Genomic DNA, 72,089 nt, shown 5'->3' on the forward strand with positions numbered 1-72,089 from the left:
GAGTAATAGTTTAGCCAGGGGATCAGGTGGACTAGGACACAGAAATCTTGGGAGGCATTAAGTGCTGCCTTATGGACACACGGGGTTAGTCCAGCGGAGCAAGCCCACCACCCGTTTTCTGACGGAAGTACCCACTGGTGAGTAGAATTGGGGAGGCTAGTCCTAGGGACTGAATTATTATTACATAGGTGTTGATAAGTCTTAGGGATAGTTCTTATACAGGTGCCTATACCCATAATGGAGCCTACTGTCAACCGGCCTGACCCAGGTTGTTGCTGCCATCTGCAGGCCGAGACATCAGAGGTCACATTGAATCTTGAAGAAAAGGCAACCGCCTCATAATAGGGAGGCCTAATATTATAGCAAAGCCAGCAACCATTTGTTAAGTCCGGACGAGAGGCATTTAGGGTGAGATAAGCTGAGGAGATCATTTTCATAAGGGGGTCTGTTGGTGGGGACATGTCAACCCTGGGAGGTCCCACGGTGCGTGGAGTCGATCTATTAGCCTGACTTTGGTTCTGGGAGGGAGGCTTTGGGGTTGTTCCCTGGGGGGTGGGTTGTTCCCTGGTTTGGTCCTAAGGCTACTTTGGGTGCCAAATAGAGCGGTCCCAGTTTTAATTTAAGCTCAAACCGGAATCCTGTGTCATAGCCAGTCTTGTAAAGACGGAGGCCCCAAGCTCGGCCAACATCCCACCTGGTAAATTTCTTTCCTTTGTCTGTGAATTTGATCTGTAATGGGAAACATTGCCCGGGTCTGGATGATACTCCCTTAGTTGGACATTTCTGGGAATTCGGGGGTGATTTTACCTGAATGAGGTCCTTGTCGGAGTTAGTGAGCCAATGGACTGTTTCCGTGGTTTTGTAATCCCAAGCGGCACAATAAAAAGAGTCAATTCCCCCACATTTTTCAATTTGGTTCCGATCCCTTCCTCCCTCCGGGCAGACATAGACAGGCACCTGTTCATAGTACTGTGGGCCTTTTCACTCACAGTTACGGGTGAACAGACCGAAAGAGCCGTGGGCAAAGAACTTGGTCAGTTGGTGGGGACCAAACCCATTACCATCAGCCACCAGCACGCACAAATCAAAGGTCAGTACTGGCCACCATGTCCCTTTGGGGGCCATGTTGGAGCTCGAATTAAGCACTTCTCCAGTCTCAGGATTGTAGATCACCCAAGTCAGGTTAGCTGGCTGATGGGGGTTGTGGCTGGTTGCTCCTGGGCCGATGAAAACTGTTATCAGCAGGAGAGTTAAGAGGGCTCCCATCGTATGAGTTTCAGTTTCAAAGGATTTGACGGGTGAGGTCTTGCCTCCCATTCTGCTTGAGCCTTCTCCTGTTCTCCCGGGGTGGCTTGCTGCACGTGATTGCAGTGAACCCAGGGCCCGATCCTGTCGACCTTAACAGCAGTAGGAGTGGTAAGGAGAACAACATAAGGGCCTTTCCATCTAGGTTCTAATGCTTTAGATTGGTGTCGTTTTACCAAAACCCAATCACCCGGGCCAATATTATGTGAGGGGATGGTCCCCTTGCTTGGACCCTCGTGTATCTCTCAAATTAATTTCCAAACATGGCTATGCACCTTACCTAATGCCATCAGTGTTTGCTGGAATTGTCCCAAGGTAGGGGGTGGTAGGCATTTTCCCTCGAATATAGGACACACAGGAGGGGGTCTTCCATACAGAATCTCAAAAGAGGTAAGATTCAGCTTATAAGGGGTGTTATGTGCTCGAAGGAGCGCGAAGGGAAGGAGGGTCACCCAGTCCCCCCTAGTCTCTACTGCCAACTTTGTCAAAGTTGGGTCCAATTCATTCTCTCAACCTGTCCTGAGCTCTGGGGATTATATTCACAATGTAACTTCCATTTTGTCCCCAGAGCTTGGGCCAGCCCTTGTACAATCTGGCTCACAAAGGCAGGTCCGTTATCAGAGCCCATAGTCACTGGCAGCCCGTACCTAGGCACTATCTCCTCTAAAATCTTTTTAGCAACCACTGTTGCTGTCTCTCCCTTAGTGGGGAAGGCTTCTACCCACCCTGAGAAGGTATCTACCAGAACCAACAGATAGCGATACCCGTACTTGCCTGGCCTTACCTCAGTGAAATCTATCTCCCAGTGTTGCCCTGGCTCTTCCCCTCGGTACCTCGTTCCAGTGTGCTGCCTTTTCCCTGTCCTCATCAGCTGGCACGCTTTGCAAGCCTGGATTATCTCTCGTACAGTTGCATTTTGTCGAGGGAACCTCAGGCAGGCCGTCTGGGGAAGTGTCAAGGTCTTTTTCTCCCCCAAGTGTGTAGTTGTGTGCAGGTGTTCACATAGGTGACGACCCAGGATGGCAGGCAATATCAGGTTGTTGTTTTGATCTCGGTACCATCCATCTTTGTCATCCTTCTGGAGGGTGGTATCCTCGTTGATCCAAACGAGGTCAGGGAGGGAATAGTCGGGGACTGGTGGCAGAGTTCCCATACCAGGAGATGGAAGTCCCATGGCTAATATGGGGGCGGTGTAGTCCCGGCTGGCTGCTTCTCGAGCAGCCGCATCAGCAGCCCAATTGCCCCGTGCCCTAGGGTCTTCTCCTTTCTGGTGACCGGGGACATGTACAATTGCTACTGCCCGGGGCAGTAGCAGCTTTCAGGAGCCTGCGGATCTCGGGCAAATTCTTGACTTCTTTTCCCTCCGCTGTTCTAAATCCCCTTTCCTGGTATATCGGACCTTGAATATGGACAGTGCTAAAAGCATATCGGCTGTCCGTAAAAATGGTGACTCTCTTCCCTTTTGCTTGTTCCAGAGCCTGTATTAGGGCAATCAATTCTGCTTTTTGCACAGACGTGTTTGGGGGAAGTGTCTCAGCCCATATTGTCTGTCCTGAATCATCAACTATAGTGGCTCCCGCCTTCCTTTGTCCATCTTTTACATAGCTGCTCCCATCAGTGAACCATACTAGCTCACTGTTGTTTAGCGGCACATCAGTTAAGTCTTTTCGAGCCGCCAGGGCCTCAGCCAGTATCTCACTGCAATCATGGAGAGGGCGGTCCTTCTCTGGGTTAGGTAGAAGCGTGGCTGGATTCAGGAAGCAAGGGGTCTGAAAACGCACCCGTGGGGCATCAAGCAGCAGGGCCTGGTAATGTGTCAAATGGGCATTGGAGATCCACTTACCCGGTGGCTGCTTTAAAACCCCTTCGATGGTGTGGGGGGTGTAAACCCAGAGTTGCTGTCCATACGTTAACTTGTCGGCGTCGCGGATGAGGAGGGCAGTGGCTGCAATGATGTGGAGGCAAGGGGGCCACCCAGAGGCCACCGGGTCTAATCGCTTTGAAAGGTATGCCACCGGCCGCTTCCATGGTCCCCATTGTTGCGTCAAGACCCCCTTTCCTATTCCTTGCTTTTCATCTACAAACAGCTGGAATAGCTTATTTGGTTTAGGCAGGGCAAGGGCTGGGGCTTCTAGTCGGGCCCGTCTGAGTGTCTGGAAAGCCTGTTTCATTGGCTCAGTCCAAGTCCAGTTTGGGGTCTCTTTACTTCCCTCATACAAGGGCTGGGCCTTCTCAGCAAACCCCATGATCCACAGTCTACAATATCCAACAGTCCCCAAAAACTCTCTCACCTGGCGGGGGGTCTTGGGCTCTGGTATCTGCAATATCATTTCCTTCATGACCTGAGTTAGCCACCTTTGCCCCTGCCTGATCTTATACCCCAAATAGGTGACCTCTTGCCGGGATATTTGCACCTTCTTTGCGCTAGCACGATACCCCAAGGTGCCTAGAGTCTGTAAGAGGTCACCGGTGGCACGGCTGCATGCCTCCTCTGTGGTTCCAGCCAACATAAGGTCATCTACATATTGCAGCAGGATGATCTCTGGGTGGCGAGTCTGATATTCATAGAGGTCCTCACTCAAAGCCTCATTAAACAAGGTAGGGGAGTTTTTGAACCCTTGTGGGAGGCGGGTCCAAGTTAGTTGTACTACCAGTTGGTCTTCCCCCTCAGTCCACTCAAAGGCAAATATTTCCTGGCTCTGGGCCGCCAGGTTTAGGCTGAAAAAAGCATCTTTCAAGTCTAACACAGTGTACCAAGTGTACTCAGGCAGCAGACTGCTCAGGAGGGTATACGGGTTGGGGACAGTAGGGTGTATGTCACTCACCCGCTTGTTGACTTCTCTTAGGTCTTGGACAGGTCTGTAATCCATACTCCCTGGCTTCTTCACCGGTAGTAAGGGGGTGTTCCAAGGGGATTGGCACCACTTGAGAATTCCGGCATCCATGAGCCATCGAATGTGGGGAGTGATCCCCCGCCGAGCCTCCTGGCTCATAGGGTATTGCCTCACACTCACAGGAGTCACCTCGGCTTTTAGTTCGATGACGACCGGATGTCTCTGTTTAGCCAGTCCCATTCCTGCTGTTTCTGCCCATGCCAATGGGTATTTGTGGACCCACAGTTGCATATCTGGTGCTATAACCTCTGAGGGCTTAGGCACAAAAAGTCTGTATTCATCTCTTAAAGCTAGAGACAAGACATGTATCAGCTGTCCAAGTCCATCCGTGACTGACATTCCCCCAGGGTCAAAATGGATCTGAGCATTAACTTTAGTCAACAAGTCCTGTCCAAGTAGAGGGGCTGGGCATTCTGGTATCACCAAAAACAGATGGGACACCTGGTGGGTCCCCAGATTTACTTTCCGTTCCATGGTCCAACAATATCTTTTTGTCCCCGTGGCTCCCTGCACCAAGCTGGTTTTCTTAGACATTGGTCCCAGTTTTTGATTTAAAACAGTGTTGGGCACCAGTGTCCACCATGAAGCCAACGGGTTTCCCCTCCACATGTATGGTTACCCAGGACTCGGGGAGGGGTTCCAAGTCTTGACTCCCCTAGTCACTGTCTTCCCCCACACATAGAACTCGAGTTCCAGGGGAAATTCTCTCTCTCTGGGTTGTTCTTCTCTTCGGGTCCCTCTTAGGGCACTCATTTTTTCGGTGCCCCCATTCTTTGCAGTAAGTGCACTGATCTTTCTTTAGGGCCTGCCTTTTTGGTCTCTCTTTTTCTCCCGTCTGGGGGCCTCGAGGTTCCCTCAATTCTGTTCCAGCCTTCATCCCCGCAAAAAGAATCTTGGCTAGCTCTCTCTGGTTCTTCCAGTTTTCCTTTGCCCTATGTTCCCTATCTTCTTTCCTGATCTTCTCAGCTAGTTCCCTTTCCTCCCGACGAAGTCGTTCCTCCCTTTCTTCTGGGGTCTCCCTATTATTAAATACCTTTTCAGCTGCTTTCAGTAAGTCTTGTATTGTCTGTTCTCTTAATCCCTCTATCTTTTGTAATTTCCTCCTAATATCTGGGGCTGCCTGATTCACAAACGCTAGTAGAACTGTAGCACGTGATTCCTCAGTCTGGGGGTCCATAGGTGTATATTGTCTAAAGGCTTCCATTAGCCTCTCTAGGAAGGCTGACGGGCTCTCAGTGGGCTCTTGCCTTACTAAATTTACCTTTGCCAAATTTGTCAGCTTCCTAGCTGTGGCCCGCAGGCCAGCCATTAGAGTCTGGCGGTACACTCGGAGACGCTCCCTACCTCCCACTTGCTCAAAATCCCAGTTAGGCCGCAACAGAGGAAACTCCTCGTCCACGAGATGAGGCTGGGCGGTTGGTCTCCCGGCGACCCCCAGGACCCGTTTCCGCACCTCTGCCAGGATTCGCTCCCGTTCTTCCGTGGTGAAGAGCACCTGCAACAGCTGCTGGCAATCATCCCAGGTGGGGTTATGAGTGAACAAAATGGAATCTAAGAGGTCAACGAGGCCTTGGGGTTTCTCCGACAAAGGAGGATTTGGGGTTTTCCAATTATACAGATCACTCGTGGAAAAGGGCCAGTACTGATAAGTTCGCTCTCCGTCCGAGTTAGCTGGTCCCACTTGGACGGGGAGTGCCTGTACAGTAGATGAAGGTAACTCTGGGTCCCCATGATCCTGCTCACCCCTATTTCCTCTATTTCTTCTCCGGGGTTGGGGTTCCCTTATCCCTTCTGATTCATGGGGGGGCTCTTCCCCCAGGGGGAACCTGCAATGGAGGAGGGGCATATGGCGGGGGCCTAATTTCCATCTCCAAGTCAATCAGGTTCGGGTACGAGGATTCCTGCAAAACTGGTTTTGGGCCCTTATTCTTCTTGGCTTCCTCTGGGGGAGTGGGGGTTTCCATAACCAGGGCCTGTACATTAGGAGAATCAGGGAGTTTGTGAACAAAAGGTTTTAACCATTCGGGTGGATCTTCTACTAGATCTTGCCAGACCATAACATATGGGACTTGGCCCGGGTGGCCCCAGGGATCAGGAGCCATAATTTTCTCTTTCACCGCCTGAATAATAGAAGGTTGAAAAGTTCCCTCTGGAGGCCAACCAACTTGGAAGGCGGGCCACTCTGCAGAGCAAAAGGTTATTAATTTACTCTTTGTAACCAGTAGCGACAGGTCATACGCTCTAGCCCTGACATCCGAGAAATGATCAGTTATGAGAGAGAGTGGGGTAGATTCTCCTTGCCCCATAGCGAGAGTCAGAAGAAGGTCACCGAGAATTACCACCAAAAAAATCCTATCAGGAGTGGTGGCGGCCAGGAGGTTGGGCTTGTGGTATGCTTTGTGGAACTATTTGAGTGCCTTAGTCATTGCACGGAAGTTTTCTTGTTGGGGGCGGGCACCCTAAGGGTTTCTAGCCCATTCCATGACCCCCTTATCCTTTCACAGGAGTCTTCCAGTGGCAGGCGCCCTATCGGCTCTTAAATGCCTGTCCCGTGCCCACACAGACAGGTTTTTATTTGGCCAGATTCTCGGTTTAGAATACGAGAAAAAAGAAAAGAGTTTCAGCCTCTCGGGCTCCCATTACTGGGGCTGACTTGTTGGGAGGCCTTCAGAATCCACCAGAGAGTAACCCTGGCCGGGACTCGTCAGTTGCCCCAACAACTGTCTGCCTGTTCACTGAAACTCTCAGAAACAGAAATGAGGCTCTAAGGCTTTATAGGAGGAAGTAGACAAAGACACACCAGAGAACAACGAGACAGGAGACAATGCCGGCAGTTATACAGACGCGAAAGGGCGTAGAAAAACACACAGACAGACACACATCGGCCGACAACACAGAACTGGGGGGCGGGACCCCCTGAGTCTCCCTATCCTCTGGAACAAGGGTCACCTTACTGAATGGCGTCCACTGTTCCCCAGATTCGGGCTTAGGAGAGGAGGTCTCCTTCCCGCAGAGCCGGCTGCCTTCCAGCGTTCTCGCTGGCCTCGGCCTCACGCCGGCCGGAACGGCCAATCCGTTCCCTCATGGAAAGCTTTCCCTCACGCCAGACACCTTCCTGCCTTTTAGCAGGGCCTCGGATTTACACTGGACTTTTCCAGACCTGCCTGAGCACCGGTGCTATTACCTGTCCTTTTTCCCCTTTGTTCCAAAGAGCGTTCTTCCCCAGTCAAGGGATCCCGGACGAGCCCCCAAATGTTCTGCCCATAGTCTGAATCCCCAATCAGAAAAGAAGACTCCTCGAGACAATGCAACTTGCAATAGGGGAATTTATTACTGATTCGAGCCAGGGCCTCCCGCCCTCACCAAGGGTGTGAGGACGAAAAGGCCCTGAGCCCCAGTTCTCTCCGGTATTTATTGGATACAATTATTCAAATGTAAGCAGCAGGTAGTTGGCACAAGCGGATTGGTTACACAGTAGGTAGTTGGCGCAAGCGGATTGGTTACACAGTTGCAAGGCAATTTTTGTTGGCCCAATCCTTGTGGGCTTTCAGCTTTCCCCTGATAGGTTCCCTTTTTCTTGCTAGGCACATGTTGATTGGCTGGCTCCAGGTGGCCTGATAATTATGTTACCTGGGGAAACCAGGCCTACTCCTAATCTAGGCTGCCTGTCATGGCGTTAGCCGTGACAGCCTCACATTATCAAGTGTGAAACAGATCGCCAGTCCAGGTTGGATGCATGAGACAAGTGCTCAGGGCTGGTTCACTGGGATGACCCAGAGGGATGGGATGGGGAGGGAGGATGGAGGGGGGTTCAGGTTGGGGAACACATGTAAATCCATGGCTGATTCATGTCAATGTATGGCAAAAACCACTACAATATTGTAAAGTAATTAGTCTCCAACTAATAAAAAATAAAGGGAAAAAAAAGTTTACTTTTTGTTTGTTTTTTATGTATTATTTATGTGAAAAGTATTATAAACCTATTACAGTACAGTACTATATAGCTGATTGTGTTAATTGGGTATCTAGGCTAACTTTGTTGGACTTACAAACAAATTGGACTTATGAACATACTGTCAGAATGGAACTCATTTCAGATGTCAGGGACTTACTGTAGATGTACTGCTGATGAGATCACTGCGGGAAGTGAGTTCCTCTGTACTGCTGATGAGATCACTGCGGGAAGTGAGTTCCTCGACCTCCTACTCCTCCACCTTGACCTCCTCCTGGGCATAATTTATTTAACATGGAAAAAATAAGGGGGATTTTCTATCCAAATGACAACTTCCTCTTCCCTAGTCTGTCTCCTTTGCCATTATATCATGTCAATAATGAATATTCAGTACCTTACCCACTTCTTATTACATTTACATAATTTTATCATTGACATAATTCAGTAGCTTACATTTTTTTAATCATCTTAATAAGTACTTCTGACTCTATTTTTTTTCTTTTTTTTTAATGTTTATGGATTTTATTGTAAGGAATAAGATACAAACTTGTTTATAAACATTATTAAATTTGTAGTAGCTCTTGCCTCTTTCAATGTGTACTAAGAGTATAGTGATTATGATGATATTGTTTTGAAAAGCACAAAGGGATTCTAATGTTAAAAAAAGATGGAAGTCAATGGGACAGAAAATGAGATTCAGAATAACAGCTAACTCTCCTGCCCTCCATCACTTTATCTGGTTCCTGACAGAACTTGTTCCCTTTATAGGAACCAGCCAGAATAGAATCTTGATTCTCTTCACTACTTTTGATAGGAATCAGTTGGCACTTGGCCAAATTCATGTGTAACTAGGAGATTTTTAAGATTTACTTATTATTATTTTATGATTTATTTATAACAATTAGAAAAAATACTAACTCATCAATATAATGATATGAAAGTTACTTATGTCATTTTCATAATTATTTTTGAAGACTATCTTAATTCAGACAAAAAATTAAAATCTTAGTATTTCACATTAATAGTTCAGAGTGGTCAAATATTTAGTTCCAGTAGTACATCACTTGAATTCATACCATATTATGTACATAGTCTATGATAGCAGTTACATATAAAACAGATTATTCACTGTATTTTACCATTGATTTATTTTTGTTTTTACAGGCTATTTTACATCTTACTTGTCTTCTTCCTAAATATTGGCATTTACTATACCAACAAATAGAGAGAGGTTTATCCATGGCAATCCCCGAGAGACAGAATCAAACTACTTTCTAACACTCTAGTGAGAAGAAAATGTCTCCTGGGAAAGGGGAGGCAGGATAAGTATTCAGAACCAGAAGAAGAAATGAAGCATATGTATTCATATTCCTTTTTTTCAGGACAAAAGAAAGCTCAAATACATCATCATGTAACTAGCACAGTTTTGCATTCTTCTGTGTGTGTGTGTGCGCACGCACACGCGCGCACATGCATGTGCATGCGTGCAGTTGAGGACACTGCTAGGAGGGACATGATGCTCTCTCAAGAGACACACAGTCTTTCTGGGAACAGACATGGCCTTGATTACAACAAAAGCTTCTCAGTGTGTGGTCTTGGGAGTGAGGATTGAGGAGATTTACATTCTCTGAATTTGGGGAAGTTATAAGGAGAGTGTGCAGAAAAAATTAAGGAGTGGCTCATCAGAATCGATAACCATCTACTTTTGTCCCTCAAATATTAGGATTAAAGGTACGTGATATAACTGATGTCTTTTTAAAAGAGGATTGTGGAAGACAGTGATTTAAAATGTGAAAATGGATAGAAAACATACAAAGCATTATTCAATTCTAGACATTAATCAGTTATTTTCCCTTTCTCTGAAGAGTATAAAATTTACTCAGTTTGCCAGTATCTCTGTTATAAAATTGCCATTAATTGCTCTAAACTAATCATTTCACAGGAAATAGATAAATCTCTTATTGTTTGATAACAGAGATGCCTAGATTATCCTGTTCATGTTAGTCCAACCAAAGGATAAAGTAGTTCATGCTGGGTTATGTTGAGGCATCACCCAGCTAAATATTAGATCCTCAATGAGATGATTATGGGTGAATTGTGGAAAGCAATGGGAAATTATTTCAACAATCTTTAATAACTAATTTACATAAATTGTATATACTCTCCAAGCATTTTAGAAAGGACAATTTCAGAATAATGAAAGTTAATATTTATTTAGTTTTTCTTGTTTGAGAGGCACTGTTTTATTTTAGGTAAAAATATCTAACAATATCTCTTATGTTTTCCTTTGGCTGAGAGGAAACAAAGAAACATTTCATTATGAGAACAGAGATTAATAAGGGACTGAGTCAGTCAAGGATCATTTATGTGGCATTGACCCAAACTGAATTACTTATGCTGGATGATTTCCAAAGTAGAACCATATAGAAAGTACTTGCATTGGATCTTGGGGCTGGGTGAGTTGGCACATAAAGCCAAGCCATTAAGCTATTAAAATTATCTTATCTCTATGTACCCCAATGTTCATCACAGCACTGTTTACAATAGCTAGGACACAGAAGCAACCTAGATGTCCATTGGCAGATGAATGGATAAGAAAGTTGTGGTACATATACACAATGGAATCAGCTATTAAAAAGAACACAACTGAGTCAGTTTTAGTGAGGTGGATGAAATTGGAGCCTATTATATAGAGTGAAGTAAGTTAGAAACAAAAACACCAATACAGTATATTAACACATATATATGGAATTTAGAAAGATGATAACGATGACCCTATATGAGAGAAAGCAAAAGAGACACAGATATAAAGAACAGACTTTTGAACTCCGTGGGAGAAGGCGAGGGTGGGTTGATTTGAGAGAATAGCATTGAAACATGTATATTGCCATATGTGAAACAGATGAACAGTCCAAGTTTGATACATGAAACAGGGCACTCAAACCGGATGCACTGGGACAACCCAGAGGGATGGAATGGGGAACGTGGTGGGAAGGGGGTTCAGGACAGGGGGTGCATATGTATACCCATGGCTGATTCATGTCAATGTATGGCAAAAAACCACCACAATATTGGAAAGTAATTAGCCTCCACTTATAACAAATTAATTTTTTAAATTATCTTGTCTCCTTCCTCTATGCTTTCATACATCCAACTATCACTGAAACTCTACCTCAAGACTCAAACTCAGAATCTTGTCAATGTTCAATGGCCACTTAATCTTCTATTATACTGAGTTGGAATAGACAAATACAACTTATCATTGAGCCTGAAATTCCTATATTTTTAGACTAATATCACAGTGCATATTTGCTTAATGACTGACTCTGAATATAGGTTATTTTAATAGTCTGGTAATACTAGGGAATATCGCAGGCAACATCCTATGAGTTTCTTAACGTGAGGTTTTTAAAGCGCAAGAGGTTTTGACACTGATAAAGTGCATTTTAATTCCTTATTTTTCACTCATGGTTTATCTCTATACTGTTTCCATTTTAACTCAAAACAACTCAGCAAGAAAGGTGGGAAGGGCTTCATCATCCTTCCCTTACACAGAAATGATGGATCAGAAACTTTAAATCAAGAAAATGTGTCAGGTGAGAGACAGAAGAATGTGCCAAATTGTTGTACTTCCTATGATGCTCCTTATCTGCAGACTTCAGACACCTGCCTTGAGTATCTCACTCTCTTTCTGTAGGCAGTGATTAAAATTAAACATCCTTGGTATGTACATAAAGCTGACTTCTACTACATGGATCTGAGGGTCCCTGCACAAAGATCAACAGAGAGCAAATTCTGAAAACAATAGAAAGAGTAATGAAAAAAATTAGATTTTACTTGGTGTTGTGTTAGTCTCAATGACAGGGAGGGAGAAGGGAGTTTGACTATGTTTGTTTATATTCTCACTTCCAGTGGACTCATACATTTATTTATATATATTTAATATTTATTTCTAGACAAACTACCATTCTTTATTAGTTTAAATATTTAGATGCGCTCACAGACCTTCACTATCTTGGATATCTTAATTTTTTTCAGCTGTCTCTGAACTTTACGAGGTTTTAAAAAGTACTTATCACAGGATGACTTTTTATTCATCCTGTGGATCTAAGAATATTGTATGACTATCAGCATGTATTAGCCTTTGTGCAATCAGCCCTCCTGTGTGCCATCTACCAGTAGGTTTCTCCCATTCCCCATATCCCCCAACTCTCATCCCCAATACCAGTATTTGTATTTGCTGTCTACAGTCTAAATGGACAAGAATATTTATGAAATGAAATCTTTATGATGTCACTCCTTAAGAAAGAGTGAGGCATTCTTTTCTGGTTGGGATTTCTTTCTTGGCTCCTCCATCCATGTCACTGAGGGAACTTCAGTTTCTCCCAGACACAGGAAGTTAGAACGAGTAAGAAACATATTTGCTTATTTAACTGACAAAATGAATGACAACTTGTCTACATCCAGAGTATTCTATATAACTGCATAGTCTATTATTGAGAAGTTAGGATATTTCAGAAATTTTTTAGGCTTAAAAAAATGAAAGTCAACTATTGTCTTTGTTTCCTTTGCCACAACCTTAACTGAATTGTGTTGCTACATGAGAAATACAGATATTAAATTATATTAGTTAATTTAATTAGATACAATGCAAGGTGAGTGATGTGAAAGTAGCTCAGTCATGTCCAACTCTTGCGACCCTAAGGACTATAGCCTGCCAGCCTCCTCTGTCCAGGGAATTCTCCAGGCCAGAATACTGGAGATGGTAGCTGTTCCCTTCTCCAGGGAATCTTCCCAACCCAGGGATTGAACCCAGGTCTCCCGCATTACAAGCAGATTCTTTACCATCTGAGCCACCAGAGAAGCCCACAATGCAAGGTAAATATTTACAAATGCTTTAACATAAGTGTAAATGCATTGTAATAGACTACAACAAGTAAGCAAATTTTTCAACAGTCATATACACTGAGGGTCCCTGAACTGTGCAGCTTTTATTTCACATTTAACAGAATTTTGAATCAGTCTACTTGTTTCTATCCTTAACTTTGTGGAAATGTTGCATACCTCAGTGGATATACAAATTAGTAGATTAAAATGATTCCTAATATACAACTATTTTTCCCAGGACGTAACATCCATGTGGCATTTTTATATTTGAATCTATATATGTATAGATTATATACAGATAATTACATATAGAATCTGTTTGTATATGTATCTTTTACTTTTTCTCTATCACAGCAGATGATTAAAAAAATATGAAATGGAAATGAAGAGAATGAACAGGAGGAATGATTAGGGACTTTAGGGACTGTGATATAAAATTCAGCAAAAGAAGTATATATGAAAGTAAATTTATTATAAGAGTATGCAAGTATACAGGCACTGCTATGGCCTATATTTAAGTACTTTTCTACATGCTTGCTTCTATGAGAATTAACTCACTTAATCTTCATAACAACTGCATTAGGGAGGTACTTCTATCACCTCCTTTAAAAATGGGAAAATTGAGGAACAGATATTTAAGGAAATGTTAGCCATGATTCAGTGTTAGATGGCCGCACTAGTAATTTAACCCACATAGACTGTCAGCACTCTTGCTTACTATGCTGTTTAGCATGGATTTGACGTGTGTCTCTGTCAGTATAAGATATATGTATATATGCAAAAATGTACATCTTTGTACATATGCTTTTGTGAACACACTTGTTAAATTTTGTCTGTTCATAATAATTTGGAACCTCAAAATGCATACTTTTGTTCTATATACACTGGCATCAAACATTAATGTGGAATAAACAGTGATGTGTTTTAAACAAACATAGAATAAACATGATCTCAGTTTATACTAATGAAAACATAGAGTTCAGATGAATAGGGAAAAAAACCTCCTCATTCTTTTGCATAGCAAACATTATTTAGGATTTTGCTTGAAGACATTTCCAAAAAAATTTAAACTGCAGTACATCCATACTTAGAGCAAAGAATATTTTTGTCAAGAATTGGTAGTAACTATCGGGTTGAGAGACAAATAGCTGTCACATTTGAGATATTTAAAGGAGATGAAATTTATCATAATTACCTTCAGAAAATAGAGTAAGCGCCACTAGACAGAATATATATGCAAACAGAGTAAAGCTTAATATTCTAATTTTTTCATTACATGAGAACTTATTCACTGTTATGGTTGGTGGAAATAATGGTATAAAGTTCTTCACTCCTGAACTTCCTGAGGCTATTTTCAGGAAGAAATGAACAATCAGTCATCCTTGGAGTAGTGTAAATGCTCAAATATCAGTTAAAGAGTGGTGGGAAGACGGAGTGGAAGGGCCATGTAACTGACTAGTACAAGGGCGAGGGAGAGAGGGAGCTGGGGAAGAAGGTTCCAGAGAGGAGATGAAGCTATGCTGAAACTCGATAATAGGTTGTTCAGTAGATGGACAATAGGGAGGCAAATATCCAGCCCCTTCCACCTGGGGAAAATAAACACAAAGAAGAGGAAATATATGCATACAAGGCACATACTAAAAGATGCAAGTAGTTTGCTGTGACTATAACACACAGTCCATTGGATAAAAGGTGAGATAGAAGTCTCTATCAATAGTCAGTACCTTGATCTATAGATTTTCATCAATTATATTAAGAAATTTGATTTTTAACTTGGAACAAGGGTAATTTTCATTTAGCAAAGAACAATCTGATGGAGAGAGCTTGGCAGATGAGATTTTTTTTTTTAATTGTTGCAATGATGGGATTATCTCAGCAGTACAATATAGACATGATGTGAATGGCTGTGACAGTCTTCACATGTTTGCCTCTTCTTCATTCACATCTCAGCTAAGGCTTCTCATCCTCAAGAACCCTTCTTGAACAGCCAATCTAACTTGGTCAGTCACCAGAACATACCCATGTTTTAATTCTCTGCATTGTAACAATTGTTTGTTGAATAGTCATTTAATTATTGCTCTCCTTAACTAAGTAAGTTCCCTTTGTAAAGAAGTGGTATTTTTTCATTGTTTTAAAACAGGACCTACAGTAACTGCAAAATACTTTGAAAGTATTCTGCTCAATAAATACTTTTTGAGTGAATGAGTGAAGAAAGTAAGTCAGTGGCAAAAGAAGAGGAAAGTAATAGGTATTTGAGGAACTTCATTTGATAAAAAGAAGGAATGAAAGAGATTTGTGCTGACTTTTTTTTTTCCATTTTATGCCTGCTGACTAGATACACTGTGGACAAATCAATTGGGATAGTTACATAGAATAGTACTGGTTTCAGGATGAGTATAACTTCCAAACTTTTAAAATTTTAAATTATAGGTAAGAAATTTATCTCTTTGGCTCACTGGAGCTTCTTTTTTTTTTTCTTTTTCTTTTTTTTTAATTTATTTATTTATTTTTTCAGTGGGTTTTGTCATACATTGACATGAATCAGCAATAGATTTACACGTATTCCCCATCCCGATCCCCCTTCCCACCTCCCTCTCCACCCGATTCCTCTGGGTCAGTTCTAATGAGATGGATGAAACTGGAGCCCATTATACAGAGTGAAGTAAGACAGAAAGATAAAGAACATTACAGCATACTAACACATATATATGGAATTTAGAAAGATGGTAACGACAACCCTATATGCAAAACAGAAAAAGAGACACAGAAGTACAGAACAGACTTTTGAACTCTGTGTGAGAAGGTGAGGGTGGGATGTTGCGAAAGAACAGCATGTATATTATCTATGGAGCTTCTTAAGAGTAATATAAAGATTTATATTTCTATCTGAAAGAATCTTCCTGATAACTTTGCTTTTCTTTTCTTCAGGACATGAACCTCAATTGTTCCTTGTGGCAAGACAACAGCATGTCTGTGAAACGCTTTGCATTTGCCAAATTCTCTGAGGTCACTGAACAGTGTTTCCTTTTATTTACCCTCATCCTACTCATGTTTTTAGCATCACTGACAGGCAATGCTCTCATAGCCCTTGCCATCTGGACCAATCCAGTCCTCCATACCCCCATGTACTTCTTCCTGGCCAACTTGTCTCTCTTGGAGATTGGATACACTTGCTCTGTCATACCCAAGATGCTGCAGAGCCTTGTGAGTGAGGCCCGAGGAATCTCTCGGGAGGGATGTGCTACACAGATGTTTTTCTTTACATTATTTGCTATAAGTGAGTGCTGTCTTTTGGCAGCCATGGCTTTTGATCGCTATATGGCCATATGCTCCCCACTTCATTATGCAACACAAATGAGTCGTGCAGTGTGTGGCCATTTAGCAATGGTTTCATGGGGAGTGGGTTGCATAGTAGGCTTGGGCCAAACAAACTATATTTTTTCTTTGGACTTCTGTGGCCCCTGTGAAATAGACCACTTCTTCTGTGACCTCCCCCCTATTCTGGCACTAGCCTGTGGGGATACATCCCATAATGAGGCTGCAGTCTTTGTTGTGGCCATTCTTTGCATTTCCAGTCCATTTTTATTAATCATTGCTTCTTATGGCAGAATTCTAGCTGCTGTGCTGATCATGCCATCCCCTGAAGGCCGCCGAAAAGCTCTTTCCACCTGTTCTTCCCACCTACTGGTAGTAACGCTCTTCTATGGCTCAGGATCTGTCACCTACTTGAGGCCCAAGGCTAGCCATTCACCAGGGGTGGATAAACTCCTGGCCCTTTTCTATACTGTGGTGACATCCATGCTCAACCCTGTCATCTACAGCTTACGGAACAAGGAAGTCAAGACAGCTCTTCAGAGAACTCTGGGCAAGAAAAAGTTTTGACTCATGAGTAGATACCAGAGGAACATACAAATTCTTCTTTGCAAAAGATGCACACTCAACCTAAAAGGAAAGAAGAAAGGAAGGAGGGAGGAAAAAATATTGTACTTTTCAAACTATTTTGTAAGAACATTCTTTAATAACAGTGATTGTAACAATGATTGTAATTTTGGAAACAGTTCTCTTCCCATAGCTAAAGTTCTGACTGCCAAATTCTAGAAAGAAGTTGGCTATTAAAGAATTTAATAGGAGAGTCTAACACTAGACAGGTTTTCCAAAATATTTCAGTTTAAAAGTATAGGTCTAGAGTCTAGATTGCCAGATTATATCTCAGAAGCTTGGCAAATTCTCACCCTATATTCTTAGGCATTTTCTAGCCCCTGAGGGCCCATCTGACTTCTGCTCTGGTCACTAGGGTCTGTCCCATAAGACTCCTAATTCCCTAGTAACTCTGTGACATGTATTACTTAATTGTTTGTACATTCTCTAGAGTTAAAAAAAATTTTAAGTTGTGTGTGCTATAAAAATATGTAGATATCAGAAAAAGTAAACTCTTAAAGTCAGAGGTATTTGTTGCAGAATATTAAAAGAAAAATATGAGAAATTTTTATGGAGAGCCCTCATGGTCAAAATGTTTTTAGAAATAAAGAGAAATCACATTTAAATCCAAGGATGGAAGATGAAAGCTGTACTAAAAATAATTAATATAAATAATTGTATTTAATACAATATTTAATATAAATAAATAAGTTTTTATGTAATTTATAAAATTTACATATGTGCAAATGAATCCTAACAGAATGTACTTGGAAATCACCCAAAAACTTGCTCTTAAGAGAAATGAACATGGCTACAACACAATCTAGTAGCTCAAGGCATCTGTTAGATGCATTTCCTTGGATTTGAACATCTTGACCTCAGGGAGGTGCTATGATCTATGAGGGATGAATAACTACTCGTACAGTAGCTATAATATGACAGAAAGTGGAGAACTGTGCTGCTACTATGACTTAACTTACAGTATCAGAAGAATAAGTTCTGGGAGAATGATGTATGGTATGGTGACTATAGTTAATAACACTGTATTGTATACTTGATATTTGCTAAAAGAGTACTGTAGATCTTAAGTGTTCTTACCACACACATACATAAATGATAACTATTTGAGGTGATGGGATATGTTTCTTAACTTGATTGTGGTAATCATTTCACAAAGGACACATATCAAATCATGTTATATACTTTATATACAATTTTATTTGTCAGTTTTACCTCTAAAAGCTGAGGGGGAGAAAGACTGTAAAAATTCTACAGTCAGGGTATAGCAGTGATGTTCACTAATGACAAAGATGTGTTTTACCAGATATATGCATTTTACCAAAACCTATCCAATTCATTGTTGACCAAAACATAATACATTGTGGTTATTATTTATGTGTGTACAATAATTAAGAATGGAAATAATCTGAACGTGCAAAAATAACCACTTAACAATTATGCTATAGAAATAGGCAGGAATTATATGCAGGCAATAGAGATTATTATTTTAAAGTGTACTTATTAATCTAGAAAAAATTAATGATTTATTAAGCATTAAAGCAAGCTAATAGCAATCTGTATAAATTTTAATGTATGCTTATTAATCTAGAAAAATTAATGATTTATTAAGCATTAAAGCAAGTTAATAGGGGGGGCTTTTTTGCGGCTCTTCCTTCCGGTAATTCCTATTTTTCTCCCTTCTGCAAGCCTTCTCCGGTGTTTCTACAAATAAATCTATTTTGCACCAAGAAGGAAGAGTGCTTTACAAGTTAAAATACAATGGGGACATAGTGTATTTCTTTCCACTGTGGGAGCTGGAGGAGGGAATGATATTCAGTGGTGTTTTTCTCAGGTGAAAGCAGCAGTAGATGATGATGTAGCAGAAGCAGATATAACTTCTACAGTAGAATTTAATCATTCTGGAGAGTTACTAGCAACCAGAGATAAAGGTGGTAGAGTTGTCATCTTTCAGCAGGAGCAGGAGAACAAAAGCCAGTCTCATAGCAGAGGAGAATATAATGTTTACAGCACCTTTCAGAGCCATGAACCAGAGTTTGACTACTTGAAAAGTTTAGAAATAGAAGAAAAGATCAACAAAATTAGGTGGTTGCCCCAGAAAAATGCTGCTCAGTTTTTATTGTCTACCAACGATAAAACAATAAAGTTATGGAAAATCAGTGAAAGGGACAAAAGACCGGAAGTGTATAACTTGAAAGAGGAAGATGAAAGGTATAGAGATCCTACTACAGTCACTACACTACGTGTGCCAGTCTTTCGGCCCATGGATCTAATGGTTGAGGCCAGTCCACGAAGAATATTTGCCAATGCTCATACATATCACATCAACTCAATTTCTATTAATAGTGATTATGAAACGTATTTATCTGCAGATGATTTGTGGATTAATCTTTGGCATCTGGAAATAACAGACAGGAGTTTTAATATTGTGGATATCAAGCCTGCCAATATGGAAGAGCTGACAGAGGTGATTACAGCTGCAGAATTCCATCCAAACAGCTGTAACACATTTGTATACAGCAGCAGTAAAGGAACAACTCGGTTATGTGACATGAGGGCATCCGCCCTCTGTGATAGGCATTCAAAACTGTTTGAAGAACCTGAAGATCCCAGTAACAGGTCTTTTTTTTCTGAAATCATCTCTTCAATTTCTGATGTAAAATTCAGCCATAGTGGTCAATATATGATGACTAGAGACTATTCGTCAGTCAAAATTTGGGACTTAAATATGGAAAACAGGCCTGTGGAAACATACCAGGTGCATGAATACCTCAGAAGTAAACTTTGTTCACTGTATGAAAATGACTGCATATTTGACAAATTTGAATGTTGTTGGAATGGATCTGACAGTGTTGTCATGATTGGATCTTACAATAATTTCTTCAGGATGTTTGACCGGAACACAAAGCGAGACATAACCCTGGAAGCGGAAGCATCACGAGAAAACAATAAACCTCGCACGGTTCTGAAGCCACGCAAAGTGTGTGCAAGTGGCAAGCGAAAGAAAGATGAAATCAGTGTTGACAGCCTAGACTTCAACAAGAAAATACTTCACACAGCCTGGCACCCCAAGGAAAATATCATTGCTGTAGCTACTACAAACAATCTGTATATATTTCAAAACAAAGTGAATTAGGGTTGGCCTTCCTAGCAGAAGAACCCACTTCCTGCTTAGTTGAGATAGTTGAATCTAGCATTCGTACTTAAAAAAGAGAGAGGTCCATTGTGGCACCCCTTTTCCAGTGTTTGACAATGTGCCATTCGACAACACATTTTCCATAGCTACATGGAGAAAGCTCTGTGGATCCCTCCCTGTGGTGTTCTCCATGTCTGCTAGCCATTTAGGTAAGGGTAGGGCACTTTTAATTTAAATGACTTCTTGCACCATCTTGCCTAATGGACTAGATTGGACTGTGTCAACATTGATTTACTCCACTTTTTATGCCTTCCATTGTGATGACGCCAAACACAGTGAAAGCCTTCAGTCATGCTTATGGGATTTAATTGTGTATCCTCATTACTGTATCATTTGTGGGGTACACCCCTCCTCCCCTTTTTTAAATTAAATACAGCTCATTCTTACTGTGGCTTGTAGCATTCCTCCTCTCTGGCCTCCTGGACTCTTCCCCTTCATCTCTCTTCCCCTTGCCCCTCCACCCAGTCTTGGTGGTGGTATAAAAAGGAAAGAATGAAAGCACACAAACGAGTCAGTTTGGGGTCAGTGGTAAAGGGAGTACATGTTGCGAACAAATGTTTTAATAACAGTTGGCTGTAATCACTCCTTGCCGTGTCTGGCACTGAAAATAAGAAAAAAAAAAATACTACTACTGAATAAAAGTGACAAAGAATGGAAAAAATAAATAAATGAAGCAAGTTAATAGCAATCTATATGGCATTAACATTTTGTTAAGTTTTATAAGTTTGAAAAGATCAAAAACTTGACAACTTACATGTAAAAGAATCAGACCATTACATCTAATCACACCATATGCAGAAATAAACTTACAGTGGATTAAAGTCCTAAATGTAAGACCAGAAACCATAAAACTCCTAGAAGAGAACATAGGCAGTAAGGTCCCTGACATCTCTCTTGACAATAATTTTTGGATCAACTCCAAAGGCAATGGCAACAAAAGCAAAAATAAACCAATGAGATTACATCAAATTTAAAAGTTTCTGAAAAAAAAAAAAAAAAAAAAAAAGTTTCTGCACAGTGAAGGAAACCACAACAAAATAAAAAGGCAACTACAGAATGGGAAAAGATATTTGTAAATCATATACCCAATGGTTTATCCAAATAATATCCAAAATATACAAAGAACACTCAATATAAAGCAACTGAATAACAAAAAAACAATCCAATTGAAATATCCTGCTGCTGATAAGTCACTTCAGTCGCGTCCGACTCTGTGCGACCCCATAGACAGCAGCCCACCAGGCTACCCTGTCCTTGGGATTCTCCAGGCAAGAATACTGGAGTGGGTTGCCATGTCCTTCTCCAACGCATGAAAGTGAAAAGTGAAAGCGAAGCTGCTCAGTCGTGTCCGACTCACAGCAACCCCAGGGACTGCAGCCTACCAGTCTCCTCTGTCCACGGGATTTTCCAGGCAAGAGTACTGGAGTGGGTTGCCATTGCCTTCTCCAATAAGGACCTACTGGATAACATACAGAATGCTACTCTGCAATATTGGAAAAGAATCTTAAAAAGAACAGATATATGTATATTATAACTGATTCACTTTGCTGTACAGCAGAAACTAACACAACATTGTAAATCAACTATACTCCAATAAAAATTCACTTAAAAAAATCTACGACAAAAAATAAAATAGAACAAACCTAACAATAGGATGTGAGAGTCGGACTGTGAAGAAAGCTGACAGCAGAAAAATTGATGCTTTTGAACTGTGGTGTTGGAGAAGACCCTTGAGAGTCCCTTGGACTGCAAGGAGATCAAACCAGTCCATCCTAAGGGAGATCAGTCCTGGGTGTTCATTGGAAGGACTGATGCTGAAGCTGAAACTCCAGTACTTTGGCCACCTCATGCAAAGAGTTGACTCATTAGAAAAGACCCTGATGCTGGGAGGGATTGGGGGCAGGAGGAGAAGGGGACGACAGAGGATGAGATGGCTGGGTGGCATCACCGACTCGATGGACATGAGTTTGAGTAAACTCTAGGAGCTGGTGATGGACAGGGAGGCCTAGCATGGTGCGATTCATGGGGTCGCAAAGAGTCGGACACGACTGAGTGACTGAACTGAACTGAACTGAACAATAGAAGAGATTTGCTACCAACCTCAATTCAGTAGGTAACTAATTATACACAAGAAGCATTTCCATAGAGAACCCTGTCCCAAGGAAATTCCTCTGCTAACTCATCTGGGATAAGCATAAATGGACTGTTTAAAAACATCACTCAAGAGTCTTAGAAATATAATAAAATTACACACTCACAAAGCATTCTTGATATTAGCCTCATTGTCTTCCTAATCTTGGCTTTTTTCTTTCTGGCAGCATTGTATCAAATTGTAAACTCACAACTTCTGAAGCTAATTCTTAAATAATCAACTGCATACTACACTTTCTCTCTTTGAAAATTTGAAAAATTCAAGTATGTTCCTTCCTAAATCCTTTTTTATTAAGTAGTATTTATCTAAATAAGGTAAGTAAAAAGACACTTATTTTTTAAACTATGCATTCTTAAGGACTGTAATCTGTGTACATCACAGTACTTAACATACGTAGGGAAAACAGACAGCATTTCATTTCTGAAAGACGTCTCGAAACTTTGGAAATAACTAGTTTGGGGCCTATAGAGAGCAACTAGATTTCTCTTTGTAATCAGTCTTTCTCATTCTCTCACTTAAACCAAACTTAAATGCATGTAAATTTTAATAAACAGTAAAGCTGACAGATACTAAATACCTGAGTGAAATGTGAAGTTTTCATTCAATCAAGCGAATATTTTTAATACATAGTCAAAATTTGATGAGCTGACTTATCCACAAGTTTCATCCACATGTTTTAAAGTCAGATTAAGAACTTTTCTTTCTTCTCTAGTATTTTCCTATACATAATAATCACTGTAAATATAATAAAATATTCTGTGATGAAAATTACATACAAAAAGATACACTAGGATGAAAATGTTAGTGGAGATACAAAGGAAAAATCAAAAGAAATAGTCCGATGCTTTATTAAAGTGACTTTAAACATTCATGGATAAATAGATCCCTATACAGTTAAATAGTGATGAAAACTCACTGCAAGTAGATCAAAAAGTAGGATTAAAAAGTCATGGAATCCAAGAGTTAACAGTAATGAAATATGAGAATGGCATGGAAAAGATTAGAGATCTAGTATACAATCCCAGAGCTTAATTGTACATCTTGGAAACTCGAAATCCTGAATTTATAGTCTTATAATCTGTCTACTTCATTGAAGGAATTCTCACTTTCTGATCTTTAGAATCTCCCTAGTCACTAGTAGACATTAGTGATGAATGATTAATAATATCTTGAAATATGGGTGCTAAAGTTTCCTTTGTCAGAGGACTTGGGAATAGTTATTAGATGATTTAATAGGTATAAAATGCTTCCTGTAGAGTTTGGCACACAGGGCTCATTAAGTATTACTTGAAACTATTATTTTATTTTTGTATTGCACACATCTGACCTAGGGATAGTGTGGAATCGAAGAGTCATAATGACATTTTAACCCTGAGTAGCTTCATGTGACACCTCACAGGAAGGCTTTGAGGATTCAATGAAATAGAAAATGTGAAAACTGCTTTGCAACCTGCAACAATGTAATCTGTTGTCCCTAAACCAATAATTAACTGTCAGGGTAACTTAGAATTTTGTCACCAAGGTACATGACTCTAACTTCCTATCTGAATATCTCTCACTTGACAGATTACAGACTTCATGAAACACACTTCATGAAACTAAAGGAAAAGTATTTAAAAATCTCATTACATTATTAACTTTCTCAAAGTATTGCTTTACTCAGCTAGCTAATTTTTGTTGTTACACTATGCCTCTTATCTTAAAAAATAATTTTAAAGGAATACAGCCTCAGGATGTAAAATAATGTATAGTTATGAATAAGTCCCTGATGCTAAATTATAATAGAGAATTTTCTCCTGATCCAGTTTCCTGGACATAAAGGTTGCATTTGTAACTAAATACAATTAAGTAAATCATTGATAACTGTCCAAAGTCTCATAAAAACATGATAAGCTCACTTGATAAAGAAAAATTCTTATAAGACAGATAATTAAAATTTAAAATAAAAAGTCAAATGCCCAGTTTGAACGAAGTAATTATGCAAGAAAATTTACATCCCAAAACAAATTTTTGAGTATGAGAAAACATATGTCATAGCTAAATTCTCTCAGTTTATACTTCAGGAAACTAACATGAAAGTGTTTACATTTCTTGCTCAATTCTAAATTACGAAGATGGATTTTAATAAAACTAGCCTTCATAGTCCCCATGGGGATGATACAATTATTCAGCTATAATAATATACTTGAATCTGGAAAGGCTATCTTGATAAGTCTTACAGTACTAGGTTTTGTCTGACTCCTTTTGCTATTGTTACCTCAATATTTTTATTTTTCTTAATATTTCAGTACTGGCTTGTATTAATAGCATAGTGTTTTCATAAAACAACCATCTGATTCCTAGGCCCCAAGCCATATCTACTCTATCAGACACCTGGATATAGAAACCAATAAACTTTAATTGCCTCTTCAGCTAATATTTATGCAAAAAAAGTATGAAAATCATTACTTTGGAGTATCTGAAACAGTCACTTCTTGGCATTTAATCCTACCAGTGGCTCAGCGATAAAGAATCTGCCTACAATGCAGGAGACCTTGGTTTGATCTCTGGGTTGGGAAGATCCCCTGGAGGAGGGCATGGCAACCCACTTCTGGTGGGCTACAGTCCATAGGGTCGCAAGGAGTCAGACATGACTGAGTGACTAAACAACAACAACTATATCCTAAGGATACAGTTACTGTCATCTTTATTATACAGAGCAGGAAATTCAGTTTCAGAAAGGCTGGGTTACTTGCTTTGTTTTGTAATGTCATGAAAAGCAATTAAGTCACCTGGTGTCACATATTTTAAGTTATCACCTCTACCCAGTTTACTGTAGCCAATCTTCTGTGACCAGATGCTTAACTGTGCACACTGCATAACTGTGTTTTATCATTTCTCAAAACCTTTCTACCTTTCCTGCCACTTCCCTGCTATAGGTGAAACAAACTGAAAATAATGGATCTGATAAACAAAAGCCATCCCGAAGAATTTTTTCTACTAGGCTTTGCTGACCGTCCTTGACTAGAGCTTCCTCTATTCATTATTCTGCTTATAACATACCCCATGGCCATGATGGGAAACATAGCCATCATTCTGGTGTCCAAGTTAGAACCCCGTCTGCACAGCCCCATGTATTTCTTCCTCACCAACCTCTCCTTTTTGGACATGTGCTACATGACAAGCACTGTCCCTCAGATGCTCTTTAACCTGGGAATGTCTAAGACAATCAGCTATATGGGGTGTGCAGTTCAGCTTTACTTCTTCCACATAATGGGGGGCGCAGAATGTCTGCTTTTGGCTGTTATGTCTTTTGATCGCTACGTGGCCATCTGCAAGCCTCTACACTACACCCTCATCATGAATCAGCGCGTCTGTATCTTATTAGCGGCCACCGTGTGGCTGAGTGGAATGATCTTTTCTGTCTCAGAGGCCACTCTTACATTACAGTTACCACTGTGTGGTCGAAATACCCTGGACCACTTGCTGTGTGAGATTCCTGTTCTGATAAAGACTGCCTGTGGCGAAAAGGGTGCTAATGAGCTCACACTCTCTGTGGTGTGCTTTTTTTTGTTAGCTGTACCACTATGCTTAATTCTTGTTTCCTATGCTTGCATTGGACATGCTGTATTTAAGATTAAATCTTTGGGGGGAAGGAAAAAAGCCTTTGGGATGTGTTCCTCCCATCTCATTGTAGTCGTCTTGTTTTATGGTCCAGCCATTAGTATGTACCTTCAGCCCCCCTCTTCCATCTCAAGGGACCAACCCAAGTTCATGGCTCTCTTCTATGGAGTAGTGACTCCTACACTCAACCCTTTCATCTACAGTCTGAGGAATAAAGATGTAAAAGGGGCACTGGACAACCTCATGAGGAGCATTTTCACTTCCAAGTGAGAGTTGGCAGACATCAAATGAAATTATTTAACCATTAGGTTAGGTATATAGAGGTTTTTTTAATAACTCATTCTTGTCTCCTACTTTCTCAGTTCATGTTAGATGTCCTTTTTGCAAAATATGTCACATTCCTCATATTCTTCTAAAATGGTGTTAGGCAAGGGTGATACTTGGCTAATATGCACCAGTAACAGCACCCTTTTATTTGTGCAATCTATTAAAAATAGTTCTATTCTCGTGGGTAGATACTGAAATCATAACTGTGCTAAGTAGTAAAAGAAAAGAAGGCAATAATATAAATTATAAACTCATTTGTTCAAGCTAATCATCACAGCAAGCATTCACCAGTGAACTTCCTTGACTGAGTCACCTAAGAAACATCCCAACACTCTCTACAAGATTGGCCATGTCTAAATGGGAGCATGGCACCACTGTGAGACACTCTACACCTAAATCAACCATGAGTCTCAAGTTTATCAGCTTCAACTTAGGTAGATGCTACTGCTTCTTTAAAAACACATTGTGACTTGTTTAACAAACAAGTGAACAGTGTTTTTATTTTGCCTAAAAAAATGTATCATTAAATATTAAATAATATATATGGGAAAGGCATTGGTAAGTTTCTTAACATTCCTTTTAAATACCATAAGCATGAGCTTTCTGAATCAATGAGAGGAAAAGATACTGATAATAATGAACCACAAGGTGGAAACATACGGGGTAGCCTGAAATGCCTTTTGAAACTGTGCAAGAATCATTATGAGAAAGAAACAATTTGTATTTCTAGAGTGGAAAGCAGCTTGATTACTTCAAACAATATAAGTATCTCTTTGATGCTCTGAATCTGTATCATTAAAAGTTAAAAGTGCTAAACTTAGTTTCAGGACTAACACCCAACTTAACACTTTGTCACAAAATTAGTTACATATTTTAAAGCAAATTAAATGCTTTTGTAATTATTCAGTATAGAATTAATATGATGAGAAATACAGCTTTGTAATGAAGAAATTAACAAGCAAGAAAAATAACAGTGATATGAACTTTTCTGGCATGTGTTCTGGTATGATCAAAATCTAAGCAAACTATTGGATAGAAAATTGCATGTTATCCTGAACAAGAATCAATTGGAACTCATATCTAATTTTTTTTACAAAGAACAGATCTTCTGGTGCTTGATCGAGGTCTTAAACTAAACAGATTTTTTGGTATGTCTAGTTTGGAAAAATTCTAAATAACTTTAAAATTTGACTGATGGCTAAATGCAAAAAAAAGTTTTTAAATTTTACACATACACACACACACACACAGAGCAATGAAATTTAAAATTTTGTGATGCTAAATGATATCTCTGATCATTTTTATTAAATATATCCTTTGTCTAACTTAGTCTTAAATACATAGGAATGTGGGAATATTTAGTTTGGAGGGCAAAACCCAGCAACCCAGCTTTGTGTCATAAGCTTAGCTCTAGAGACTGTTTTAGAGCTGTTCAGATTTCTTCCTTAAATTATCTACTACCTCCTAGGCCTGTAAACATGACTCATTTCAGAATTGTGGGTGTTTTTGAGGCTCTGAAATATCAGGACTTCCTAAAGAAAATGCATAAAGATTTTAAAGATAAAGAACATTGAGCATAGTGGTGGTGGGAAAGCCACAGATATATGCTCTAGACTACTTCACAGTAGTCGTACATGTCCAGTATATTCCAGCATGAAGAATATTCTCATTAGCCACAGAGAAGTTCTGTTGAAGGAAACACATTATATATGAAGGTTAGTGTACTCTATACTTCATGTAAAAGCATGAGCAATCTCAAGATTGCCTTTTCAAGGAAGCTAATCAAAAAACTTTTCTTCTTTTCTCAGCCAAGCAAGTCTTTCCTGAAGAACAAAAGGAAGACAGCAAAGTATTGTAACCCATAGTTATAAAAATGCAGACATGTGGCTGATTCATATCAATGTATGACAAAACCCACTGAAATGTTGTGAAGTAATTAGCCTCCAACTAATAAAAAATAAAAAAAAAATGCAGACATGTATTTGAGAAAGGCTTTAAGGGAGAAATCAAAAAGGCTTAACTATGATTTGCTTCACACTGGAGGTGTCCTCAAATGTGCATAGCATAGTAACTGCAAAGCCTGCTTGGTTGCTTCAGATATTCTTCATTGCTTCTTAGGTTAAGCAGGTGTTCCATGTTCTTACCTACCAATACCTTGCCTATGATGACCACTACCTTATGAGCTATATAGCATTTTTACAACTATTTTCATCTCCTTTATACTTCTCACTGTTTTGAAAAATGAGAAATATAAGATGCTTACTATGGCTGCATTATTTCAGAGACCTTCTTAACTGATTCATAAAACTTATTTTCTTACTATTAATAACGGTATAATGAAGAAAATAGACCAAAATTCCTCTCAATATTAACTACTTTCAAAAAAGAATAACAGTTTTGGAGAAATGATTTAAAGTATCTCATTATGTGCTTAATTAAACCAAAGAAAACAAATTTTTGATGAATGATGCCTAAAAAACAAGAAATTAAAAGGTATGTTCTAGGAACTTCCCTGGGGTTCCCATGGTTAAGACTCTATGCTCTCAGTGCAGGGGATCCAGGTTCAGTTCCTAGTCAGAACTAAATTCCACACGCTGCAACTAAGAATCCACATACCACAACTAAGAGTTCACATGCCTCAACTAAAGATGCCATGTGATGCAACTAAGACCTGGCTCAGCCACAATAAGTAAGTAAATAAAATGCTTTTTAAAAGATATATTCTAGGTATTTTAAGATTACAAATATCATCTTTCCACAGGAACTACATCTGCTCTTTAATCAATTTTTAAAACAATTCCATATCTCATTTTCAATTGAGAAAAAGACACTTTTGTTTTATTAGGTTTGTGCCATTGGAAAAAATCTAATATTGAGTTCAATCTTGATTTTATATAATTGTTTTCCCCACCAGAGAGTGATTGGTATTCAGGCAGTCTGTGTTTAATTCATATCTGCTACAATGAACTCTGTGACCTTGTGATAGTACATGCTCAATAAGTGCTGAGAGAGTGAGTAAATGAAAGAGTGGCCAATGGATGGATGGATGGATGGATGAATAATTGACGAAGAGATGCTCCATTGTACCATTAATGTCACAAGGATACAGGCTCACTCTCACCCCACTAGTCTCTTTATTGCCCCTCTTACATCTTTGTTTCTAAGAGTGTAGATTAGAGGGTTGAGACTAGGTGTGACAACAGTATAGAAGAGGGCAATGAACTTGCCCTGTTCTTGAGAATTTCCTGATGGTGGCTGTAGATATATGCACATGGCTGGAATGAAAAAAAGGGATACGACCATAAGATGGGCTCCACACGTCCCAAAGACTTTCTGGAGTCCAATTGTTGACTGCATCCTCAGCACTGCCCGGGCAATGGCCCCATAGGAGCTGAGAATGAGGATGAGAGGTATGAGAACAAAAATGGAGCTCATGACCATGAGGGTCAGCTCATTAGCATGAGTATCAACACATGACAGTTGAAGCAGTGCTGGAACTTCACAAAGGAAATGGTCCACTTGGCGATGTCCACACAGAGGTACCCAAAAGGTAAAAAAGGAATGAAGTGCTGAGTTGGTGAAGCCACTTACCCAACAAGCCACAGCCAACAGATGGCAGAAACGAGGGTGCATGAGGACAGTGTAATGCAAGGGTCTACACACAGCTACATAACGGTCATAGGACATGACTACCAACAGCACACATTCAGTGGTTCCCAGTGCAAGGGAAAAATAAAGTTGAATCATGCAACCAGTGTAAGAGATGGTTTTTTCTGGACCCCAGAGGTTGACCAGCAACTGAGGAATGAAGCTGGTAGAGTAGCAGAGATCCAGAAAAGAGAGATTTGAGAGGAAGAAGTACATGGGAGTGTGGAGATGGGAATCCAAGTATGACAAAATAATGATGAACAGGTTGCCTGTCAAAGTCATGAAGTAGAATATCAAGACAATCACAAAGAGAACTACTTCCAGATGAGGCCAATTAGAAAAACCCAGTAGAAAAAAGTAGTCTTCAGAGCTTGCATTTATTTTTTCCATTATCATTCATTTCTTGTTACCTGATGAAAGAGCCATATAGATTCAAAATAAAAGGAAAATAAATTGCCAAAGCAATCTTGAGGGAAAAGAACAGAACTGTATGTATAACCATCCCAGGCCCTAGACTATACTATAAAGCTACAATAATCAAAATATCATGGTATTGGCACAAAGACATATAGGTCAATGGAACAGAATACAGAGCCCAGAAATAAACCCACACCTATGGTAAATTAAGGAGGCAAGATATACAATGGAAAAATATAGTCTCTTCAGCAAGTGGTGCTGAGAAAATTAGACAGTTACATGTAAAGCAATAAAATTAGAACACTTAATCACACCATACACAAAAATGAATTCAAAATGGATAAAAAACCTAAACAAACTATGGAAACCATAAAAATCCTAGAAGAGAACACAGGCCAAATGCTCTTTGACATAAATTGCAGCAATATTTTCCTGGATCAATTCCCTAAGGTAAAAGAAATAAAAGCAAAAATAAATGAGAACTAACTAAACTTAAAACGTTTTGTATAGCAAAGGAAAGCATTGACAAAATGAAAATACAAGCTATGGAATGGGAGAAAATTTTCGAAAATAACGCAACTCACAAGGGGTTAATGTCCAAAATATACAAACGGATCATACAACTCCACATCAAACAAACAATTCAATCAAAAAAAAAAAAAAAAATGAGTACAAGACTTAAAGAGACATTTTTCCCAAGACATACAAAATAGCTAAAAAGCACATAAAAATATGCTCAATATCACTAGTTATTAGAGAAATACAAATTAAAAAACAATGAGATAGCATACTACATCTGTCAGAATGTTTATTACCAAAAAGTCTACAAAAAACAAATGTTGAGGATGTGGGGGAAGGGGAATACTCCTGTTGGTGGGAATGTAAGTTAGTGTAGAATGTAAGTTGGAGAACAGTAGGGAGGTTTCTCAAAAACTAAACTAAACCTACCATACAACCCAGCAACTCCACTCCTGGTTATATACCTAGAAAAGTGAAAACAATCATTCAAAAAAACGCATCTCAGTGTTCATAGAAACACTATTTACAATAGCCAAAACATGGAAGCAATCCCCATGCCCATAAACAGATGATTGGATTAAGAAGATATGGTGTATATACATATATATATAGCATCACTGACTCAGTAGACATGAATTTGAGAAAGCTCCAGGAGATAATGGAGGACAGAGGAGTCTGACACGCTGCAGTCAATGGGATTGCAGATTCAGGTATGACTGAGCAACTGAACAACAACAATACAATACAATGAAATATTACTCAGCCCTTAAAAAGGACAAAATACTGCCATTTGCAGCAATATGGATGGCCCTAAATTATGTTATGCTTAGTGAGGTAAGTCAGTAAAAGACAAGTACTGTATGATATCACTGATGTCAAATTTAAAAATTAATGCAAATTAATGTACTGCAAAAAAGAGAAAGACTCACAAGTATAGGAAACAAACTGTGGCTACCAAAGGGAAAAGGGAGGGAAGAGGAACAAATTAAGGGCATGAGAGTAAAAAACTCCCATTATAAAATAGATAAGCAACAAGGATATACTCCATAGCATAATGAAGTATAATCTGCAATAATAATAAATCACTATGCTATATGCCTGAAACTAACATAACATTGTAAATCAACTATACTTAAATAAAGAAAATGGAAAGTCTCCAAGAAATAAAGGGACACATGAGAAAGAAATGGAAGCAAATTTTAAGGGCCTATGACTCTTATAGGGCCAATTCTAAGACAATTGGGTATTAAGAAAAACTATAATACTAGTGAACCAGAGGAAATAAGAGTCCACACTCATACTGATAAATTTAAAAGAATAAATAAATAAAAGCTACTCCTGACATCAGTATCCTAACTAAAAAATACAGAAGGAATAGTGAAGTTAGGAAAACTCAAATGGGTACTAAAAACTAGTGAATGAAAATATAGTGAGAAATAGGATATTTACATAGTTAAAAATATCTCCCCACAAATTACTTCTTAATTACAAAGTGAAAAGTAGACTTCACAACAGGAAAGCCTGGTAGACATCACCACAGTCAAGCAATCAATGTTAACATCACCAATGTTGAGACAAACCAATATCATGTGACTACTGTTATGATGCTCTGAACAGGACATAGTATCACTTCAGTCATATTCCTGCCAGAAATGCACAGCCTGACTTTAATAATGAAGAAATATGAGACAAACTCACACTAGGACAAGTTGGACAAAACAGTTGGCCTGCATTCTTCAAATATCTAATTAAATGAAGACAAGAAAAGGCTAATGAAATAGTCCAGATAAAAGGAGGTCAAAGAGACATGATACCTAAATGTGTGATTCTGAACTGGGAAAGAAACTACTAACCACATTATTGAGACAATTGGAGAAATATGAATATGGACTATGGGTTTGATAATAATATTGTATCCATATTAAATTTTCTTTTTTTGCTAACTATATGGTGGGTATGTAAAATAATGTCTCTATTCTTAGGGGAAAGCACTTAAGTATTTAGCATTAAAAAGACAGAATGTTTTCAAATTAGTCTCAAATGGTCGAGAAAAAGAGATCATATACACAGATGATAGATGATGATAGATGGATGACAGATTGATACATATATATAAATGATAAATAGCTAGATAAATACAGAGACACATAGATGATCGATAGATAATAGATGGGACAAATATTCCAGGCAGAATGTAAACTACTGCTCAATCTGGTTAAAAGGTTAATGGTAGTTATTTGTACCACTTTTGCAGAATTTCTTTGTTTGATATTTTATCAAATGAAAAATTTATAAAGTAAATACAAAGTATTTTTACTTTTATATTTCATCCAGATATTTTCCCTGTTGCAGAAAAATAACTTCTTAACAGTTGAATTCTCTCTCACCCCAGGGTGACATCTCAGTAAATAGTAACTTGAAAAATTCCTTACTTAGCTACAAAAGAAGATTCTTGTGGAACAATAATCTTTTTCAACAAATAGCTTTAGTTTTTTCTTTTCAGCATTTTCATGCCATTTCCACTTATGTGATTATAGAAAGCATAAAGATTACAATCCAAATAATCTTAAATATATAATAGATATGAGGATATGATGAACAATATCACATTTAGTTATAATTTCAAAATACTTACACAGAATGAAGAACACTGAGCTTAAGTGAAATATTATTATAGAAAGAACTTTATCTTCTGATTTGCTTTCTTATACTCACAGCTTATTTCTAAATCAAAAACTAAAACACAATAGAAATAAAAAAAAAAAAAAGGAAACACACAGGCACATCAACTATGGATGGATACTCACAATATGAAGAAAGCTAAAAATCTTAGTTGACATGAATAGATCTGTGAAACAGATAGGGAGAACAGTGTCAGAGTGTGTCTTAAAAGACATGTGGATATAACTTACTTGAAAAGAGAAATTTTGGGGAAAAGGAAGATATAAATTCACCAAGAGAGCAAAGAAGCAAGGGTGTGAGGTTGGAGGAAGATAGAGAGAAAAATGACTACTGGTGCCGAAAGTTGAAAGTGTACACATGTGTATCACAAGGTTGAGAAACCTGAACACAGGGCCTCAAGGAAATTTCGACATTACTTCTTTCCTCTGGGACAATAACTGAGACAATATATAAATTCTGCTCACAATTTATAAAGTCTACGTATATTTTTATTCTCCAATGTAGAGAAGAACTCTGAATATTTACTGAAATCATTACATGGCTGTTTATCATTTATTATATTGTTCCTAAAGAATGTTATATTTCTTTTTTGTTTAAAAAAAGTACACTTCATAAATAGTTATAACTCTTAAAGTGAATTTTCACCTTCCATAAAAAAGATTAATACTACCTTTTGTTATCGGTCATTATGACAAGCCATAGTAACTCATCATTTAAACACCCCTCCATCTCTCTGTGAATTTTTTGTCTCATTCAACAATACCACATCACTCTGTTTCACTCCCACAGCCAATTCGTTTTCTCACACTTTCTAACAAGCTATAGGAAAAAGAAAGGAAGGAAGGAAGAGGAAAGAAGTGAAAAAAGAAAAGGAGAAAGAGAAATCACAGCAGAGCCATCTGTGGTTACCTCTTTGGGGGTCTCTTAGTTGCTCACATTTTATAAAAGCAATCTTGAAAAAGACGTTAACAGTAGATAAATGGTTAACTGTCAGCAGGAAAGTCACAAACAGGTTGGCTCCAACACTGTAAGACTGATTTGGGCCCTAAAACTTAATCATTAGCTACCTGTTACACTAATCTAAACTACTTTATACATCTCAGAAATCATATAGGATAATCAGACAGTATATGTTTTAAAAGAACTTTTTAATTAAACCAATATATAATATAAAGAACTATTAAGTTATGGAAGGAGAGTAACTATAAAGATATAAATAGAGCTCTAAAACTTGGAAAGGAGCCTTCCTCCTCAAGGCTAAAGTTCAGACCTTACCAAAGACAGTATGGCTGCTGCCCAGTGGATCCTGAAGTTTACCATGACAGAATCAAAAGATAGCAATGGTGAAAAAAATCATAAAGAGTATTTCATTTAGAGATCACTACCACTTGTGGGATAATGGGAAAGTTCCAAAATTTTTCTGTATTTTCATAGAATGGGAGATACTGCATCATGAGAAATATGAACCCAAATGCTGTCATTGCTACTTCTAAAGTTGATGTAATTTTCTCCTTCTTCATACAGTTGCATGAATAACTTAGTACATTACTTCAAACAAAATAGCAGCTGTCAGATACATTTATCTGTTGCAAGACCCATCCTTCAACATTCTTACAGAAGTTAGAAAGGAATGAGATAAGAGACACAAAAAAAAATAATATCATATGTAAATAGGGAAACTGTAGGATGGTTAAATTTATGGTTTAATTTCTTCTTACCAGAGGAGAGGGAAATAAAAACCTCATCAAAGGTATAAGCTATGGAATGAAATATCTCTTTTTTAAAAAATAAGACATGGAAGAAATAGGGACATGAGTCTCTTTTTCCCATCCCCATATAACTGGTCAGGTTATTTTTTCCTAACATTAGTCCTTCAATACTCTTACTTAGTGCTTAAGTAGTATTCAAGCAACTCCTTTCTCTTCTGTCCTTCCTGTGACTGTCAACATTCCCTGTATTTGTCTGGCTAATCTATGCCTCTTTATCATGTGGAACAATCTGATCTCTGGTTTTCACATCTTTGAAATTACCAACATAAATGGCTACCTACATTATATGTTCTAAACTACTACATCAATATATGAAAGCAGACTCTGAAAATTACTATGATTATCATTACTACACAAGAGTCTTGAGTCTACCAAAAAGATATGGTTTTAGCAGGAAGGAAGGACCCATTAGAGCATTCATTGTGTCAGGGGATGGACTCCTTTTCATAGAGCAAGTGGTGCCCTTATGGAAACAAAAGAATAATGTGACATGCTTTCCTTAACTGGGGCCATTGGGAGGGTAAATCCCCAAGCAGCAATTAATGCCCTTCAAGGAATTGTCCTAGTTAGAACAGTTTCTGAGGAATTCTTCAACATGATACACAGTTACACTAAAAAAAAAAAAATTACTCTAGACCCATCATCACTGATAAACATGAATTAAGCTGTGTTTATAGATAAGGGAATGAATTGTCCTGAAATTTCTTTCACAATTCCTCATCATGCTAAGGGCCACATTTCAAGGACAACTTGTCATAATTATTCTAACTGAGGGAGGAAGGAAGCATGAGACATTTAAAAATGGAATACATAAAGATGAAACTGTACATCTTTGTCTTATTAATTTAATTGTCTCTGCCTGACATCTCTAAAATTCAAGGCCAAGTTCAGCCCTCAGAAGTATTGAAAGTAATCTTTGAAAATTATAACTCAAAAAGTAATGACCAAAACTCTGAAAACTGAACAAAACTATTTAATATTTCCAAAATATTTTTATCAATAATTTCCCTTGGTGTCTTGTCAAGAGTTTTGTCATAATATATAAACAAATGAAATTAGCTGTGATTGCTAGCCTACATCCAATAATTGACTTGTTACTATAAAAAAAAGTTTATCAAGAGCTTATGGATTAATAAACATTTTTAATTTGTTATATTGTTTCCAGATAATTTATTCCATCTGTAGAAAAAATTTTGGTTTGGAAGTCATATAAAAATACTACATTTTTAAAAGTATAATTTTAAGAGAGCAATTCGGTATTTTTCTTTCTATTTAAGACAGGTACCAGAAAACAGTCTTTATGCTTCAGTGATCTTGACTGTTGTAAGGACTCAATAAGAGAAAGATTTAAAAAATTTTCCGTAGTACTTAGTACATAATTATTCAATACATATTAGCTATTATTATCATCAGAGAGAAGTTTAATTTGAACTGATATTTTAACACATGATTCTACTTTATTTTCTGGTTATTCTTTATTTTGGATATTTAAAATATTACACATAGAAAATCTATCTTCCCACAACTCAGAATTATCAATTATGATTTTTATATATTTAAATCAAGCATATTTTAGCACACAAAATATCATAAATATTATCCATATCCCTTTTAATTACCACTCTTTGACCCAAAACCCAACCCAGAGACAACCATTATCATGAATTTGGCATGTATCATTCCAGTTCACCTCAATATATATTAAATAATAATAAATATTTACATATTAATATCATTAAATTGTTATATATTCATGCTTTAAATTTTATTTTGAGGAGGAAAATTTAAAGAGCAATCCAACACTGGCAGTAAAATTGAATTATTTAAACCTGGGAAATATTTGACAACCAGGACTATAGCATTTTCATAGCAAGTTCCAATATTCCTCATGCTGTGGTTGCTAGACTTGTAGAATACTTAGCTTCTGCCAATCTATTGGGTGCTAGCAATCATGAAATTCTTATGTGCAATATTATAAACTTGTTGGGAATATACAGATGGTATAAAATAATTAGAGCAGAGTATTTCTAAAAACAGCAGCTCTCAGCTTCTTTCTTTTCCCCCAACAAACTTAAGAGATGAAACACACTGAAAGGATGTGACTTTCAAAGTACTTGATAGAAGAAATATGGATTCTGCCTTTTGGTAATTTTCAGAGTCCATACTCACTCCCAATTATATGAAATCCATGCAAAACATTTTAAGCATCAAATTATCATGGACCATAAGGCACAGTCATATATGAGGGATGAAAACGGACAAATGACATTAATTCATTTCTGTACGCTTCTGGCAAGTTGAGTTACATGAGAAGAAAGTGAATTAGAATAAACTATTTAAGTATCATGGAGAGAACTTCTCTTGGAGTTGAGTTATGTGCACTGATAATTATTACTGGATATGATTTACTTCTATTCCCATGTTTTTAATCTTCATTAGCTGTCAGAAAAATTACACACTCCAAGTGTGAGAACACACCAGTGATGTATAATATGATGACACCACTGAGGTTGGGATTGAACAGGGTTACTACAATGCCAGAAGAAGTTGTTCATCCTCATTTAATCAGTATCAGTTCGGTCACTCAGTCATGTCCGACTCTTTGCAACACCGCGGACTGCAGCACGCCAGGCTTCCCTTTCCGTCACCAACTCCCGGAGCTTATTCAAACTCGTGTCCATTGAGTCAGTGATGCCATCGAACCATCTCATCCTCTGTCGTCGCCTTCTCCTCCCACCTTCAGTCTTCCCAGCATCAGGGTCCTTTCCAATGAGTCAGTTCTTCGCATCAGGTGTCCAAAGTATAGGAGTTTCAACTTCAGCATTAGTCCCTCCAATGAATATTCAGGACTGATTTCCTTTAGGATTGACTAGTTGGATCTCCTTGCAGTCCAAGGGACTCTCAAGAGTCTTCTCCAACACTACAGTTCAAAAGTATCAGTTCTTCTGCACTCAGCTTTCTTTATGGTCCAACTCTCACATCCACACATGACTATTGGAGAAACCATAGCTTTGACTAGACAGACCTTTGCTGGCAAAGTAACATCTTGGTTTTTTGTGGGTTTTTTTTTTTTCTTTTAACTTATTTATTTTTTTTATTGAAGTATAATTGCTTTACAGAGTTTTGCTGTTTTCTGTCAAACCTCAGCATGAATCAGCCACAGGTATACATATATCCCCTTCCTTTGGAAATTCCCTCCCATTACCCTCCCCACCGCACCCCTCTAGGTTGATACAGAGCCCCTGCTTGAGACTCCTGAGCCATACAACAAATTCCCGTTGGCTATCTATTTTACATACAGTAATGTAAGTTTCCATGTTATTCTTTCCATACATCTCACCCTCTCCCCCCATAAGTCTATTCTCTATGTCTGTTTCTCCACTGTTGCCCTGTAAATCAATTCTTCATGAAGTGAGTCAGAAAGAGAAAGATAAATACTGTATTCTAACACAGTAATACATCCTGGTTTTTTAATATGCTGTCTAGGTTGGTCATAGCTTGTCTTCCAAGGAGCAAGCGTTTTTTAATTTTCATGGCTGCAGTCACAATCTGCAATGATTTTGGAGCCCAAGAAAATAAAGTCTGCCATTGTTTCCCTTGTTTCCCCCATCTATTTGCCATGAAGTGCTGGGACCAGATGCCATGATCTTAGCTTTTTGGATGCTGAGTTTTAAGTCAGCTTTTTCACTCTCCTCTTTCACTTTCATCAAGAAGCTCTTTAGTTCCTCTTCACTTTCTGCCATAAGAGTGGTGTCATCTGCATATCTGAGGTTATTGATATTTCTCCCGGCAATCTTGATTCCAGCTTCTGCTTCATCCAGTCCAGCATTTCTCATAATGTACTCTGCATATAAGTTAAATAAGCTGGGTGACAATATACAGCCTTGATGTACTCCTTTCCCGATTTGGAACCAGTCCATTGTTCCATGTCCGGTTCTAACTGTTGCTTCTTGACCTGCATACAGATTTCTCAGGAGGCAGGAAAGGTGGTCTGGTATTCCCATATCCTTAAGAATTTTCCACAGCTTGCTGTGATCCACACAGTCAAAGGCTTTAGCATAGTCAATGAAGCAGAAGTAGATGTTTTTCTGGAACTCTCTTGCTTTTTCGATGATGCAACGGATGTTGGCAATTTGATCTCTGGTTCCTCTGCCTTTTCTAAATCCAGCTTGAACATCTGGAAGTTCTCAGTTCACCTACTTTTAAAGCCTAGCTTGGAGAATTTTGAGCATTACTTTGCTAGCATGTGAGATGAGTGCAACTGTGTGATAGTTTGAACACTCTTTGGCATTGCCTTTCTTTGAGATTGGAATGAAAACTGTTTCCAGTCCTGTGTCCACTGATGAGTTTTTCAAATTTGCTGGCATATTGAGTGCAGCACTTTCACAGCATCATCTTTGAGGATTTGAAATAACTCAGCTGGAATTCCATCACCTCCACTCCACTAGAGCTCTGTGACAACCTACAGGGGAGGGATGGTGAGGGAGATGGAAGGAAGGTTCAAGAAGGAGGGGACATGTATACCTATGGCTGATTCATGTTGATGTATGGCAGAAACTATCACAATATTGTAAAGTAATTATACTCCAATTAAAAGTAAATTTTTTTAAAAAAAATTCAAAATGTGTTAGATGCAGCTAAATCAGTGCTTAGAGGAAAATTTATAGCTTTAAATGTTTTATGTTTAAAATAAAGGGAAATGATCTAATATCAATGACCTACATATTCACCTTCAAAAGTTGAAAAAGGAAGATGAAATTAAACTAAAAGTAAGCAAAAGAAAGGAAATAATAAATGTTTACACTAGTGTCCTATTGAACATTTAAGAGGAATACCAATGCTAAACAAACTCTTTCAGAAAATAGAGAAGAAGGGAGTATTTCCCAAGTCATGTAATGAAACCAGCACTAAGTTGGTACAGAAACTAGACAAAAACATTGTAAGAAAAGAAAAATACTGTTTACTATCACTCATGATTACAGACCCAAAAATTCTTACCTAGTAACTACCCTAGTAATTGGACAGAAAAAATTAGTAACTGAAATCCAGATTGTCTCTAAAAAGATCAAGAGTATGATCAAGAGTCCACTGCCAAGAGGCAAAGTTAGTTTAACTCATGAAAATTAACCAGTGAAATTCACCATGTTAATTGAATAAAGAATAAAATGAAGAAATGCAGAATAAATGCTGGACAAAATTTCACACCCTTTCATGACAATCACATCAAACCAAGAAGAGAATGAAACTTTATAATCCTACTAGATGATACAAAGAAACAAAAGCTAAACATATCTATTGATAAAAGACTGACTACTTCTCCTCAAAATTGAGAATAAGGCAAGGATTCTGGCTCCCAGTTCTTACAGTCAAAATTAATCTAGAAATCACAGCCAGTGCAACAAAGTAAGATATCGATATAAAAGGAACAGCAGTTGGACAGGTAGAAATAACAGTCTTTATTTGTGAATGACATGAACATGTACTTATAAAATTCTTAAAAATTTATTAAAGCATTCTTGCCTGGGAAATTCCATGGATAGAGGAGCCTGGTGGGCTACAGTCCATGGGGTCACAAAGAGTCAGACACGACTTAGTGATTAAACAACATTCAAATGAACAAACATTTATTGAAGGCCTACTGTGTGTCTCGCAAAAATAAGTAAAGCACAGCTCCATCCTCATGCAGCAATGAGACCATGACTTGGGAGGGTCTTTCCTCCTGTTCAGTACCCCTCCAGCTGCACCTTCCTTCTCATCTGTGAACTGCCTCCCTCCTGTGCAATCTTGGTGAGTGTGTGTCAGAGAGCCGTGGTCCCTAGTTTAGAGCTGGACACAGGACTGAGGCTTGATCATGCTGACTTTCTCCAGTGTTCTGACTCTTGAACAGAAGGACAAAGAAGGAAGACGACAGGCCCTGAGCTGTTCTGGTGAACTTGAGGCTGTTCATTCACTCTTGCTCTGGACTCCCTGGCACTACCCTAGTAATTGGACTCTAAGAGCCTGGGGTATCCTGGCATCCATCATTCTTCCAACAATCTTTGAAGAAAATTTGCCAGAGTCAGCCTCCAGTGCTTATAGTAATGAACACTAACTGGTAGCATGTTCTGCAAGCTGTAAGTTAAAATGAAATTCTCTTTACATTTTCAGACTTGGTGAAAGCTTTACTCCCTGCACTAAAAACAAGACTTTTCAGAAATGAAATCACTGAAACATTGAAACTAAGTCAAAAAGATAATGTAGACAGAAAAGTAAACTGAAGGTACTGACTCTCAGATTCAGACAGCATTCAAATGTAACTTCCCAACACTATCAATACTGAGGCTGGATCATGTTTAAATTGCCACAACAGAAACTCAATTTTTAAAATTAATTTACTTATTTCAATTGGAGGATAACTACTTTACAATATTGTGATGGTTTTTGCTATACACCAACATGAATCAGCCATGGGTACACATGTTTCCCCCCATCCTGAACCCCACTTCCTGTCTCCCTCCCCAACCCATCCCTCTGGGTTGTCCCAGAGCACCAACTTTGGGTGCCTCATGCATCAAACTTGCACTGGTCATCTATTTTACATATGATAATATACATGTTTCAATACTATTCACTCAAATCATCCCACCCTCGTCTCCTCCCACAGGGTCCAAAAGTCTGTTCTTTACATCTGTGTCTATTTTACTGCTCTGCATCTATTTTACCATCATTCTAAATTCCATGTTAGTTGCTCAATCATGTCTGATTCTTTGTGACCCCGTAGACTGTAGCCTACCAAGTTCCTCTGTCCATGGAGTTTTCCAGGCAGGGATACTGAAGTGGGTATGTATGCATTAATATACAGTATTTGTGTTTCTCTCTCTGACTTAGTTCACTCTGTTTAATAGGCTCCAGTTCCATCCACCTCATTAGAACTGACTGAAATGTGTTCCTTTTTATAGCTGAGTAATAATCCATGTGTATATGTACCACAACCTCCTTATCTGTTCTTCTGCCAGTGGACATTAGGTTGCTTCCATGTCCTGGCTATTATAAACAGTGCTGCAATGAACATTGGGGTACATGTCTCTCTTTCAATTCTGGTTTCCTCAGTGTGTATGCCAGAAGTGGGATTGCTGAGTCATATGGCAGTTCTATTTCCAGTTTTTCAAGGAATCTCCACACTGTTCTCCATAGTGGTTGTACAAGTTTGCATTCCCACCAACAGAGTAAGAGGGTTCTCTTTTCTCCACATCCTCTCCAGAATTTATTGTTTGTAGACATTTTGATGACAGTCATTCTGACTGACATGAGATGATACCTCCTTGTGGTTTCGATTTGCATTTCTCTAATAATGAGTGATGTTGAGCATCTTTTCATGTGTTTGTTAGCCATCTGTATGTCTTCTTTGGAGAAATGTCTGTTTAATTCTTCTGCCCACTTTTTGATTGAGTTGTTCATTTTTCTGGTATTGAGCTGCAAGAGCTGCTTGTATATTTTTGAGATTAATTCTTTGTCAGTTGTTTCATTTGCTATTATTTTCTCCCATTCTGAAGCCAGTCTTTTCACTTTGCTTATACTTTCCTTCATTGTGCAAAAACCTTTAGCTTTAATTAGGTCCCACTTCTTTATATTTGTTTTTATCTCCATTACTCTGGGAGGTGGGTCATAGAGGATCTTGCTGTGATTTATGACAGAGAGTATCTGCCTATGCTTTCCTCTAAGTTTCCTTTAGGATGGACTGGTTGGATCTCCTTGCAGTCCAAGGGACTCTCAAGAGTCCTCTCCAACACCACAGTTCAAAAGCATCAATTTATCTCTGGAATTTCTGTTTTATTCCATTGATCTATATTTCTGTCTTTGTGCCAGTACCATACTGTCTTGATGACTGTAGCTTTGTAGTACAGTCTGAAGTCAATTTATTGCATTCCTTGATTACTGAAATATGTCACTGAGCAAGATTTTAGGTTATTTTCAGTTGGCAATGTGGTTTAAAAATCTGTCTTCCAAATAATGTTATTAATTGTAAAAAAAAAAAAAAAAAAATCTGTCTTCCATTGGGGATAATTTAAAGACAGCCATAAAAAAGTAACCAAAAAAAGTAACTTCCTAGATAGTCTTAAGTGAACTTTTGGCAGCCTTTAGACCAAAGTGCTGGTCTTAAATGAATGGTAAATAGATTGTCCACAATCCCTTTTGAAAAATAAACAGTTTGCATTTATTTTCTAAAAATTATTAAAAGTCTTCCAGAAATAAAATATGCAGTTAGCACAGTCACAGGATACAAGATCAATATATGAACACTCAATTGTATTTCTATGCCATTTACAATTGCATTCAAAACATTAAATAGTTATGGATGAATTTTTACCAAATATACACAATATCAATATAATAAAAACTTCAAATGCTTCTGAGAGAAATTTAAAAGATGTAAATAAATGGAGATATATACTGTGTTCCTGAAGCAGAAGACTCAATGTTGCCAAGATATCAGTTCTTCCCAAATTGGTCCATAAATTCAATGCAATCACAATCAAAATGCTGGCATGCTTTTTTGTAGAAACATGTATTTCATTAAAGTTTAAAACTTGCTCTTTGGAGCTTTTGCACAACAAAGGAAACTATAAGCAAGGTGAAAAGACAGCCCTCAGATTGGGAGAAAATAATAGCAAGTGAAGCAACAGACAAAGGATTAATCTCAAAAATATACAAGCAACTCCTGAAGCTCAATTCCAGAAAAATAAATGACCCAATCAAAAAATGGGCCAAAGAACTAAACAGACATTTCTCCAAAGAAGACATACAGATGGCTAACAAACACATGAAAAGATGCTCAACATCACTCATTATCAGAGAAATGCAAATCAAAACCACAATGAGGTACCATTACACGCCAGTCAGGATGGCTGCTATCCAAAAGTCTACAAGCAATAAATGCTGGAGAGGGTGTGGAGAAAAGGGAACCCTCTTACACTGTTGGTGGGAATGCAAACTAGTACAGCCACCATGGAGAACAGTGTGGAAATTTCTTAAAAAACTGGAAATAGAACTGCCATATGACCCAGCAATCCCACTTCTGGGCATACACACTGAGGAAAACAGATCTGAAAGAGACACATGATCCCCAATGTTCATTGCAGCACTGTTTATTATAGCCAGGACATGGAAACAACCTAGATGCCCATCAGCAGACGAATGGATAAGGAAGCTGTGGTACATATACACCATGGAATATTACTCAGCTGTTAAAAAGAATTCATTTGAATCAGTTCTAATGAGATGGATGAAACTGGAGCCCACTATACAGAGTGAAGTAAGCCAGAAAGATAAAGAACATTACAGCATACTAACACATATATATGGAATTTAGAAAGATGGTAATGATAACCCTATATGCAAAACAGAAAAAGAGACACAGAAGTACAGAACAGTCTATTGAACTCTGTGGGCGAAGGTGAGGGTGGGATGTTTCGAAAGAATAGCATGTATATTATCTATAGTGAAACAGATCACCAGCCCAGGTGGGATGCATGAGACAAGTGCTCAGGCCTGGTGCACTGGGAAGACCCAGAGGAATCGGGTGGAGAGGGAAGTGGGAGGGGGGATCAGGATGGGGAATACATGTAAATCCATGGCTGATTCATGTCAATGTATGACAAAACCCACTGAAATGTTGTAAAGTAATTAGCCTCCAACTAAAAAAAAAAAAAAAAAAAAAACTTGCTCTTTGGAAGACAGTATTAGAAAATAAAAAGCACACCACAGACTGGAAGGATATCTTACAAAACATTTATCTGACATAGGACTTAAGTTAAGAGTGCATAAGTAATACTTAGAACTCAGTAATAAAAAGATAAATGACCCAATAAAAATGGATAGAATATTTAACATAAACATCACAAAATAAGATATAGGAGGTACATGAAAAGATGGTCAACATCATAGCCCTTAAGTAAATGCAAATTAAAATCACAATGAGATATAACTATAAACCCACTGGAAAGGCAAAAAGTATAAAGATTCACAATACCAGGTGTTATAGAAAATGTGGGGTAATAGTAACTCTCATACACTGTTTTTTGGAATGAAAATGGTATAGCTACTTTGAAAACATTTTGACAATTTCTAATAAAGGTAAACATATACTTACTTTATGATTCATCAATCCCACTGTTAGGTGTTTACCTAAATTTAGGGAAAAACTTACCCACGCAAACACTTGTATACCAATCTTTAAAAGAGCTTTATTCATAATAACCAAAAAAGTAAATACTTTCAAAAACTCATTATCAGATAAATGGATACATTGTGCCATATTCATACAATGGAATTCTAATCAGCAAGTAAAAGGGGGGAGCCATTGATGCATGTCTAAATTTCAAAACGATCATGCTAAGTGAAAGAAGCCAAACTCAAAGATTATACACTGTATGATTACATTTTTATTAAATTCTAAAGAAGAAATGAAAGAGGCAAAACTATTATGACAAAATCAATGGTTGCTTCAGGCACGGGTAAAAGAACTGACAGCAAAAGGACAGCATTCCTTGGAGAGTGATGGAAATGTACTATATCTTGATAGTGGTGATATTTATACAATTATACATTGTCAAAACTCATTTAACTGTACATTTTAAATGGATGAATTTTATTATATGTAAATTATACTTCAATAAGCCTTAAAAAGGAGAACCATTTATATGTTGAAAGACTGGAATGCTACATGTGGAATGCCAAATGGTAAGTTTTCCATGGAGGCAGGAAAAGTAAATGTTTTCACACTTGGCAAAGTTTGTGTGATATGTGAAATGATCCATTATGTGGCCCCAGTTATTTAGGAAAAATTCTATTACCCAATAAGCCTTGGTTGAGAGGTGGATTTAAAGACATGACTCTGTACCCTATAGTCATAATCATGTTTAGTGAAAGATAAAGAGGGTGAAGAGAGGGGAAGACAAATACTCTGGAGAGAGTCAATGAGTATGAGTAAAGGAATGGATGAATGAATGAATCATCTGAACAGGTAATTCTTTATATCTTTCAATGCAACAAGTGTATATATAGATCCATAAGACAAAATGCTCAAATAATTTAGTATCTTGAATAAAGTGTATTTCAGCCAAAGAATCTTTACCATTTATGTAAATGTAATGACTGTCAATGATCAAAAACTCTATTAGCCTAATCTTTGCTATATTGACTCTCTCTTTCTGTAGATACTAAAGTTTGCTCCATAAATTAGTGTATTAATTTTAAAACCAGGCCCCTAATTTCTGGAAACACTAAACATAGAATGATTAAAGATTAAAGTTGTACAAATCAAAAAGGTTATCTTTAGAAAATATTTCAGAATGAACAAATAAAAAGAACAACAAATTTGGGGGCAGAACTTTTCTTCTATGCTTGGTGGGTTGTAGACCAAAAATACCGTCACGTCTCAAGGGAGCAGAGGAAACCTCCGAGAGAGATAAGACTCTCTGAAAAAAGTTGCTGGACAGGTGATCTCTCACATCTCCCTACCCCAGCCCATTAATCTTTTAACTGCCCCTTTTACATCTTTGTTTCTGAGAGTGTAGATTAGAGGGTTGAGGCTAGGTGTGACAACAGTATAAAAGAGGGCAATGAACTTGCCTTGATCTTGAGAATTTCCTGATGGTGGCTGTAGATATATGCACATGATTGGAATGAAAAAGAGGGATACAACCATAAGATGGGCTCCACATGTCCCAAAGACTTTCTGAAGTCCAGTTGTTGACTGCATCCTCAGCGCAGTCTGAGCAATGGCACCATAGGAGCTGAGAATGAGAATAAGTGGTATGATCACAAAAATGGAGCTCATGACCATAAGGGTCAGCTCATTAGTACGAGTATCAACACATGACAGTCGAAGCAATGCTGGAACTTCACAAAAGAAATGGTCCACTTGGCGATGTCCACACAGGGGTACCCAGAAGGTAAATGAGGAATGAAGTGCTGAGGTGGTAAAGCCACTTACCCAAGAAGCCACAGCCAACAGATGGCAGAAATGAGGGTGCATGAGGACATTGTAATGCAAGGGTCTACACACAGCTACATAACGGTCATAGGACATCACCACCAACAGCACACATTCAGCAGTTCCCAGTGCAAGGACAAAATAAAGTTGAATCATGCAACCAGCATAAGAGATGGTTTTCTCTGGCCCCCAGAGGTTGATCAGCAACTGGGGGATGGAACTCGTGGTGTAGCAAAGATCTAGAAAAGAGAGGTTTGAGAGGAAGAAGTACATAGGAGTGTGGAGATGGGAATCCAGATATGACAAGAAAATGATGAACAGGTTACCTATCAGTGTCATCATGTAGAACATCAAGATAACCACAAAGAGAACTAACTCAAGATGAGGCCAGTTAGAAAAACCTAGTAGAACAAAGTAACCAGAACTTGCATTTTTTTCCTTCATCTTTCTTTTTCTTTCAATACCTGAAGGATCATATAAACTGAGGGTCTGCCCCCTCATTGTCAAACCCTTGCAAACTGATCGAGGGAGAAAATACATATCCAGATACTGCCATTATAACAATAGTATTTTTATAGTTTTGTTTTTATGTTTCATTCAGACATTTGTCCTGTTGTAGATACTATCAATAGCTTCTCATCTGAATTAGTTATTTTTTATGTATGTTAGCATTTGGATAAGTGAAGATTAAAGACTTTTCATAGCTAAGAAAATTTTCATTTTAAAAAGTCTCTTTTCTTAGGGGGAAAAAAACCTCTACTCCCCTTTTCCTCATTTTCAGGTTATTTCTGATTTCGTGGTTACATAGAAGAAATATCTGCAGTCTTAACAATCTTGCATAAAGGTGAGAATTTATCATGAGATAAAAATAATTCAGCAGTAACTTTAAAGTACTAATATTGGATTTAAAAAAGTAAACTTCAATTGATATGTTTATAGACAAAATAAAACATTCATACTTGTTTATTTATGCTGTCAGCTTATTTCCAGACACAAATAACATGTAAATGTAAATATAAACAAAGACACATGCATGCAAGAGCACACACCAACTTATCAATATTCATAATAATGAGTTTAGCTGAAGTTCACTGCACAGGTATCAACACACAATCATCGCAGAAGTGCTGAAACCACAGAAGTGCTCCACAGAGCAATGTCCACACAAGGAAACCCAGAAGGTAAAGAAGAAATGAAATGCTGAGGTGTAAAGCCACTTATCCAAGTGGCCTTTATGGAAACAACAAACAACAACAATAAAACAGCTAATAGTCTGGATTAATTGAAAAATGAAGTAGATTGGGAAATTTGGTGATAAAATACTTCCAAACATAAATGAGAATACAAGTTGTTTTAGAAGATGAAAAAAAAAAAAAAAAGACAAAGGAAACTCTTAAGAGGGAGCAAGAAAGGGAGGGTGTTTGGAGCAGGAAAGCAGAGAGGAACTCTGATTGTGGCATTTGGAATACAAAGTGTGTATTTTGAGTGTCTATGAGACATGAACAACAGAGTTTAAAGATTGTGCCCACAAAACTGCATATGCTTTAGAACAATAGATAAGACATTAAATTATGAGTCACAACCTATAATTACATAATACATCTAGGTTTTCCACAATTTGGAATGGGAAATTCTGAAAGAAAATTGACTAATTTTTAATAGGCAAAGATATGTGAATATTACATAGAATCCAATGACAAGGTCGTCTTCTTGTGGTTCTTTTGTAAAAAATAGAGTTACGAAATGTGCACTACTAGTTTGATTTTCAGTTGCTTATTTTCTCTTGTGCATTATCCATTTTTCTACTTATGCTTCTCTCACATCTCTGATAGAAGATGGCAAAAGACAAATTCAACCAAAACAGATTCACCTGCAGTCTTTTGAGGAATGTTTATTTGCTCTAATATTGTAATCTTGAATCTTTAAAAAGCTATAAGAGATGTCTAATTAGTTGAGTTACAAGCTGGAGAGCTAGGAACATTGAATTTGGCTAAGATTGATTTAGGCAGGCATAAATATAGTAACGTACCACTTAATATTATTGACAATGAAAATAACTATTATCCTTTTAAGATATGATGAGAAAATGCTAAAGGATTTTCTTAATTTCCTTAGAATTAGAGTTAATACATCACAAGATATTTGAATTCAAATACTGTGGGTACCTTTTTTGATGCAGACATAATTTTTCTGCCTTATAAAGCTGCCTGAATTTCATGTTACATTAATTAAAAGAAATTGGGTGTTTTGTGGTATTTGTTGTATTACCTTTCTTTCAGCATTCTTCTCAAAGTAAAAAGGAAAAAAAATTAAAAAGGGATAAGAGATTAGGGATGGAAAACTACAGAATTCAGGAAAATTAAATTTCAAAGCTTTATGGTTTGATTTCCTTCTTAACAGATAAAAGGGAAATAAAGACCCTATCAAATATATCTTTTATAAACCATAGAATAAAATATTTCCCTTAAGTCAAATATTATGGGGAAAGTGGATGGCTTAGCACTTTCTTCTCACCCTCATTGTTACTAGCAAACATTTTTCTAATTCTTGTAATATTCATTCCTTTATACTAAAACCGGTTTAGCACTTCATCAACTTCTTTCAGTAGTGACCTTCCTGTGTTGCTCACCTTCCCTGCTGTTCTCTTTCTTTCTATGCCCTAATTGTGTATAAACTGATGAGAGGCTCTCTGGATATCATGTGACCTGAAAACATTAACCTAATTGCCCTCCTATCCCACCTGCACTAATGTATATAATCTAACTGTGGAAAGCAATCTGAAAATAATTGTGATTATCACTGTTACAAACGAGACAATGTGTTTGTCCAAAATTTTCCCTTTAGCACAACATGGGAACTCTTAAGGGCATAATAAGGTATCAGGGGATGCACCCCTTACCCCAGAGCAAACAGGACCTTTACAGAAACAAAGAGAATAATATGATTCTCCTTCCTAGACTGGGGCCATTGGGAAAATAAATCTCAAAATTGCAAGTAATGCCCTTCAAGGTGATTGCCTGGCTAGACTGGTGTTAATCTTTTTCTTTTTAATTAATTTATTTATTTTAATTGGAGACTAACTACTTTACAATACTGTAGTGGTTTCTTCCATACATTGACATGAATCAGCCATGGGTGTACATGTGTTCCCACCCTGAACCCCCCCTCCCGCCTCCCTCCCCATTCCATCCCTCAGGGTTATCCTAGTGCACCAGCCCTGAGCACCCTGTCTCATGCATCAAACCTGGGCTGGTGATCTGTTTCACACATGATAATATACATGTTTCAATGCTATTCTCTCAAATCATCCCACCCTCACCTTCTCCCACAGAGTCCAATAGACTGTTTTTTACATCTGTGTCTCTTTTGCTGTCTTGCATATAGGGTCATCGTTACCATCTATCTTTCTAAACTCCATATATATGCATTAGTATACTGTATTGGTGTTTTTCTTTCTGACTTACTTCACTCTGTATAATAGGCTCCAGTTTCATCCACTTCATTAGAACTTATTCAAATGCATTCTTTTTAATGGCTGAGTAATATTCCATTGTGTATATGTACCACAGCTTTCTTATCCATTCATCTGACCATGGACATCTAGGTTGCTTCCATGTCCTGGCTATTATAAACAGTGCTGCAATGTCCCTTTCAATTCTGGTTCCCTTGGTGTGTATGCCCAGCAATGGGATTGCTGGGTCATATGGGAGTTCTATTTTGAGATTTTTAAGGAATCTCCACACTGTTCTCCATAGGGGCTGTACTAGTTTGCATTCCCACCAACAGCATACGAGGGTTCCCTTTTCTCCACACCCTCTCCAGTATTTATTGTTTGCAGACTTTTGGATAGCAGCCATTCTGACTGGCGTGAGATGGTACGTCATTGTGGTTTTGATTTGCATTTCTCTGATAATGAGTGATGTTGAGCATCTTTTCATGTGTTTGTTTGCCATCTGTATGTCTTCTTTGGAGAAATGTCTATTTAGTTCTTTGGCCCATTTTTTGATTGGGTCATTTATTTTTCTGGAATTGAGCTGCAAGAGCCGCTTGTATATTTTTGAGATTAATTCTTTGTCAGTTGCTTCATTTTCTATTACTTTCTCCCATTCTGAAGGCTGTCTTTTCACCTTGCTTATAGTTTCCTTCGTTGTGCAAAAGCTTTTCATTTTAATTAGGTCCCATTTGTTTATTTTTGCTTTTATTTCCATTACTCTGGGAGGTGGGTCATAGAGGATCCTGCTGTGATTTATGTCAGAGAGTGTTTTGCCTATGCTTTCCTCCAGGAGTTTTATAGTTTCTGGTCTTACATTTAGATCTTTAATCCATTTTGAATTTATTTTTGTGTATGGTGTTAGAAAGTGTTCTAGTTTCATTCTTTTACAAGTGGTTGACCAGTTTTCCCAGCTGTTGCAGTCAGCCAGCACCACTTGTTAAAGAGATTGTTTTTTCTCCATTGCATATTTTTGCCTCCTTTGTCAAAGATAAGGTGTCCATAGGTGTGTGGATTTATCTCTGGGCTTTCTATTCTGTTCCATTGATCTCTATGTCTGTCTTTGTGCCAGTACCATAATGTCTTGATGACTGTAGTTTTGTAGTATAGTCTGAATTCAGGCAGATTGATTCCTCCAGTTCCAGTCTTCTTTCTCAAGATTGCTTTGGCTATTCAAGGTTTTTTTGTATTCCCATACAAATTGTGAAATTATTTGTTCTAGATCTCTGAAAAATACCATTGGTAGCTTGATAGGATTGCATTGAATCTATAGATTGCTTTGGGTCGTATACTCATTTTCACTATATTGATCCTTCCGAACCATGAACATGGTGTATTTCTCCATCTACTTGTGTCATCTTTGATTTCTTTCATCAGTGTTTTATAGTTTTCTATATATAGGTCTTTGGTGTTAATCTTCACAGGAAAAAACTTCACAGAAAAGGTTTCAGCATGATGATATACTCACACTAAAGTGATAATAAATTTTTCACCAACATACATGAAAAGTTGCTTTGAGTTGTATGGGCAATAAAAGGAATGGGGTATACTGAGTAACCCAATTTTTCCCCACAATTCCCAATGGGGCTAAGGCCCACATTTACAAGACACTTGATTAGGAGCAGGCAAGGTTTGGGAGCCAAGAGACCAAAAAAACAAAGAAGAAAGAAATATATTAAAACTATAATTTTTCTTACTAATATGGTGCTCTTTGAGAACTTATCCACACCATTTACACCCTTCCATTTATCTTTTTTTTTTTTTAATATATTTATTTATTTTATTTATTTATTTGGCTGTTCCCGGCCTTAGCTGCAGCATGTGGGATCAAGTTCCCTGACCAGGGATTGAACCCTGGCCCCCTGCATTGGGAGCACAGAGTCTTAGCCACTGGACTACCAGGGAAGTCCCTACACCCTTCCATTTATCTTTTAAGTTCAATTTCAACTTTACATCTGAAAGTTCAGAAAATAATCCAGATACCACTCAAGCCTTTTATTCTGAACATGATGATCTCTATCAATCTTATTTATTACTTCAAAAATCTTCCATTAACAACTTTTCTTGACTGCCCATTAAAATCTCCTTGTCAGGAAGGAATTTTGGTTGCTTTCTGTATGGCAGAAACCAACACAGTATCATAAAGCAAATATCCTTCAATTAAAAATAAATAATTTTTTTTAATTAAAAAAAATTTTTTTAATCTAAAAAAAAGAAATAATGACTGAGGAATTCCTAAACCTGGGGAGAAATATGGACATCCAAGTTCTTGAGGCTACAAGTTACCCTAAAATTTCAATCTAAAACTACCTTTTCTAAGACATATCACAATAAAACTGTCAAAAATCAGACAAAGAGAGACTCTTTAAACAGCAAGAGTAAAAAATGATTATAACCTACAATAAAACCCCCATTAGGCTATCAGCAAATTTCTCAGTAAAATGGCCACAAGCCAAGAGAAGGTGAAATGACACATTCAAAGTGCTGGAAGAAAAAAACCTGCCAATCACAAACACTCTACCTGGTAAAGTTATCCTTCAAAAATTAAGAAGAAATAAAGACTCTCAGAGAAACAAAATCCATAGAAATTCATCACCACTAGGTCTGACTTGTAAAAAATGCTAAAAGGATTTCTTAAAGCTGAAATAAAAGAACACTAATTAGTAACATGAAAACATGGAAATATGCAACACACTGGTAAAGACAAATACATATGAAAATTTAGAATACTATAATACATTGGGGTGTTAACCATTTAACTATAGTATAAAGGCTAAAAAACAAGAGCATTAATAATAACTACAGCAACTATAACTTCTTAACAAATACACAATATAAGAGAGGTAATTTGTGACATAAAAACATAAAGAGGGGAGTAAAAGGGCAAATTTTTTCTAAGCAATCAAAGCTAAGTTTCTATCAGAGTAAAATGGAAAACTTTATAGATGATTTATATAAGCTGTGTAGGAATTACAAAGCAAAAATTTATAGTATATTCCAATAGACAAAGAGAAGGGAATCAGAGCATATCACTGCAGAAAATCACCAATTCAAGTAAGGCACCAAGAGAGGAAGAAAGGGAAAAAACTGGAACTACAAAATAGCCAGGAAATGGTTAATAAGATGGCATTAGTAAGCTATTGCCTATCAGTAGTTACTTCAAATGTAAATAGATTAAATTCTCCAACCAATGGCCATACAGTGGCTGGATGGAGGGAGAAAAGCAGGACCTAAATATATGCTGCCTACAAGAGACTCATTTTGCCTTTAAGAACACACATAGACTCAAAGTGAACATGTGAAAAAAAAACAGTATGTGCAAATGAAAATCAAAAACAGGTAAGGTATCTATACTTTTATCAGCCAAAATGGTAACAAGAGACAAAAACAGTCAGTATATAATGATGAAGAGGTTAATCAGTCAAAATATAATAATCATAAATATATTTACACAAAAACTGAAGCACCTGAATCTATCAAGCAAACATTAACAGACTTGAAGGGAAAAACTTACAATATTAGTAGGGGACTTCCCTACCCTAGTTTCAGTAAGAGATAGATCATCTAGAAAGAATCAACAACAACAACAACAAAAACGCAGGGCATAAACCATACATGAGACCAAAAGAACCAAACAGAGAAATACAGGACATTTCATCCTAGGGCAACAGAACACACAATTCTTCTCAAACACACATGAACATTCTCCAGGACAGATCATATTATAGGCCACAAACAAGTCAGCAAATTTAAGAAGATTGAAATCACACCAAGTAACTTTTCTGACCACAGCAGCATGACTCTAGAAATCAATAATAAGAGGAAAGCTGGAAATCTTTTAGTTACATAGAAATTAACAACACACCCCTGAACAAACAATAGGTCAAGAATAAATCAACAAAGCAAAAAATAGCTTGAAACAAGCAAAAGTTGGAATATAGCAAATCAAAAATTATACATGGCAGCAAAAGCAGTCTAAGAAGGATAAACAGAAATATTAAGAAAAATAAAAGATCTACATAAACAACTTAACATTGCACATCAAAGAAATAGAAAAGAACAAACTAAGTCAAAAGTTAACAAGATGATGACCTAGAGGCGTGGAATGGGGGCATGGAAAGGAGGTTTAGGAGGGAGGGGATATATGTATACTTACAGCTAATTCACATTGTTGTACAGAAGAAACTAACACAATATTGTAAAGAAATTATCCCCCAATTAAAAATTTAAAATTAATTAATGAATTAAAATAGCAGGAAAAGAAGTTAACAAGGAAGGATGTCAAAGATCAGAGCAGAAATAAAAGAGACAAAAATGGAAAAGATCAATAAAACCAAGAGCTGGTTCTTTTAAAAGATAAACAAAACTGATAAACTTTTAACTGGGCTCATCAAGTAGAAAATGGAAAAGACCCCAATAATCAAAATAACCAATACCACAGAGATACAAAAAATTCATAAGAGAATACTATGAACAGTATTTGCCAACAATTAGACAACCTAGAAGAAATGGACAAATCTTTGGAACATACAATCTCCCAAGACTGAACCAGGAAGAAATAGTAAATATGAATAGATCAAGTACCAGTAATAAAATGGAATCAATAATTTTAAAACTCAAACAAACAAAAAACCAGGGCCAAATGGCTTCATGAGTGAATTCTACCATACATTTAGAGAAGAATTAATACTTATCCTTCTGAAACTATTCCAAAAAAACTGAAGAGGAAGGAACACTTCCAGACTTATTCCATGAGGCTACCATCACCCTAATACCAAAACTAGACAAAGACATGACTCCCCCCCCCCCCAAAAAAAAAGTAACTTACAGGACAATATCACAGATGAACATGGATGCAAAAATCCTCAACAAAATACAAGCAAATAAAAAATATATATATAAGCAAATCAAATTCAACAATACATTGAGAGGGTCATACACTATGATCATGTGGGATTTATTATAGGGATGTAAGGATTTTTCAATACCCACAAATCAATCAATGTTATACATATGAACAAAAAAGAATGAAAACCATATGATCATCTCAATAGATCCAGAAAGAACTTTTGATAAAATTCAACATCCATTTATGAATTTTAAAAAACTCTTTAGAAAGAGGGCATAGAGGACACATACCTCAACACTATAAAGGGCATATATAACAAATCCACAGCTAACATCATACTCAATGGTGAAAAGGTGAACGCATCCCCTCTATGATCAGGAACAAGACAAGGATGCCCACTCTTACCAATTTTATTCAACACAGTTTTGGGAGTCCTATAACAGCCATAAGAGAGGAAAAAGAAATAAAAGGAATCTAAATTAAGAAGGAAGAAATAAAACTGTCACTGCAGATAACATGATACTTTATACAGAAAAACCTGAAGATGCTACAAGAAAAGAAAAAGATGTTTAGCAGAAAACTACTAAAGCTCATCAGTGAATTTGGTAAACTTGCCAAATTTCTGTACACTAACAAACTCTCAGAAAGAGAAATTAAGGAAACAATCCCATTTACCATCACATCAAAAAGAATAAAATACCTAGGAACTGTTGTTGCTCAGTCCCTAAGTCATGTCCTACTCTTTGCAACCCCAAATACTCTGGATTGCAGCACACCAGGCTCCCCTTTCCTTCACTATCTTCCAGAGTTCACTCAGATTCATGTCCAATGAGTTGGTGATGCTATCTAACCATCTCATCCTCTGTTGCCCCCTTCTCCTTTTGCCTTCAATCTTTCCCAGCATCAGGGTCTTTTCCAGTGAGTCAGCTCTTTGCATCAGGTGGCTAAAGTATTGAAGTTTCAGCTTCACCATCAGTCCTTCCAATGAATATTCAGGGTTGATTTCCTTTAGGATTGACTGGCTTGGTCTTCTTGCAGTCTCAGGGACTCTCAAAGTCCAGCACCACAATTTGAAATAATCAGTTCTTCAACTCTCACAGCTGTACATGACTACTGGAAAAACCATGCTCAGTTGTGTCTGACTCTTTGTGACCCCATGGACTATAGCACACCAGGCTCCTTTGTCCATGGAATTTTTCAGGCAAGAATAGTGGAGAGGGTTGCCATTTCCTCCTCCAGGGGATCTCCCCACCCAGGGATCTAACCCATGTCTCTTGTACTTCCTGCATTGGCAGGCAGATTCTCTACCTGCCAGGAAAAATCATAGCTTTGACTATATGGACCTTTGTCAGCAAAGTGATGTCTCTGCTTTTTAATATGCTGTGTGGGTTTGTTACAACTTTCCTTCCAAAGAACTAGGATCTTTAATTTCATGGCTATAATTACCATTTGCAGTGATTTTGGAACCCAGGAAAATAGAATCTGTCACTGCTTTCACTTTTTCCCCTTCTATTTGCCATGAAGTAATGGGATCAATGCTAAGATCTTAGCTTGTTTAATGTTGAGTTTTAAGCCAGCTTTTGCACTCTCCTCTTTCACCCACATCAAGAAGCTCTTTAGTTCCTCTTCACTTTCTGCCCTTAGAACGGTATCATCTGCACATCTGAGGTTGTTGATAATTTTCCCACCAGTCTTGATTCCAGCTTGTGAGTCATCCAGTCCAGCATTTCACATGATGTGCTCTGCATAGAAGTTAAATAAGCAGGGTGATACTATACAGTCTGGTCATACTCCTTACTCAATTTTGATCCAGTCAGCTGTTTCCTATTCTAACTGTTGTTTCTTGGCCTGCATACAGGTTTCTCAGGAGACAGGTAAGATGGTCTGGTATACCCATCTCTCTAAGAATTTTTCCGTAGTTTCTTGTGATCCACACAGTCAAAGGCTTTAGCATAGTCAACAAAGCAGATGTTTTCCTGAAATTCCCTTCCTTTCTCTATGATCCAACAAGTGCTGGCAATTTGCTCTCTAGTTCTTCTGCTTCTTCTAAACCCAGCTTGTACCTCTGTAAGTTCTCAGTTCACATACTGCTGAAGCCTAAATTGAAGGATTTTGAGTATACTGTTAATAGCGTGTAGAATGAGCACAATTACACAATATCTTGAACATTCTTTGGCACTGCTCTTCTTTGGGATTGGAATGAAAACTGACCAGATCCCACATGCCACAAATAAGACCTGATGCAGCCAAATAAATAAGTAAATAGATATTAAAAAAAAAAAAAAGACTGACCTCTATGAACCAGGATACAGATCTTCACCAGATACTAAATCTGCCAGCATTTTGATCTTGGCATTCCCAGCCTCTAGAATTATAAGAAATAAATGTTTGTCTTTTAAGCCACCCAAACAGCCTAAGACAATATATTAAAAAAGCAAAATGTGTAGACTGTTGAGGAAAAATATGAAAACATGATAGAGAAGACTGGGGTGGGGAGGATCTTTGTTTAGATAATCAAGAAAGCCCTCATTGAATAGATGACAGCTGGAAAAGTGAAAATAAGGAGCACAATTTGGGGACAGAATATTACAGGTAAATGGGATAGTACAAAGGGCTTCTAAATGCTTGCATTCCTGGAGAAACACAGGGATGGAGAGAATGGGAGAAAGTGGGTAGAATAACAGAGGTTAGGTCTTGAAGCAATTGATAGGTCATGGTAAGGAAGGAGTCTGAACTTTATTTCAAGGTCATAACGAGTCTTGAAAGATTTCAAACATGTAAATGAAAAAAAAAATTAAGAACACTTCTGGCTGCCACGTGGAGAATGGATTGAAAGGAAAAAAAGCTAGAGCAGGGAGTGTTTGGAAGTCATTGGATAATGCACGGGGCCAGGGTGGGGGAGAGACAGTGCCTCAGTGTTTGGCAGTAGAAGTAGAAATGGAGAAAAGAAGTTAAAACTTGAAATAGTTCAAATTTTCAGGGAGAGAAGGGCAGGGAAGTAATTAAGGATGACTTAGGTTTCTGGCCAGTGACAGGTAGATGTTTGTACCATTTACTATGATGAGGAACACTGCGGTGATATCAGATTTGATGCAGTGGGAATCAAGGGTTCTATTTTAGCCATGTTTAGATTCATATTTTTGTTAAACACTCAAAAATGGGTAAAATTAGGCAGTTGGAAATATAAGTTTGATGTCCAATGGAGAAGATTAGAAATACAAATTTGAAAGCCATCAATATGAAAATGACATTTAAGCCCTGGAACTATATAGTATTATCCAGAGAGGTAGTAAAAACAGAGAAGACTAGAACCCCTGGTGAGGCCATAAGATTCAGACTCTGTATTTGTAAAATTTCCACATATCCCAGTTATTCTGAAATGCAGCCAAATGAGGAAGTACTGCTAACAATTTCATTTTAAATGGCTCCCATAAGTAAAGGACTAAAGCAAGAAAGGGAGAAAAATTAAATAAAAAGCAAACAGAAAAACACATCTTAATTTAGTCAAGTGGGTTCAAAAAGACATTGTATTGTATGTCTAAGCCAAACTCTGGATTTACCAATTCCTGAAAAACCACTAGGAAACTTTTCAAAAATTAAAGAACCTAGGGACTTCCCTGCTGGTCTAGGGGTTAAGAGTCCACCTTGCAGTGCAGGGGACATGAGTTCAATTCCTGGTCAGGGAACTAAGATCCCACATGCCTCATAGTAACTAAGCCTGCATGCTCTGAAGGTGCAAGTAGAGAGCCTGTGTGCCACAAGCCAATGCAGCCAATAAATAAAAATAAATATTTTTTAAAATTTTATTTAAAGAAAGTAGATGATTTCTCTGTAATTTTGCCAAAGTACCAAACCCATGGAATATACTTACAGAATATGGAGCAAGGGACTAGGGAATAGTCAGTTCAGTAATACAGTCAGTTCAGTAATACAATCAAAATAGACACATATACATGACAATTTATATACAACAAAAAGGAGAGTGACAGAAATCTTACTAAAAGAGAGGAGAAAAAATTAGTGAACTTGAGATCTTTAGTCAAAGTGAGCAATTTCAAGTTTCCATATGTTTAAAATTTTAATAGGCAAAAATGTACCATTGATTGATTTTACATTTCTTTCTATCATTATTAATAGAGAATATACACATACACTATATGTATGTATATAGTCCTAAAAGAACTGGTTGAAAAAGGGAAGGTGTTCACCAAATGTTTTGTCAAATACCTGTTTGAGATCTATAAAAACTGATAAAAATGAATATTTCTACAGCATCAGTTCAGTCACTTAGTCATGTCCAACTCTTTGCAACCCCATGGGCTGCAGCACTCCAGGCTTCCCTGTCCATCACCAACTCCTGGAGCTGCCTCAAACTCGTGTCCATCATGGTGGTGATGCCATCCAACCATCTCATCCTCTGTCATCCCCTTCTCCTCCCACGTTCAATCTTTCCCAGCCTCAGGGTATTTTCCAATGAGTCAGTCTTCACATCAGGTGGCCAAAGTACTGGAGTTTCAGCTTCAGCATCAGTTCTTCCAATGAATATTCAGGACTGATTTCCTTTAGGATTGACTGGTTTGATCTCCTTGCAGTCCAAGGAGCATACGTCCCCCTGAATTGACTGAAGTAGTAATAGCTAATACTTGTTTGAATGCTTATCATGTGTTAACCAGTTTTATAATATTTTACATACACTAAATTTACCTAATCCTCATATTAACCCTCTAAAGTATGTATTACTATCTCTCTGTTATAGGTAAGAAATCTGATCACCAAAAAGTTAAGCAATTTCTCCAAGTTCACACAGTTGATAACTAGAAACACAGGATTTCAGTCCAGAACACCTGGCTCCATATGCTTTACACTATACTGTGTTTCAAATATAGAATATAAAGATTACTATCATACAGAGGCAGATAATTTAAATTGTTTTATGACTCAGAGATGAGAATCATAACATTTAAACATGTACATATCATGAGGCAGTCAATTTTTGCTTATATATTTTATTAAAGTAATCATTGGTGATATGTAATTTTAATTCAAGGGAGTTCTTACAGTTTAAGACCATGAGCCAACTCATTTTAAAATGCTCTAAATACTACTCAATCCAGAATCAAAGGTTTGAATAGTGACCTCCAAGACGTAAGCAGAATCATTATACTGAAATATTTTAATTACTTATCATGGTCATCAAGACAAAGACACATTAGAGTTGAACAAAAATATAGATCTTATGAAATTCAACTTACTGTTTAGGGCTTTGCAAATTGAATATCTTCTATTTTACAGATTACTTTGGGCATTAGATAACTATTTAAAGTCATTTAAATGATATCTGCTGCAGTAATTTTATTTCCAAATCAATATGTACTAGTAATGGTTAAGATTAATACATGTTATAATTTGAGTGTTAGAAATGCATGTTATTTAACAGCAAAGTTTATTTGTAGTATGTTCACTACCTAGAGAAAAAATATATCTAAATAAACATTTTCCTCATTCCTCATCTTACGGTTTTTTTCATAGCGAATAAGTTTTGTGTTTATTAAATTTCTCCTAATAAAATACCAGAGTATTTTCTAATTCTGAAACTGTTTTATTTACAGGCTTTTTCTATGATACTTTACTGAAGTCAGTTGGATGTAGTGTGGATGGCTTAGAAAATCTTGATGATCTAGGTTTTCAGGCAACATTGGGAACTTTGTCCAATACGTTCACAATAATGAACTAATAGCTGCTTTTTATAAAGTTTCTCTAGGGCAAAGACCTATTTGCATGTTGTTTTAAAGTCAGAAAAAGTAGTAAGAATTTCTGACAAGTTTCATCCCCTTACCTGAAGTCACATATTCAAGGGGGAGGAGTCCTGTTGAGAATCTATACCTTAACACATATCAGGGAAAACAGAATTCACAGTGGCACTGCAGGGAAAACATGAGTAAGCTGCAGCCCTGGAGAGCAAATGTCCACAGGATCTATTGTCCACAGTGTGGGCTCCACGCTGCTGAAAAAAGGAGAATATCTGAGGAACTCTCTCTGGATCACAGTAATGTTCATCTTTAATATCTCTTGGAAAATAGTGTGCCTGAAAAACAACTTGTGGGAAGTAAAAGAGAATTTAGATCTGTAAGTTCTGATTCTTCTTTCCTTCAGAATGTTTAGAACAAATAGATATTGTAAATCTCTGTAGAGAAATTCTCCTTTTTAATATCTATTATGAAGAAAAGATTAAATTTATTCTCTATTATAAATTGAGGACATGATGTTATTGCTTTTTTTGAAGTATGGTTGATATACAATACGATACATTCCAGGTGTAGAACATAATGATTCACAATTTTGGAAGGTTGTAATCCTGATACTGTTTTTGATTTGTGATATCAGACATTTTGCTCCAGTATCAAAAAAAAAGAGAGGGAAGTGTAGATTAAATTGATAATGAAGACTTGAAATACACTATTTTATATATGAAGACTGTAGAGCTAGAAAGGACTCAGATTTTTTATCCATTTCTAAATTTCATCATGTTCATGAAAAATTATCTGAAGATCTCCTATGTCAGATTTTTAATAGGTAGAAGGATGTTTTCCCCTCCTAAATTAATCTTTGGAGGCTAGAGTAATAATGGAAATAGTTAAGAAATTAACTGCATGGCATTGTCTTTAATTTTTTTAATATTTATTTATTCGGTTGTGCCCGGTCTTAGTTGTGGCATACAGAATCTTCAATCTTCATTGTGGCATTTGGGATATTCTAGTTGTGTCATGTAATCTAGTTCCCTAACCAGGGATCAAATCCAGGCCCCCCTGCATTGGCAGCCTAGCGTCTTAGCCAATGAACCACTAGGAAAGTCCTTCACTGTCTTTAATTTTTAAAGAATTTTCATTTTTTATCCATATATTTTAACTGAAGTTCTGCCTTATTCAGAGTTTGGGCATAATTACATAAACAACATCTGTCAAGAAAATAAGCATTAATTGCTGATTCATCCCCCTAATCAGACATTATAGAATTCAAATCGTATGTGAAGACTTGCAATACATTTCAGTTAATTTTTTTCTTACTGTCCAACTTGGTCAACGGCAAAACCTAGACTCAAATGATTCTTGGGAAGCTAATTCTGAAGAAATCACCAAATGACTCTCTCAAAACAACTATCTCAACTAGCCTACCAGTTAGTGTCCTGCATGTGTCCACTTGTGAATCATGGCCACAGTTTGAAGCAATTTCTTCAAAATATTCAGGAAATATATTTGAAATGAACAGCACAACTTGTTGTTCTATACAAAAAGTTTGATCTTTAACTGTTAATTTTCATTAATGTATTTCTCTAAGTTTTTTACCTTTTTATTCAACTTTTTAAAAGAGAAGTTTCAAGTTTATAGCAAAACTGAGAGAAAGGTACAGATATTTCCCATGCATGGCCTCCCTACTCATATGTACAACCTTCTCATTGTGAATATCATTCATCAGAGTGGTACTTTTTTGAATTAGAATAGTGATAGAGGACATTTTTTAAAGTGAGAGAATGGTTAACAGATACTTTTGTATGAACAATGTACCAGTTTTGGTGCTATATTAGGTATTGAAATAAGAAAAATAAAGGTACTAAGGATAAATGCCAGATCTACTACATAATATACTGGGGAAAAAAGGTATAAATCAAATTAGTAAACAAGATACGGAAATAGGACCACTCCTTCATTCCAACATAAGCCAAATAATTATGTGTTACAAATAAATCCACTGACTCAATTAGGAGTAAGTTTTCCATATCACACTAGTGATATTTTAGATGTGACATCATAGAGTCACATCATCTTAGAAATAGTTCTAGTTCAGACTCCAAATTAACATGTGAGAAAATTCAGACCTTGATTTTAAAAGTGAACTCCCCAAGGTCATCTAGATAAAAATATAATATTAAATTTATTTATTAAATATAATATTAAATTTATTTATTTGGGGGGAGGTTCAAGAGGGAGGGGATGTAGGTATACCTATGGCTGATTCATGTTGATGTTTGGCAGAAACCAACACAATACTGTAAAGCAATTCTCTTTCAATTAAAAATAAATAAATTTAATTATAAAAATATAGATGTATTTATTTTTAATGTATATTAAAATATAATATTAAATTTAACATAACATTAAATTTATTATCTAGTTAACATTAAGTTTATCATAATATTTAAATTATATTGTTAATATATAATAAATATTTATTAAATATAATGTTAAATGCCATTTATTATTGATATAATATTAACTTTAAATTTATTTATTTATAAAAGAAACTACCACAAATACCAGGTTAGTTGGCAACACTTTTACCATTAATTTTTTCAATTATTAATTAATATGAATTCTCTCCCTTTGTTTACTCCTGTATTTCATTAATTTACTTAGTCTGTGCTGACCAATTTCCTCCTTCTTTTCTTCTTCTTCCTCTTCTCTCCACCACCACCACTTCCTTCAACCCTTTCCTCTCTCTCCTTCTCCACTCCCCTCTTTCTCTTGCTCTTCTCATTCTAGGATTTGACACTGAAGGATTATGGACCAAAGAAATTATACTTCTCTACGTGGCTTCATTCTGCTTGGCTTCTCTGATCATCCCAAACTGGAGATGGTCCTGTCAGGAGTTGTCACTCTCTTCTACTTAATTACCTTGGTCGGTAACACAGCCATCATTCTTGCATCTCTCCTGGATTCCCATCTCCACACACCAATGTACTTTTTCCTCCGGAGTTTATCTCTCCTAGATCTATGTTTCACAACCAGCATCGTCCCCCAGATGCTGGTTAACTTGTGGGGACATGATAAGACCATCAGCTATGTGGGCTGTGTCATTCAGCTCTATGTTTACATGTGGTTTGGCTCCATTGAGTGCCTTCTCCTCGCTGTTATGTCCTATGATCGTTTTACAGCTATTTGTAAGCCCTTGCATTATTTGGTCATCATGAACCCACATGTATGCCTCAAGATGGTTATCATAGTCTGGAGTATTAGTCTGGCCAATTCTGTGGTATTATGTACACTCACCCTGAATTTGCCTAGATGTGGAAACAACCTTCTGGATCATTTCTTGTGTGAGTTGCCAGCTATGGTCAAGATAGCTTGCATAGACACCACAGCAGTTGAAATGTCTGTTTTTGCTTTAGGCATTGTCATTGTCCTTACACCACTCATCCTTATTCTTATATCCTATGGCTACATTGCCAGAGCTGTGCTGAGAATGAAGTCAAAAGCAGGCCAGAGAAAAGCAGTTAATACCTGTGGATCTCATCTCACCGTAGTGTCCATCTTCTATGGAGCTATTATCTACCTATACCTGCAACCAGGTAACAATGCCTCCAAAGAGCAGGGTAAGTTCCTCACTCTTTTTTACACCATCATCACTCCAAGTCTCAACCCTCTCATTTACACCTTAAGGAATAAGGACATGAAAGATGCACTGAAGAAGCTGATGACAGTTGACCACAAACCGACAACACTGAAGAGAAACTGGAAGTCATAGGGAAAAAATTAGCGTGGATAAGGCAATAAAATGCTTTCTAATTGCCTTTCACTTTTAGTGAGGCAAGGAATCCCTAGATCACAGAGGTCAATTAACATATTAATTCTTGTAGGCAGACATTTTGTGGATGCAAACAATATTATAATCATCCTACTTTTTATGCCTCTGATTATGACATTATTATCATCATCTTGAGTAAAAGGTCTTTGTAACTTAAGTCTATTACCTCTTTATCATGATACAAAAGAGCGAGAAGACACAAATTAAGGGATTTTAAAGGTGACAACAAATTTTTATTCATTTTTTATTCATTCATGAAAGATTTATTTCATGACTGTCTTTATCTCAATGAAAAGAAAATATGACACCTTTGAGATTAGGTAGGCTTTTAACATAGATCTATAGAATCATGGAATTTACGTAAATTTTGAGAAATGTAATATTTGTATGTACTGGAATTTCATAAAATGAATAATATTTTAGTTTTAATTTAGTATGATACAGTATTTAATATTTTATGGGAAATGCAATGACTTTTGAGTTAAATTTTGATATTTTCTATTATTTGATACCTATCTCTAAAGGATACCATTATTTAGTAATTATAATCTTTATTTAATAATTATAATCTAGATAGATTTGGAAGGATACATTGCCGTATTCTAAGTAACATAATATTTTCTCCTATATCATTTCATAATTCTCAAAATGTGAAAAGGGAAGAGTCACTGGATAATTTTTACTTTCTCAGTGAGGACAGTAATGACTTGCGAGCATGCATGCTCAGTCACTTCACTCGTGTCCAACTCTTTGCAACCCTATAGACTAAAGCTGCCAGGTTCCTCAGTCCATGGGATTCTCCAGGCAAAAATAGTGGAGTGGGTTGCCATGCCCTCCTCCAGGGCATTCAGGGATCAAAGCTGGGTCTCCCACATTGCAGGTGGATTCTCAACTGCTGAGCTACCGGGGAAGCCACCAGTGATTCACATAAAATACACTTAATATGATTTAGAATAGTGTAGATATTCTTGTTGTCCACATAATACCTTTTTACAGTTGACTTCAGAAACAGTTCACTAGCTCATAAAAAATTTTCACAGACAGAATTTAAGTTCTATGGTAAGTTTGCTCTTAACTTAGTATAGTTTATAGTTAGTAGCATTAAGAAATACATTCTTTGCTATCTTCAATTATCTAAGTACACAAAAAAATATAATAGTAATGGACTCAGCAGAAAATCACATGTTATGTTATGATTGTTTGTTTTCTTATTTAACTACTTTTATTTTCTTCTTAAATCTCTTCTGCATTTGGGTTGCAAATTAAACCAAAATTTCAAATACTTAATCTCCCTTTTATTTCTCAATAATAAATGTGTATATACTTGGAATTTACTTTAAATTACAATAAATCCTTTAGGTACACTGAGTTTCTATAAACTAACCAGAATTTTTATAATTTAGTAAGCCTGACCTCACATTTGTATACTAATATGTTCCTTGAAAATGTAACTGATCAGTGTAATTAACATTAATAATAAGAAAATGTAATTAAATTTGAACAAGGGTTACTTTCCTAACCAAGTCTCACATCAATACTTACAAGAATTTACCACTATGGCTGATTCATATCAATGTATGACAAAACCCACTGAAATGTTGTGAAGTAATTAGCCTCCAACTAATAAAAAAAAATAAAGAAAGAAAGAAAGAAAAAAAAAGAATTTACCACATATGGTCTAGTCATCTAACTTAAGTACTCTTCTAGCACAGTGTCAATATTTTTGAAGTAATATGAAAGGTTAAATGGAGGAAAAAAATGTATGATACAAACATTAGACTAGGACTCAGAAGACTACATACACCTAATCTCAAAATTACCTTGAGAAAAAAATTAATGTTTCTAAGTCTTAGTTTTCTTAAATCTAAAATCGATATTATAACGAGCTCCCTATTTTCCCGTCACTTCTTTCACTGATTTACTAAATTTAGCTTCGCTATCTTCATCTCAGCATAAAACAAACAGTAGTGGATATCCCTGGTGTGTAGTGGGTGGGGAGTTTTTCCAAAATAGGACAGTGCTGGGTACCAGGCTCTCACTTGAAGCCAGAAAACTTCCTAAGGTAAACAAATGATGAATCTGACAGAATTGATTTTGTGCTTCCTGATCCCTGTATTATAAATTAAAATGGAGAATTATGCATATAAGCAAAAATGACACCATCTTATCTGTTTGAGAAAACAACATTACATAATATAATTAGAGGATATCTATACCCAAATTACTTAAGTTTAAGTGTTAAACTGCTTAACACAGATGGTAAGTACAAAGGCTCTCAGGAAAGTAATGGATAAGTCTGATTAGGAGGAAATGGAAATATATTTATGAAGTAGATGGCACTAGAGTTAAACTCTAAAAATTCTGTAATATCTGAATATAGCAGAAAACATTCAAGTGAAAATGGTGTGATAAAGTATGGAGGCTAAAAACCAGCATGGATGGTTTTTAGAATGAAGTGTACAAGTAAATAGACTTTAAGGAGATCAAAAGTGTATTGGTAAACAGAAACCAGATTAAACAATCAATAAGAAAATATGTATGAAACGCTTACTGTGTGAAAGGCACTATAAGAAAAAACCTCATGTGTTTGAATATTATATGGTTAACATTTAGGAACCACTGTTTTTGCCTCAGCAAATAAATAAAATAGATAAAGAAAATGTGGGGGGGGGGGTGGTATACACAATGGAATATTATTTAGCCATTAAAAAAGAAGATTCTGCCACTTGCAAAAAAAAAAAAAATGGATGGAACTTGAAGGCATTATGCTAGGAGAAATAAATCAGGCAGAGAAAGATACTGTATGACTTCACTTACATGTAGAATCTAAAAAAACTGAACATATAGATACAGAAAACAGATTAGTGGTTTCCAAAGGCTGGGCACAGGGGGAAAAGGATGACGGGAGGCTGGCAAAACAGGTAAAGGTGGTCAGAAAGTGCAAACATCCTGTTATAAGTTCTGTAGTATAATGGACAGCATAGTGACTATAGTTGACAATGCTATACAGTGTACTCTATATTTGAGAGTTGCCCAGAGAGTAAATCTTAAAGATTCCCATCACAAGGAAAAAAAACTTGTAGTTGTATCTGGTGATAAAAAGTTAATTATGGTAATTATGGTAATAGGTAATATGGTAATAGGATTACCATAATAAGTTAGCTAACTTTTAGGTTGCAAAACTAATACAGTGTTATATGTCAATTATATCTCAACAAAAAAAATAATAAAGAATAATATCACTTTTAAAAGAATATATTAACATTTCTAAAAAATAATCCTCCATTAACATCATTCACTAATCAAGTACCTCTACCTGAAGCGAGTCCAGAAAAGAAAATCATTAAATCAATGACCCTTCAACACCATTGAGTCCAAACACCCATGTGAAACTTAGTTTATGTAATTTGTTATTATATAAATACACAAAATGAAGGACTGCCATAAATTTTTAAGCATGTCTAGTGTTTTGATTTTGAAAAGAAAGACAAATATGTCTGCATAGTAGATATATTAACTAGAAATACATATCACATTGATCAAGCATCAGAATATTTAGACCTAAAAAAAGAATATTTAAACATATTAAATTTCGATTAAATTACTTTAAGTATGAAACATTATATCTGTCAGACATTATGATGGATTGGAAATATAAATTTTAAGAAAAATTCCTTCTGTGCTATTCCAAGTTAACAAAAGACTTAAGTATACGAAAAAAAAAAAAACCCTGCACTACCACGCACAAAATTTCCCTTTTCTCTACATCCTCACCAACACCTGTATTTCTTGCCTTCCAAATGCTAGCCATTCTAACAAGGTGGAAGGTGATATGTCATGATGGTTTTGATTTGCATTTAAGTTTTGTCTCAAGTATATGTCATATGTTGGATGAAGCTTAATAAATTAATAAAATTAATCACCTTAATAAATGGTAATGATTATAAAATGTAAAAAAACTCAAAATGGCAATAATATACCAGATATGCAGTAGGGAGAAACTGTAGACATTGTGAGCAGAATTCTTTCTTACAGAGTGGCTTGTGTGATTTTCCCAGTTCCCTGGATATTAAAGAGAAAAACTACAGACTCAAAATGGCAGTCCTTGTGCTAAAGACCATGATACCAAACCCAGATTTAATACCTAACCTAACTGCGGTTACAACCTTCACCACAAATGTAATCTTAATCAACCAGTATGGAACTTTGTTGTCAGCAAGAATGAAGTAATCTGTCACACAGCCCGTCTTCATTCTCCCAGAGGAAGAAGAGGCAATCTGCATGATAAAACCCTTGCCATTTTCTTCCTCCCAAAAACATTTCTGGCCTAAAAATAATCCTTACTTTTCTTTCCTAATAGCTGCCTTACCACATCCTTCTTCCTGTAAAAACCTTCCTGGTACTTCCTTGGTGGTCCCATGATTGAGAATTCACCTCACAGTGCAGGAGACCTGGGTCCAGTCCCTGGTCAGGAAATTAAGATCCCCCATGTCACAGAGCAACTAAGCCTGCTGGCTGCAACTACAAAGCCCACATGCCCCAACTAGAGTCTGTACTGCAAAGAAAGATCACTCATGACACGAAAAAGATCCTACATGCTGCAACTAACATGCAATGAAGCCAATAAATAAATACTTGAAAAGAAAAAAAGCTTCCTTTTTGTTCAACCCCTTGTAATGCCTTTCTGATTAGATGAGATGCTGCTCAGTTCACAATTCGCCTAATAAAATCAATTAGAACTTAAAATTAGTCAGTTAAATTTTGTTTTTTAACACCTAAGTAGATTCTTAAGGAATCATCTCATGAATTGTCATTAAAACAACTGGAAATAGAGGACATATAGATGTGTTATCAAATATTAATATATTGAGCTATCAAGTTCTGGGGCGAAATAAAGGAGCTCCTATCCTAATCTCTTCAGACACATATTAACAAATCTCTGGAAGAGTGGACCAGAATAATGGCAAAGTAGACCATCTTAACAGAATGTTTGGATATGACACCAAAAGCACAAGTAACAAAACCAAAACTCAACAAGTGGAACTACATCAAACTAAAAAGCAAAAGAGAAAATTTACAAAATAAAAAGGCAACCTACAGAATGGGAGAAATTTTGCAAATCATATATCTGAGAAGTGGCTAGTATCCAAAGTATACGTGGTAATGCAAATTGATACAGCCACTATGGAGAACAGTATGGAGATTCCTTAAAAATAAACTAGGAATAAATCTATCATATGACCCAACAACCCCACTACTGGGTATATACCCTGAGGAAACCATAACTGAAAAAGACACATGCACTCCAGTGTTGATTGCAGCACTATTTACAATAGCTAGAACATGGAAGCAACCTAGATGTCTATCAACAGATGAACAGATAAAGAACTTGTGGTACATATACACAATGGAATATTATTCAGCCACAAAAAGGAACACACTTGACTCAGTTCTAATAAGGTGGATGAACCTAGAGCCTATTATACAGAGTGAAGTAAGTCAGAAAGAGAAAGACAAATATCATGTATTAATGCAAATATATGGAATCTAGAAAGATGGTACTGATGAACCTATTTGCAGAGCAGCAATGGAGACACAGACATGGAGAAAAGACTGGTGGGCACAGGGGAGAAAGGAGAGGGTGAGACAAATTGAGAGCGTAGCATTGAAACATATATATTAACATATGTAAAATTAGATAACCAGTGGAAATTTACACTATGATGCAGGGAGTTCAAATCTGGTGCTCTGTGATAATCTAGAGGGGTGGGAGGGGTAGGAGGTGGGAGTAAGGGTTCAAGAGGGAGGGGACATACATATACCTACGGCTGATTCATGTTGATATATGGCAGAAACCAACACAATGTTGTAAAGCAATCATCCTTCAATTAAAAATAATTAATTTGTTTAAAAAAAACTCACACAACTCAATAGCAAAAAAAAAAAAATTCAATTTCAAAATGGACAAAAGAACTGAATAGAAAATTTTTCAAAGAAGACACACAAATGGCAAACATGTAAATGAGGAAGTGCCCGATGTCAGTAATCATCAAGGAAATGCAAATGAAAGCCATAATGACATAGCACCTTACACCTACTAGAATGACCACTATCTGGATGGCAAGAAACACAAGTGTTGTGCACCACAACTAGAGAGTCTATGCACTGGAAAGAAAGACCAGATGCAGCCAAATAAATAAAGTTCAGAAAAACAAAAGATTGTGTCTCAATTAGTCCTCCCCATTACAATTTAAGTATTTTCACACTCATCCAATGTGTAGAAGTTACTCAAGATGTCTCTGGATTTCTTTCAGAGGGAATTGCTCTATGTGCTGCTGTACAATGGATGTGTCCATAGGAAGAGTGGAGATCAAGAACTTGCTTTGTTTTAATTTTGGTTGACTCCTATCTCAAGGAGTCCACATTATGTTCTAAGTAAATAGCAGTGTTGAAAAATTTCAGACAAGTAAATGAAAATATTTTATTTAGATTTTTTTAAGAACAATTTTGGCTGTCCTATAGAGAATGGACTTAGCAAGGATAAAGATAAGAGGCAATTGAGTAACCCAGGAGGGAAAAAAAGACAGATGCTCAGTGTAAGTAACAGTAGAAATGGGGAGAACAGGCAAAGTTTGAAATAGTTCAGACTTTCAAAGTGAGGGCAGGGAAGTAATTAAGGATGACAGGTTTCTGGCCATTGACAGGTAGATGTTTATACCATTTACTATGTCTAGGAAGACTGAGGTACTATCAGATCTGGTGCAGTGGGATCAAGAGTTCTATTATAGCCATGCATGCCGTGCACGTGCTCAGCAGTGTCCGACTCTTTGTGACCCTATGAACCGCAGCTGGCTAGCAGCCAACCAGGCTCCTCTGTCCACAAGATTTGCCTGGCAAGAATATTGGAGTT

General features: G+C 37.2%; 4 protein-coding genes and 2 pseudogenes across 4 annotated transcripts; 4 read left to right on the forward strand and 2 right to left on the reverse strand.

The window, feature by feature from the left end:
* Positions 1-15,960: 15,960 nt before the first annotated feature.
* LOC122429437 (olfactory receptor 10C1-like) lies at positions 15,961-16,920 on the forward strand. Its single transcript, XM_043449733.1, has one exon. It carries the CDS (start codon positions 15,970-15,972, stop codon positions 16,918-16,920), a length of 951 nt encoding a protein of 316 aa, XP_043305668.1. The 5' UTR covers positions 15,961-15,969.
* Positions 16,921-17,963: 1,043 nt separating this feature from the next.
* LOC122429249 (serine/threonine-protein phosphatase 2A 55 kDa regulatory subunit B alpha isoform-like) lies at positions 17,964-20,839 on the forward strand. Its single transcript, XM_043449485.1, has 2 exons — positions 17,964-17,968; positions 18,706-20,839. Exons 1-2 carry the CDS (start codon positions 17,964-17,966, stop codon positions 20,108-20,110), a joined length of 1,410 nt encoding a protein of 469 aa, XP_043305420.1. The 3' UTR covers positions 20,111-20,839.
* A 4,420-nt stretch (positions 20,840-25,259) lies between these two features.
* On the forward strand, positions 25,260-26,195 carry LOC122429422 (annotated as a pseudogene).
* Positions 26,196-29,369: 3,174 nt separating this feature from the next.
* LOC122429425 lies at positions 29,370-30,300 on the reverse strand (annotated as a pseudogene).
* Positions 30,301-46,495: 16,195 nt separating this feature from the next.
* LOC122429408 (olfactory receptor 2J3-like) lies at positions 46,496-48,052 on the reverse strand. Its single transcript, XM_043449704.1, has one exon. The coding sequence runs from the start codon at positions 47,799-47,801 to the stop codon at positions 46,773-46,775; it is 1,029 nt and encodes a 342-aa protein (XP_043305639.1). The 5' UTR covers positions 47,802-48,052; the 3' UTR covers positions 46,496-46,772.
* A 16,104-nt stretch (positions 48,053-64,156) lies between these two features.
* Positions 64,157-65,119, forward strand: LOC122429410 (olfactory receptor 2W1-like). Its single transcript, XM_043449706.1, has one exon. It carries the CDS (start codon positions 64,157-64,159, stop codon positions 65,117-65,119), a length of 963 nt encoding a protein of 320 aa, XP_043305641.1.
* Positions 65,120-72,089: the final 6,970 nt, after the last annotated feature.

This window comes from Cervus canadensis, chromosome 28 (assembly GCF_019320065.1).
Source record: "Cervus canadensis isolate Bull #8, Minnesota chromosome 28, ASM1932006v1, whole genome shotgun sequence".
NCBI classification, from domain to species: domain Eukaryota; kingdom Metazoa; phylum Chordata; class Mammalia; order Artiodactyla; family Cervidae; genus Cervus; species Cervus canadensis.

Coding starts and splice junctions, on each gene's coding strand:
- LOC122429410 (XM_043449706.1), top strand. CDS start 64,157: ATGGACCAAAGAAATTATACTTCTCTACGTGGCTTCATTCTGCTTGGC.
- LOC122429408 (XM_043449704.1), bottom strand. CDS start 47,801: ATGTATTTTCTCCCTCGATCAGTTTGCAAGGGTTTGACAATGAGGGGG.
- LOC122429437 (XM_043449733.1), top strand. CDS start 15,970: ATGAACCTCAATTGTTCCTTGTGGCAAGACAACAGCATGTCTGTGAAA.